This window comes from Ascaphus truei, chromosome 11 (genome assembly GCF_040206685.1).
Source record: "Ascaphus truei isolate aAscTru1 chromosome 11, aAscTru1.hap1, whole genome shotgun sequence".
Lineage (NCBI taxonomy): Eukaryota > Metazoa > Chordata > Amphibia > Anura > Ascaphidae > Ascaphus > Ascaphus truei.
The window spans coordinates 11,879,875-11,950,359 of record NC_134493.1 but is presented as its reverse complement, the minus strand read 5'-3'; the positions used below and the strand labels follow the sequence as shown (position 1 = coordinate 11,950,359).

The 70,485-nt window shown below is 41.7% G+C and overlaps 1 protein-coding gene across 1 annotated transcript; it reads right to left on the bottom strand.

Moving 5' to 3' along the window:
* Positions 1 to 30,076: 30,076 nt before the first annotated feature.
* Positions 30,077 to 33,972, bottom strand: LOC142463048 (hemoglobin subunit alpha-3-like). The gene is made up of 3 exons (XM_075565270.1): positions 33,801 to 33,972; positions 31,184 to 31,388; positions 30,077 to 30,500 (listed from the first exon to the last, which is right to left on the bottom strand). The coding sequence occupies exons 1-3, from the start codon at positions 33,893 to 33,895 to the stop codon at positions 30,372 to 30,374; spliced, it is 429 nt and encodes a 142-aa protein (XP_075421385.1). The 5' UTR covers positions 33,896 to 33,972; the 3' UTR covers positions 30,077 to 30,371.
* Between the last annotated feature and the right edge of the window lie 36,513 nt (positions 33,973 to 70,485).

The window sequence follows — 70,485 nt, the reverse complement described above, 5'->3', positions numbered from 1 at the left end:
AGTCCCTATACCTCCTCCCAATACTCTGTATATCAAGTCCCTATACCTCCTCCCAATACTCTGTATAACAAGTCCCTATACCTCCTCCCAATACTCTGTATAACAAGTCCCTATAGCTCCTCCCAATACTCTGTATAACAAGTCCCTATACCTCCTCCCAAAACTCTGTATAACAAGTCCCTATACCTCCTCCCAATACTCCGTATAACAAGTCCCTATACCTCCTCCCAATACTCCGTATAACAAGTCCCTATAACTCCTCCCAATACTCCGTATAACAAGTCCCTGTACCTCCTCCCAATACTCCGTATAACAAGTCCCTATACCTCCTCCCAATACTCCGTATAACAAGTCCCTATACCTCCTCCCAATACTCCGTATAACAAGTCCCTATACCTCCTCCCAATACTCCGTATAACAAGTCCATATAACTCCTCCCAATACTCTGTATAACATGTCCCTATACTCCTCCCAATACTCTGTTTAACAAGTCCCTATACCTCCTCCCAATACTCTGTATAACAAGTCCCTATACCTCCTCCCAATACTCTGTATAACAAGTCCCTATACCTCCTCCCAATACTCCGTATAACAAGTCCCTGTACCTCCTCCCAATACTCCGTATAACAAGTCCCTATACCGCCTCCAAATACTCTGCATAACTAGTCCCTATACCTCCTCCTAATACTCTGTATAACAAGTCCCTATACCTCCTCCCAATACTCTGTATAACAAGTCCCTATACCTCCTCCAATACTCTGTATAACAAGTCCCTATACCTCCTCCCAATACTCTGTATAACAAGTCCCTATAGCTCCTCCCAATACTCTGTATAACAAGTCCCTACACCTCCTCCCAATACTCTGTATAACAAGTCCCTATACCTCCTCCCAATACTCCGTATAACAAGTCCCTATACCTCCTCCCAATACTCCGTATAACAAGAATCTTAAATCATATCTGAAAGATACCACAGATGTGTTACATTTATTAGAAAGTATCATTTGGAATGATAAGTTCATTATGGCTACTATAGATGTCGCATCTCTGTACACGTCTATAGAGAAAAACCTAGGATGTGAAGCAGTAAACTTCTTTCTCAAACAAGATCAAGATATGAATGATCAGCAAGTCCAATTCATTCTTGATAGTATATGCTTTATACTTGATAAAAATTATTTTTGGTTTGACAACAATTTCTACATTCAGAGATGTGGTACCGCCATGGGTACGAGGTTTGCTCCCAGTTACGCCAATCTCTTCATGGGATTCTGGGAGGAACATCACATATGGCCCGGTGGCGTCCTGGGAGCGGACCTTGTCCTATGGCGGCGCTACATCGATGATGTCATTTTAATTTGGGGAGGCACCCAGGAGAGTTTGGACTCCTTTTTATCAAGTATAAACATAAACAATTATAACCTACAATTCACCTCTGTTACAAGCAAAACCTCCCTTAATTATTTAGATCTTACTATCTACATAGAGAATGGTACGTTAAAAACTAGGTCCTACTTTAAGGAAGTGGACAGTAATAATTACATCTTACGCACAAGCTGTCACCAGAATTTATGGATGGACAATGTCCCATACAATCAGTTCAGGAGGATGCGTCGTAATTGCACTGATACAGTAGTATTCAATCATCAGTGCAATATACTAAAAGAACGCTTTGCTGAGAAACACTATAAGACAGACCTCCTGGACGCAGCATTTGATAAGGCTAACTGTCTAAATAGACAGGACTTAATAGTACCAAAAAATAAAGACAAAACTCCCAATACAAATTTCGACACAGCATTTTTAACTTCTTTTAATAAAGAGTCAAACAATATCAAGAAAATAATTAATAAACATTGGCATGTTTTATTAAATGACCCTATCTTGAAAGATAATATGCCACAGCACCCCAAGGTTATCTTCAAAAAAGCAAAAAACCTGAAGGGGATGATAGCTCCAAGTGCTTTAAAAAAACTGGAAACAAATAAAGATGGATGGCTCCAAAAATTGGAGGGTTTCTATGGTTGCAGTTCATGCAAAGCCTGCGGACACAAAAACCAAGACAAAAAGAAATTTATGAGTAACAATAGAAATGAGGAATATAAAATAAAACAATATATGAATTGTACTTCAAATTACATAATCTACCTCCTTGAATGCCCATGTGGGCTACAATACGTGGGTAAAACCACAAGAGCAATTAAGACACGTATCTTAGAACACCTGAGCAATATCAGAAGAAGTATCCAGTCCCACAATGTCTCTAAGCACTTTTCTATATTTCACAACTCCAATACAGCAGGATTGAAATTTACTGCAATCGAGCATGTAGTACAACATTGGAGAGGAAGGGATAGAAATCTAGACTTAAGTAGAAGAGAGATGTACTGGGTACATAAACTTAATACACTGACACCTAATGGTCTTAATGTGGATTTTGAGATTGCACCATTCCTCTAATTATTGCACTTGCACTTTAATTATCTTGATATATGTAAATAATTTAATTTAATTGAAATTTAATTAATTTTATATAGAAATATGCTGCTATCAGATTTTATATATACTATTCTGCATTCACTTTACTGATCTATGTTCTCTCTCTCTCTCCCTCTATGTATGGACCTTCTCTAATAATTACTAACTATCCGAGTTTTAATGATGATTTTTAGCTTTCTAATATGTTTTAATTTATATTTTATCTTTTAGAACCTCTCATATGAGAGTGAATAAAACTAATATATGTATTTAATGCGCCGTATTTTTTTGACCACAGTATTATGTACCCATGTGGGAGAATCTGTGTGTAATGTAATTAAGTGTTTTTCCAATTAGTGTCTTAATTGAAGATGCTATTTAAGTAACACCCATTATGGGACACAATCATTGCTCCTGAGGAAGCTGCGGATGCAGTGAAACGCGTTGAGCCGAGTCAAGGAAGGAAGCAGTCTGTCAACCTGCTCCTACCCCAGAGGCGCAGCTGCGGTCAGGCGAGCCCTCCAACCTTCCGATCTTCCCGCCCGTACCGGAAGTCGTCACCACCAGGCCAGGAAGTGACGACAGACGCCATCCATCGGCACCGGACGAGGGGGCACCCTCGAGGAGGGAAGTTTGAGTGGAGTGGAGGACGCATTCGTTTTTTTCCATCTGCCGAGCCGCTGTTGCCCTAAAGATACCTTTATGTGACTGTGTTCACATGATATATTGTGAGTACATATCTTTTATAATACTACGATAAAATTTGGTGTTACCTGGTAAAACACTATGTTTTCCTCTCTTCTCTGAATGAATGCGGCTGCTGTGCTGTGAAAGTGAAAGTCCCAGCAGGCATACCATTTAATCTACTAGTCTGCTGCAGTCTGCGATCTCAAGTAGAAGAGCCAATATACTCATCTTTACCTATTCAAACGCTGGTTTAAATCCTACTTCTTGTAAGTAGGTTATTCATAAGAGCCAAGTATTTCCAGAGTTCTGACTCATATTTATTTTCATACCACACCATGATCTGTATGTATATGTTTTTTTCTGGGTGTTCCTGACGATCCTGCTCCCTTCCCCCCCCCTGGATCCATACGTTTTGCGAGGGAATCAGTGTATATTCCCTGGAAGGTTGAGAGTTTTTTCAGTTTCACCACATGTATTTATATTTTTTAGATCACTTGCACTGTGTTAAAGCGCCACTCTAAATCACTGGGTTTCACGTTGTTTCTCTGCACTTGATTTGGGGGCTGCTGTACACTATATGCAAATATATTTTTCACAGTAACAAGATTTATATTATTTTATTAAGCACACTAATATTATTATTACTTTTATATTGTTTAGATATTATGGAAGTTGGTTCACCAAACATTTTTGCTAAAAGACAAAATAGACATTTATTATTTAGTGACACTAATGTAATAAACACACCGGTGAAAGATGATTTTTTAGATGAAGAATTCATCAAATTAGAAAGACTTCTGATTAAAGACACTAGGAGATGGCTTGACCTTAAATATCTAAATAGATACATGGACTGCAAGCGCATCCCTAGAGGCCTAAGATTCACAAAAAACCCATCATCAAATTTGGATGATGAGGATTTTGTGAAAAAATGGCATGAGACAATAGATAATTGTTCCTTTAATCTTATGACATCCTTGATAAACCAACATAAAAAGCATATTAAAAAAATTGATGAAGAGGTTGTCATAATAGAGGAAAAATTGGCACATATGGAAGATACCATTGAATTTAAAATTAAGGATCTTGAACTAAAAAAGAAAATTGATAGACTAGAACAAGACCTTTATACCAGCAAATCAAATAAATTTCAGAGAGATGAGGAAGATTATCTCAGAGGGGAACAAAGAGACTGGAAGAAAAAGAAGAGTTCTAAACCGCAGAGTAGACCTGAGGAAAGAATAGTTAGAGAACCCCAAAATACTTTAGGGAAATATGGAAATAAATCATACCCTGATAATAACAAACACATCTTTATACCTAGGCTACCATGGAGAGACAATTATGACTCCAAACTGTCACACCATAGTTCCAGGAAAGATTTTACACCTAAACAGCATTTTAATCAGGAAAGAGAATTAAAGGAGAGAGACCTTTATAGAGAAAGAGATTATCTCAATGAGAGAGTACCTCAAAGAGAGAGGGAACAGGCATTAGAAAGGGAAAGACGTAGGGAGAGAGAAATGATTAGGGAAAAAGAACAGAGAAGAAAGAGAGAATATAAGGAAAGAGAATTACAAAGAGAAAAAGAAAAAGAACAGAGAAGAGTAAGAGAATATAAAGAAAGAGAGTTATATAGAGAAAAAGAATTACAGAGAGAAAAAGAGATCTTAAAAGAGAGAGAACAAAAAAGGTACAGGGAACAAAAAGAGAAGGACAAAGAGAGAGATAAGAAAGAGCGTGAATATCAAAAAGAGAAAGAACTAAGAAGAGAAAGAGATCTAAGAAAGGATAGAGAAGATAGAAAAAGAGAAAGAGAGAGATATGATTCTGCTAAATATGCAAAAGCTAGTAGATCTCGTTCACCCATTGGAACAACAGGGACTAGTGATCTTCTAGATATAAGCATTTGGGAAACAAAAAACCCATTCACTCCCCTCTTAGAGAAAGAAGAGGGGAGCAATTACCCCAAAGGGGAAAGAGACAGAGAGGAAAACGGGGGGGGGGAGAAAGAAAATAGTGAGAAAACCCCACCCCGATAAAACTAAAAACATTTTTAATCTCAGTAATGTAGAATTAACATCCTCACAATTAAGTGTCATTTCCAAGGGTTTGTCCTTTGCTCCAACTTGTGGCCCAAATAATTTCGAACTTTTTGTGGACGCAAATAAATATATTAGAAAACTAACAGTTAAAAGATTTTTCCTAAGTAAAAATGTTGAGTCAAGGATGAGTAATCCTAAACAATTTATTGAGACAGAAAGTGATACATTTAAACACACGAGTTTTAGAAACAAATCTACTTTTAATCCCACCTATTGTAAGGGTAACCATATAGAGGTTTTCTATAATCTAATTGTCAAAGAATTTGAAGAGCTCTCAAAAAATAATAAATCAAAAATGAGGAATAATATGAATAAAGAAGAGAGAGCTGCCTTAGAAGAAATAACAAATAACACCAATATAGTCATCAAACAGGCTGATAAAGGAGGAGGGGTAGTGATCCAAAATAGAGATGACTACCTAAAGGAAGCTAACCGCCTCTTAGGAGACAAAAAGACCTATGAAATTCTAAAATACAATCCAACTACCACCTTTACAAACGATCTAAAAACACTTCTAGATCGGGGTAAGGAATTGGGTATACTCAATGAAAATGAGTATAAATTCTTGTTCAATGAGTATCCCCAACTACCGATATTCTATATATTGCCTAAAGTCCATAAATGTATGCAACAACCTCCCGGAAGACCGATTATCTGCGGTATTAATTCATTGACATCAAATTTGTCGGCTTATATTGATACCTTTCTCCAAAACCATGTTAAAAATCTTAAATCATATCTGAAAGATACCACAGATGTGTTACATTCATTAGAAAGTATCATTTGGAATGATAAGTTCATTATGGCTACTATAGATGTCGCATCTCTGTACACGTCTATAGAGAAAAACCTAGGATGTGAAGCAGTAAACTTCTTTCTCAAACAAGATCAAGATATGAATGATCAGCAAGTCCAATTCATTCTTGATAGTATATGCTTTATACTTGATAAAAATTATTTTTGGTTTGACAACAATTTCTACATTCAGAGATGTGGTACCGCCATGGGTACGAGGTTTGCTCCCAGTTACGCCAATCTCTTCATGGGATTCTGGGAGGAACATCACATATGGCCCGGTGGCGTCCTGGGAGCGGACCTTGTCCTATGGCGGCGCTACATCGATGATGTCATTTTAATTTGGGGAGGCACCCAGGAGAGTTTGGACTCCTTTTTATCAAGTATAAACATAAACAATTATAACCTACAATTCACCTCTGTTACAAGCAAAACCTCCCTTAATTATTTAGATCTTACTATCTACATAGAGAATGGTACGTTAAAAACTAGGTCCTACTTTAAGGAAGTGGACAGAAATAATTACATCTTACGCACAAGCTGTCACCAGAATTTATGGATGGACAATGTCCCATACAATCAGTTCAGGAGGATGCGTCGTAATTGCACTGATACAGTAGTATTCAATCATCAGTGAAAGAAATTTATGAGTAACAATAGAAATGAGGAATATAAAATAAAACAATATATGAATTGTACTTCAAATTACATAATCTACCTCCTTGAATGCCCATGTGGGCTACAATACGTGGGTAAAACCACAAGAGCAATTAAGACACGTATCTTAGAACACCTGAGCAATATCAGAAGAAGTATCCAGTCCCACAATGTCTCTAAGCACTTTTCTATATTTCACAACTCCAATACAGCAGGATTGAAATTTACTGCAATCGAGCATGTACACTGGCGACACACTTAATCGCAGTGCGGCCAGATCCGCAAGCCGTGAGATTTCCCGGCTTGCTAGTGGCCGCCCCTCGGCGTGCCGCGCGTCACCGACGCGCGGTCACGCATCTTCGGGAGCCTGCGCCCCCTGCACGCGCGTCCAGGGCTCCCCGAGGGAGCCCTGGTGTCCCGCGATGTGGGGGACGGCGGCAGGGGGTTCCGGGGGACCCGGCGGACCCGGAAGTGGTAGGGAGAGCGCCCCGATCAGAGGGCGCTCTTCCGCTGCTTCGGCGCGCGCCCGTCACCCTCCGGCGCGTGCCAGGCTACTGCTGCGGCCAAGAACGGGCAAATGCTCGAATAAACTTGGCCGCAGCAGTAGTACAACATTGGAGAGGAAGGGATAGAAATCTAGACTTAAGTAGAAGAGAGATGTACTGGGTACATAAACTTAATACACTGACACCTAATGGTCTTAATGTGGATTTTGAGATTGCACCATTCCTCTAATTATTGCACTTGCACTTTAATTATCTTGATATATGTAAATAATTTAATTTAATTGAAATTTTATTAATTTTATATAGAAATATGCTGCTATCAGATTTTATATATACTATTCTGCATTCACTTTACTGATCTATGTTCTCTCTCTCTCCCTCTATGTATGGACCTTCTCTAATAATTACTAACTATCCGAGTTTTAATGATGATTTTTAGCTTTCTAATATGTTTTAATTTATATTTTATCTTTTAGAACCTCTCATATGAGAGTGAATAAAACTAATATATGTATTTAATGCGCCGTATTTTTTTGACCACAGTATTATGTACCCATGTGGGAGAATCTGTGTGTAATGTAATTAAGTGTTTTTCCAATTAGTGTCTTAATTGAAGATGCTATTTAAGTAACACCCATTATGGGACACAATCATTGCTCCTGAGGAAGCTGCGGATGCAGTGAAACGCGTTGAGCCGAGTCAAGGAAGGAAGCAGTCTGTCAACCTGCTCCTACCCCAGAGGCGCAGCTGCGGTCAGGCGAGCCCTCCAACCTTCCGATCTTCCCGCCCGTACCGGAAGTCGTCACCACCAGGCCAGGAAGGGACGACAGACGCCATCCATCGGCACCGGACGAGGGGGCACCCTCGAGGAGGGAAGTTTGAATGGAGTGGAGGACGCATTCGTTTTTTTCCATCTGCCGAGCCGCTGTTGCCCTAAAGATACCTTTATGTGACTGTGTTCACATGATATATTGTGAGTACATATCTTTTATGCTACTACGATAAAATTTGGTGTTACCTGGTAAAACACTATGTTTTCCTCTCTTCTCTGAATGAATGCGGCTGCTGTACTGTGAAAGTGAAAGTCCCAGCAGGCATACCATTTAATCTACTAGTCTGCTGCAGTCTGCGATCTCAAGTAGAAGAGCCAATATACTCATCTTTACCTATACAAACGCTGGTTTAAATCCTACTTCTTGTAAGTAGGTTATTCATAAGAGCCAAGTATTTCCAGAGTTCTGACTCATATTTATTTTCATACCACACCATGATCTGTATGTATATGTTTTTTTCTGGGTGTTCCTGACGATCCTGCTCCCTTCCCCCCCCCTGGATCCACACCGCTTCTACCAGGACAACGATCCCAAGCACACCGCGTCAACGGCGCATATCCTTGAGCGCGGCATCAACTGGGTGAAGACGCCAGCGGAGTAAGTGCAGTAGACCGTGTACCATTTTTGTTCCCCACTGTTTTTAGCTCTTAAACCAATTGTCCTTTTTTTCCAATGACAGATCGCCAGACTTCAATCCGATCGAAATGGTCTGGCATCAGCTTAAGGACCATATCCGGAAAGTGGCGAAACCCACCAAAAAGGACAAGTTGTTGAAAGGCAAATGAGTTTTTGGAACGATGTACTCACCGTGGAACGATGCAATAAATATATAGACCATATTGCCACTGTGTTGCCCATTGTCATCGCGCGTAATGGGCAAGCATCAGGAAAGTAGTACTGTGCTGTAGTATTGTAAGTACAGTATGATACAGGTAAGTACTGTATGGCACAGATTTTTTCTTTCCAGATAGTCAGAGTATACAGTAGTTAGTTTTTTCTTTACAGAGAGAGCAGCACCAGCCATCAGGTTACAGTACATAGAATTTAACAGTAGTCAGAATATACAGTAGTTCCAGTATACAGTAGACTTGTTTGACAGAACTACAGTAACTGCCTACTAACTGCTCAATTTTTTTCCTTCCAGAGAAAGCAGCACCAGCCACCTACAGTAGTTCTACACATCACACAACGCCATAATACAGTACACACATACAGTACAGTACAGTAACTGCACTAATTTTTTGTTTTCTTGTCGTTTCAGGAAAAAAGGTTGGCCTGGGGGGAGGTGGGTTTTTGTGTCCAGTCAAATCTGTTTGTACAGTAAAATGTACAGTATATAAATAGCAGTAATGATGTACACAAAACCTCTCCTCTCTCAATGAACTACTGTACTGTAGACAGAATGAGGAAAAGATAAAGACGGAAAAAATAATATTACTATACAGTATATTCAGTATACAGTATATATATTATACAGTACATTACAGTATATATTATTAAATAATATTCTTATAAATGTGCATTATTCATGTTTCCCCATGTTTTACAAATGTTTTCTAAGTGGTTATCCAATTTCAATCTGCCAAAAGAACTTAATAAAGACTGCATTATGTATTATTCATGATTATTTTTATATTTGTATTTTTTGGGTCCTGACAAAATAAAATAAATATTTATTCACTTTCCTGCTAATAATAATCATTGACAACAACCACCCCCCCCCCCAACAGTATAAGAATGAATGAGAAAACAACATGAATCAGTTAATGTTTTTTTTACTCTCAATTCTCAAAATGCTTTGCACATCAGAATTACATTTCAAATTCGAGAGGGGATTTTCCAAAGCGTTACCGTAAACAAAGCCTGTAAGGGTTGGGGGGGGGGGGGGGTGGTGTGATAACACGCAGGCGCACTGAGGCTGTGTAGATCGGCTATGGACGGATTAAGAACACACTGGCAATATTCACAAGATTAACGACGCAGTGGAGAGAGGGGGTTGGTATGGTGACACATGCGCTGTAAGCAGCAAGCTCCCATCTCTAAAAGGATTAGAGTACACGCAGGCGCAGTCAGCCGATTGACGCTTGGCTAGGGACAGATTAAAAACACAATGACTAAAGTAACTGCAGAAAATGAGCAAAGCGTTGTTGTGTGTTTTTTTACACAGGACATGCACGACTCCAGTCCCTGAGGGCTGCAAACAGGCACGGTTTTCAAGGTTGCCCTGAAAACCTGCCCTGTTTTCTGCCCTCTAGGACTGTACTGGTGCAATTTCAACCCGCTCAGACCCACAGAACGGATTATTTTAAATTATATTTATATTTTAAAGATATTAAAGAATGTACTGTATTGTATTTAAAATATGTGACTGTAAACCATACTGACTGACAAATGTTTTCACACATGTAGCAGTAAACCATACACCTGTTGATGTTTTGAATTGCTGTGCACTTAAAATGTTTCTACATTGTACAGTATTTGTAAATAAATGTTTTTGTACTGACTCCACCAATAAAAGAACATGTTGATTTGTCTTACATTGTTTCCATTTGCTCCTTTGACAGTGTAACAAATCTCGAGGCTTACTGCACTGTTTTTTTACTGCTAGACCGCAAAGCCGCAAGATCGGCAACATTGTAAAAAAAGAGCAATGATCGCGCAATTGGCGTGGGAACTAGGGCAAAGCGTGGCTAAGTCAGAATGAGCAGAAACCTGGAACCCAAATTCTATGTTAGCGGCGAATTAAAAATAAGATGGAGGAAGGGTAGAAGGGTAGACCAAAAAGGAGTATGTATCCCAAATAAATTCTAGGCTACTGTAGCTCTATACCCTCTAACAGGGCAGGTAAGTACAGTACTGTATATGCAATGATACAGTGTATGGTTTCTAAATGTTTCTAAATGTTTGATACAGTGTGTAGCACTGACATGTGAAAGGAGATACAATATTGCCAAAAGGGCTACTCAAACAATGTCAGCAGCGAAGGTTCCCTTTACACTGCTACAGTACTGTACACGCCTATGCATTTCAACAATTTTCAAATGAGACATACAGTACAGTAAATGCATGTACTTTAAATATGGAATTTTATTATTACTGCGCGCGCACACACAGACTGTGTACTGACATAGGTTGAACCGCGAAGGTACTGTATTAGACTTCAAAGACAACAGCTCGCAAACGCCCCCATGAGTTTATACACGGTATTGCAGTATTGTAGACAGCGAGAATAAAATGCTTAAATCACGGGCGCGAAAATAACGCAATACACTCCGGGCGAAAACGAGACAAAACCGCACATAACTGGGATAATCTGAAATTCGCAGAGCTAGCCGAGTTAGAATAAAGGCTGTCGCCACTGTACTTGAAAATGAGATGTCACTCTAAATGCTATAGCAAAACGAATAGGCTTATAAACTATAGGAGGGCTGCGCAAACTTCTGGTGCTGAGACCCCCTGCCTCCACTCCCTTGGTGCTCGCGCACCCCCTTAACTTCCTGTTGGCATCAAATGACGCTGTGGGGGTCATGTGACGTGACGTTGCCATGGTGGCCGGCATCAAATGACGCCGCGGAGTCATTTGAAGCCACTTTGCAACTGAAGCCGGCTGAAACTCGATAAATTCAGTTGCAGAGGCCTCACGCGTCCCCCCGGCATTTAATTTAAATGCCTTGGGAAAAAGCGCGGGGCCTCTGCAGCTGGGCGCGTCTCCCAGTTTGCCCACTCTATAGCATATAGAGCATAACTATAGCATACTTCAGCTGTTATTCATGTGCATGTGAGAAAAGGTCTTCTAATGTTTCTGATTGTCTGTTATGTACAGTATATAGTTATGTTTGTTGAATGTTATATACAGTTGCGCCAGCATTTATTCTAAAGTGGCCGAAGCCGAGCCGCTCTGATAACCACGGCCAGACGCGCTCTGTTTTCCAACCGTTTAGAAATTGTCTTTTTCCCCCGTCGGTTTTCGATATGTGTAAGGATCTGCACTGCGGGTACACCCGCTTCCAGCGCTTCCTTACCTGGTCTCCGTGCTGTCCAGGCTCCCCGGTGGCGTGCCTCACTCCTCACGGCCCCCCTTACGGGCGCGCGCGGACCCAGGCTGCTATTTGCTGGCGCCATGCACCTGACTCCTCCTCTCCTGCGGCTGCGCGCGTAGTGTGCTCTCCTCTGCCCCTGCTCCCACAGTTCCACCCCCCAGGCACGTCTCCCCTATCGGATCCTTCCCCGGGCCGCTCCCCCGTTCCTCCCCTCACTCTAATTGGCCCCAACCTCCCAGGCACTCCTCCCCTATCAGGTCCTCCCTCGGGCCGCTCCTCCGTCCCTCCCCTTCCTCTGATAGGTCCCAGCCCCCTATTTAGTCTTCCCTCACCATTACCTCCTTGCTCTGCATAGCTTCTGTACCTTGGTGCTGTCTGCTGTTGCCTGGCCCCCTTTGTCTTTCAGTTCCTGTTCCTGTCCCTGGATTTCTGCTGACCTCCCTGGATTCTTACCCTTGGCTTTGGACTTCGTTTACGCTGCTTTCTGGTTCCCCTTGGATTGGCTTTGGACATTACTACCCTGCTGACTTCTATATCCCTTGGACACGGCTTATGGACATTCTACTACGCTGCCCTCTCCATCCCATGACCACTGGCTTACGGACTTAACCTTTCTATGCTGGAGTTGGCAAGTACGGTAAAACTAACTACCTTTGTTACCAGGACCATCTACACTACTTCCACACTCCGGCCGTGCCACCGTTTTCTGCTAGGTGTGTGGTATTACTCCTTTCCACCTCAGTCCGAGGGTCTCGTCTGGCTTGTGGGCAGGCCGAGCGTTACAATATGTTTGCGATCGTTTTTTTAGCATTCTCTGCAATACTGTCTAGAAACTCAAATAGGCGATCGCGAGCTGTTGTCTTCCAAGTCTAATAGCAATTCAACCTACAGCCGTACATTTCTGTATACTGTTCATAGTGCTCTTCTTTTCATACTGTTTTTATTTTATGCGCATACGTGTATGTCTCATTGTAACATTGTTGAAATGCATAGGCGTGTTACAGTATCACATTTCTGTGCATTAAACATTATGATGACCTGTTGAAAATATTTCTTTGAACTGATAATCCATTATACAGCGCTCTCCCCCTCGCCCCCGCACATACACAAGGCTAAAGTATTTCTATTTCTTATCTACACCTCTCCCACACCATTCTTTTGTAATGGGTTGCTTTCTGGCTTTAATCTTCCCGAGCCTGGCATCACATTATTGCACATGCGTGTATGTCTCATTGGAACCTTGCTGATTATTTCTGCGCATGCGTGTATGACTTCCCATGCAATTAGAATTTAAAGTCTGGGATTTTTTTTTTCCGTTTCTCGACATGTGCTTGCATAACATTTCTTCAAATTCTGAGAATCAATCACTACTGTAGCTTTTAATTCTACACTAGTCATGTACGTACTTTATGAGGTGGGTGGCACACTGTGATTTTTATTTGGGGGTGTGGGGTTCAAAACATTATGATAACCTGTTGAAAATATTTATTTGAACTGATAATCCAGCATACAGCACTCTTTCCCTCCCTGCTGCACACACACAAGGACAAAGTATTACTACTTCTTATCGACACCTCTCCCAAACCATTCATTTGTATTTATTTGTATTGGCGAGAATGACTCCTCTATCCACCCCCCAACCCCGAAGCCATTCATTAAAATCTTTGAGGCTTTGTTTACAGTAACGCATGCACACGTGTGATAATCCCTTCTCGAATGACTCATCCACGCACATACTGGTACCAAGAGCATTTCAAGTTTAAGGGCCTTACAACGTGAATAAAAATGTTTATCCACACATTCCTGAATTTAATATGTTAATCTGATAAGCCCTTCTTGCAACTAGTATAGCCCACCCCTAACCACTTCACACACAAAACCAACCCCTTCTTGAAGAATCCCCCCACACATTCAAAGTGAATTTAATTAAAGTTCAAAGAAAAAGAAAGAGACATAATCTGAATCATGTTTTTGATAAGTTACCAATTTTTGCCATTCTTTCTTTTTCTTTGAGGGGTGTGGGGGTGTTTCAATGATGATCGTGAATTTAAAGAAATTTTGTTTTTATTTTATCAGGATGAAAAATACAAATAATCATGAATAATACAAATTTTAGCTTTCTAATACAAATTCTATCTTTATCTTCTTTATAACGGTAGCACCAGTTACCATCACTTCAGCAGCACCTGACATTGACATCATGAAAATGGATAATCATGGAAGAATGAAAAATACAAATAATCATGAATAATACAAATGTATGATAATAAAAACAGTAATACAATTTTTCAGTCTTTATCTTCTTCGTCATGGCTGCTTTGCATTATGTACTGTAGTTCATTGAGAGAGGATGGGTTTTGTGTAAATTATGACTGTTGATACACTATACACACAGTTCACTCATTTTAAACATGTTACCCCCCTCCCCCGGCACGTCCTTGTTTAGTGCAGCTCTCTCTGAAAAGAAAAAATGAGTGCAAGTAAGTGCATATAATGGCATTGTGTACAGTATCACTACTCCATATTGGACTATGCAGTTACTGCTCTCAAACTACTGTATGCTGGAACTCTATACTACATTATAACTACTGTATAACTGCTGTACAGTACTTTGTAACAAGATTTGTAGTGCAGCTCTTTCTGAAAAGAAAAAATGAGTGCAGTTAATTGAATACAGTATACTGTAAAACAATATGTGCCATACTTACTGTACCTGTATCATACTTGGTGTACCTGTACTTACCATACTACAGTACCGTACTGTACCGTACTACCTTCCCGATGCATGCCCATTACACTCTATCACAATGGGCAACACAGTCGCAATATCATCTATATATTTAATACATCTTTCGACGGTGAGTACATTGTTCCAAAAACTCAGTACGCCATCCGCCAATTCATCCTTTTTTGAGGATTTCACCATTTTTCGGGTTTTGATCCTTCAGCTGATGCCATACCATTTCGATAGGATTGAAGTCTGGCGATCTGTCAATGGAGGGGGAAAAGAAGGAGAATTAGTTAAAGAGATACACAGTAAACAGTGTAAAAAAATGAGAAACGGTTACCGTAAGCTGGCGTCTTAACCCAGTTGATACCACTGGCAAGCATATGCGCAGTTGATGCGCTGTGTTTGGGATCATTGTCTTGGAAGAACCGGTGACCATCTGGGAATTCACGTGTGATGTATTCCACAATCTTGGGCACTATTTTCTCTTGAAAAAATACTTTATTCATGATTCCTGTAACAAGAAAAGAAAAGTGCTCAAAATACTGCACACTAGTACAGTACAGTGCATAAGGCTACAACATGTGACTTTGTGCATTATTTTACTGCCCAAAGATGACGATGCATCCTGGACCACGCCTAGAGATGGCACCCCACACATGCAGCTTCACGGGGTGTTTTGGATGCGACTTCAGAGATATGCGTCCTTTTTTGTGGAACGCATAGGTGACAAATCTCTCAAGCGATACAGTTGACTCGTCAGTAAAGATGCAATCCTGAAACATCTCGCCACTTTCGATCCATGCCCGTGCCAGATCCACTCTTTTGATCTTGTTGACGTCCCATCATAGGGTACGCTCTGTAATGACAAGGAATAATTTTATAGGTACTGTACAGTTACTTAAACCACACTTTTATCTACTGTACTGTCCAGTACTAACCTCACACATCCATATTTCCATCCAATTCTGCGTCTCATCTTCTTGATGCTGCTCTCAGATGCGGTTATATTGTGATTTTTCTCTATATCATCCTTGACCCTTGTGGCACACCTCTCATCCTTCTCTTCACTTATTTGGTCAACCAGAAGAGTTGTCGCCCTACAGTGTAAAGGAAAAACAACAATTAGTTACAGTAGGCCACAAGTACATACTGTACTGTACTGGATTACTGGCAGCTATATTCATCTTTGATGCTCCATCATTTATGCTCAGGCCTAGAGTATGGCGAAATATATATAATATAGTTATATAAATATACAGCTATTTAAATTATAATATATATATATATATATTATATTATATAAAATATAGTTATATAAATATATAGCTATATAAATTATAATAGAGATATATATAATATAGTTATATAAATATACAGCGATATAAATTATGTGTGTGTGATAATAAATGTTAAAAATGTGTGTGCGTGTCATACTGTTTACAGTAAAAAGTATACTGTGTACTGCATTGGGGGTTGTGAGTGAGTGAGTCATAATGAGTAATAATGAAGTGCATGATAATTAAGGAAAGAGGCGCAACTCACGTTGAAATAGAATGGGTATCTTTAAATTAATTGATTATAAGAATGTAAGAATGTAATTATGATACTTGAGGAAAGAGGTGCAACATACAAATTTATATACAGCAATATATAATTTATAATAGAGATATATACTGTATAATATAGTCATATAAATATACAGCGATATAAATTATAATAGATATATATACAGTATATACTGTAACATTATGATATAATATTACTGGTACATTATGTGTGTGTGTCATACTGTTTACAGTAAACAGTATACTGTGTACTGCATTGGGGGTTGTGAGTGAGTCATAGTGAGTAATAATTAAGTGAGTGATAATTAAGGAAAGAGTGCAACTGACTTTGAAATAGAATGGTTGTCTTTAACTTAATTGATTATAAGAATGTAAGAATGTAATTATGATACTGCAACATAGGTGCAACATACAATTTTTTGTATCTCAAATAATTGGTAGGAAAAAGGTTCTGTTAAAAACAATAAGCCATTTAACCAGTAAAAGTGCTATTACGGTACTGTACGGTAAAGACATTTTTGGCCTTACCGTGGGCATGATAGCTCACAGTGGCTGCTGGTACAACGAGGCCAGAAGTACTTAACCAGCGTCGAATCTCTGAAATTCGGTGTCCTCTCGTGTCCATATCCTGTATTCTCATGCGTTAAGAAGCCTGGGCCTTATTATGTCAAGAAGAAATTCGCTGATGTTGCAAAAAAGCAAAACAAATGGATGCCTCCCATCGACGCCGCCGCTCTCCACGGAACCCCCAGGACACCTTCTCGTGCACCCATCGACGACGCTGCTCTCCAGGGAACCCCCAGGACACCTTCTCCTGCACCCATCGACCACGCTGCTCTCCCGGGAACCCTCAGGTCACCTTCTCCTGCACTCTTCAATGACGCTGCTCTCCAGAGAACCCCCAGGACACCTTCTCCTTAAATAGTTACATAGTTACATAGTAGACGAGGTTGAAAAAAGACTTCCGTCCATCAAGTTCAAACTATGCTAAATTTAGACAACAGATACTTTATCCTATATCTATACTTATTGATCCAGAGAAAGGCAAACAAAAAAACCCCATTAAGGGGAAAAATTAATTCCTTTCTGACTCCAATAATTGGCAATCGGATTAATCCCTGGATCAACATCCTTCCCATGTATACTTATTTGGTATATCCCTGTATACCTTTCCCATCTAAAAAGATGTCCAACCTTTTTTTGAACAAATCTATTGTATCTGCCATCACAGTCTCCATGGGTAATGAATTCCACATTTTAACTGCCCTTACTGTAAAGAACCCTTTCCTTTGTTGCTGATGAAATTTCCTTTCCTCCAACCTTAAGGGATGCCCCCAAGTCCTTTGTACTGCCCTTTGGATGAATAGTTATTTTGAAAGCTCCCTGTACTGTCTCCGAATATATTTGTATATAGTTATCATATCCCCTCTTAGACGACTCTTTTCTAATGTAAATAAATCTAATTTAGCTAGCCTCTCCTCATAAGTTAGATTGTCCATCCCTTTTATTAATTTGGTGGCACTTCTCTACACTCTTTCTAGTTCCATAATGCCTTTTCTAAGGAGTGGTGCCCAAAATTGTACTCCATATTCAAGGTGTGGTCTTACTAATGTTTTGTGAAGGGGCATAATTATGTTCACTTCCCTTCCATCCATTGCCCATTTAATTCAAGATAAGATCTCGTTTGCCTTTGCAGCAACTGCATGACTTTAGGAACTAATGCTAAGCCTGCTGTCTACAAGCACTCCTAAATCCTTCTCCATGAAGGATTCCCCCAATTTATCCCCATTTAATTTGTAAGTCGCCTGTTTATTCCTGCTTCCCAAATGCATAACCTTACTTTTATCAGTATTAAACCTCATCTGCCATTTACCTGTCCAAGTTTCCAGTCTCTCCAAGTCCTTCTGGAGAAAAATTACATCCTGCTCTGATTCTATTACCTTACACAATTTAGTATCATCAGCAAAGATAGAGACTTTGCTCTCGATGCCAACCTCAAGGTAATTAATAAACAAGTTAAAAAGCAGGGGTCCCAGTACCGATCCCTGAGGTACTCCACTCAAGACTTTAGCCCAACCTGAAAAAGTACCATTTATGTCAACCCTCTGTTGTCTATCCTTCAACCAGTTTTCAATCCAGGTGCATATATTTTTACCAAATCCAATTTGCTTTTTTTTTGTACACCAACCTCTTGTGCAGTACCGTATAAAAGCCTTTGCAAAAACTAAATAGACAACATCAACTGCATTACCCTGGTCTAAATTCCTTTTTGCCTTCTCAAAGAAACAAATAAGGTTAGTTTGGCATGATCTAGCCTTCATAAATCAATGCTGAATATTACTAATAATGTTGTTTTCCATTAGGTATTCCTGAATATTATCCCGTACTAAACCTTCAAGTAGCTTCCCCGCTATTGAAGTCAGACTTACAGGTCTGTAATGCCGTGGTTGTGATCTAGCTCCCTTTTTAAATATAGGCACCACATCTGCTTTATGCCAATCTTATGGTACTGAGCCTGTGGAAATGGAGTCCTTGAATTTGAAATGTAATGGTTTGGCTATTACTGAACATAACTCCTTGAGAACTCTTGGATGTATGCCATCGGGGCCAGGTGCCTTGTTTACTTACATTTTTTCAAGCTGCCTATGAACTTCTTCCTCAGTTACCCAATTGTTCATTAATATGGAGGTTAACCCCTCATTAATATGGAGGTTAACCCCAATTATTGAAGAGGTTTACCCCACACGCAACCTTCCTTGTAGGCCTAACCACCCACCCTAGGGCAACTACCTCCTGCACCCACCCGCTCAACCCCCAATAAACTAGGTACTCTTGTTTAACCCATTCATTACCTTAGCGGCAAGCCGCTAAAGTAACGAAGCTGCTATTATATTATTTTAATGACACAGTATTGTAGTGACGCGGGACATTTAAACATGGTGGAAAAACCCGCATCACGTACTGAGAGGGAAAAAAAAAAGAAAGAAAAAATGATCGATATCAGCGCTGCTCCTTGGGATGACAGACTCACCATGTAGGTAATAAAATCAATTTATTAAATCTACATAAAACAGATACTAGAACATAACAAAAAAGACCTCCTCCCACATGTTTCGGGCGAGTTCGCCCTTTCTCAAGGAGTATGACAAGACATGAAGGGAGGGTGCTATTTATAACTCCCTTCTAATGGTTGAACTAATGTGTTGCACCTGATTTAAATGACATATGTAAATTTCAACACACAGGACTTCTATCACATAATCACAATAAGTATATAATAGAAAGGAAAAAAGTTAAATGCATATAACATGCAAAATTTCTCACAACGTATCTTAATGTATACCAACACGATATTATACAGAATAACATAAAACGTATCAAATGTCCACAACTAATTAAAAATCAACAAAAAACAATTTTAAAGAGTTTTTTGCTATATACAAAGAGACATAGCACTCGGATCACGTACTGGGGCCTGTAATTTGGGAAGCAGGGGGTCCCCGAGGTTGAAATGAATGTGGTTCAGCTCAGGAGACCCCTGTTATAATGCTGTGTTATTAAAATAAAATGAAAACCTTGCAATCGCCTGTTAGAGGTGCTCAGGGAGAGTGACTGATTCTGTCTATTCTCAATGCGTAGCTCTTACAGATTGATGTGGCCCGGAAGGATTCACACAGTGGGAGTCCTTTCAGAACCAGGGTCCCGCTGTACTAATCCTGATGGGCCATTGCCCCTTGCCAAGCACTGTGCTGTGAAATCTCAACTCTTGGTCTGCGGCTCACCAGCACGTCCTGCAGCTGCTGATACCTACAAGATGCTACTACTGTATGTATACACCGAATGGAGCAAAGACACTACCGTCCGAATAAGTCCCTGTATAATGCACTCAATGTCTGTAAGGAGAGAGTGACCTTACTCAATAGCAATTACTGTAGTCAGAAACAGTAATCTGGTCCTATATGCAACGTAAAGTGAATAACTTAAAATCCATTTATTAGATATATGTTAAAATAAGTCGGGACCAGACTATGTAAATGCTATAAAAATGCCTAGTGGTGACATGTTGTGCTGTATCCTTGTTTTGTATATGCTCCAGTATATATTGGGTGTGCATTGCTGTCTTTTGTCGAGCCAAAGGAGCTTACAGTCCTATTTTATGTTTACTCTGCATCCACATTTCTTGATCCCACGTGTTCCGTGGGGAGTCTATGTAGAAAAGTGTATTGGGTTATGCGAACATATCCTATTTACCTATTTACCTATTTACATCGTTATCTGTGTTCCTTTCCGTTGGAACACAGAGGTTTTTAGTGTTGGTCACTTATCATCAACACCGGATGTTTGAGTATATCCACTGAGCCTCTCATGACTTGTTTAGTACGTAAGAATAACCCACTGCATCCTATAGTAGATTCTACGTACATGGTTGCTGTTCGCCACGAACGTGACTTCATTAGAAGCATTTGTCAGCAAGTACTCACTAGACTTGTCTGCATTTACTTATCTGTGCTTCTACAGGATTTTTGCCCGTTGTGCTGACCACTCCAGTTATTGTCACAGGGTATATTCTTCCTTTACAAGGATACAGTACAACGTGTCACCACTGGGCATTTTTATAACGTTTACACTGTATAGTCTGGTTCTGACTTATTTTAACATATATCTAATAAATGGATTTTAAGTTATTCACTTTACATTGCATATAGGACCAGATTATTGTTTCTGACTGCATTAATTGCTATTGAGTAAGGTCACACTCTCCTTACAGACATTGAGTGCATTATGCAGGGACATATCCGGGCGGTAGTGTCTTTGCTCCATTCGGTGTATCTCTCTTCTGTTGTTCACTTAGTTGCCCTTATGCACCTGTCTGTATGTATGACCTTTGGTAATACTCGGTAGAACGGGTTCAATTTTTCTTTGCACCTTCTCATCTTGTTTCAAACAAAGAGAGAGATTTAAGAAAATCTAAACATACAGGACATATCAAAGATCATGAACAAACTCAGACTAGTTTTTTAGGGGCAGGGAGATTTTCAGATTTGTGGGAAACCAGGAATCGTTTTTCCCCATTGAAAGAAATAGAATCCCCTGTTTGACAGAAGAAAAGAAGGCTAGAGGAAAAAGAGGAGGAGGAAGAGGAAGACGAAACTTACTGAAACAGGGAAATATAAATACACAGAAAACAAGAAATATATTTAATTTGAGTAAAGTCATATTAACCGAATTTCAACAAAACGTAATATTAAAGGGCCTCACATTTGCACCAACTATCGGTCCTAATAAGTTTAAACTTTTTATTGATGCAAATTTATTTTTAAGGAAACTTACCATACAGAGACATTTTTTAAATTAAACGTCACAAAGGAGAGATGACATTGAAACTGATAACAAGTTAACATTAAACAGGATTAGTGAGAATTTTAAACACACAAAACTTAAGCCTACTGTAAATCAAAATTTTATCCTAGCCATGATAAAGGTAATTTTTTAGAAGTATTTTATCAAATGGTAACAAACGATTTTAACAAATTGACAGAACAGTCTACAAAATTCAAACATAATTTAACAAGGAAAGAAAGGGAAGCATTAGAGAGTCTAATAGAAAATGAAGACATTATAATTAAACAAGCTGATAAGGGGGGCGGGGTCATTATTATGGACCGCAGTTTTTATGTTGGTGAAGGGAACAGGATTCTTGGTGATATTGACACATATCAGGTATTAGATCATAATCCCACTATGAGATTTTTTATGGAGCTAAAAACGTTATTATTAAAAGGAAAAAAATTGGGGATACTGAAGGAAGAGGAGTTTAAATATCTGTGTAGAGAGAAAGCAAAGCTTCCACTGTTTTTCTTTCACCCCAAAATACATAAAAGTGTTGTAAACCCTCCGGGGAGACCAATAATTCACCGGTATGAATCACTAACAAGCAACTTGTCCCATTACATAGATTGTTTTCTACAGAAATATATAACCTCTTTGAGGTCCTATGTAAAGGACACCACAGATATTATTAGAATTTTAGAAAATATTGAATGGTGTGATGATTATATACTTGTAACGGCGGATGTGACAACCTTATACACATCAATTATCCATAAAGATGGGGTGAAAGCAGTTGAAAGAGCATTAAAAGGAGACAGTGAATTAAAAGAAGAACAGGTAAAGTTCCTGATTGAATCAATGGTTTTTATTTTAGAAAATAACTACTTTTGGTTTAACAATACATTTTATCTTCAAAAGTGTGGGACAGCAATGGGGACTAAGTTCGCACCGAGCTATGCGAACATCTTCATGGGTACGTGGGAGGAAGACCATATTTTGTCTAACCATGAGCTCGGTGCAAACTTAGTCTCCTGGCATAGATTCATAGATGACATTCTGTTCATCTGGCGGGGCAGTGTAGAAGAGTTAGAAACTTTCTTCACATATATGTGAAACAATTATCTTAATCTAAGATTTGCATATAATTAAAGTAAAAGAGAAGTAGAGTTCCTCGATTTTGTCATCTATCTGGAGAATATTACACTAAAAACTAGAACTTTTACTAAAAAAAAGTTGACAGTAACCATTTAATTATGGAAAGTAGCTGCCATAATCCAGACTGGATTTGTAATATCCCATATGGACAGCTCCGTCGACTAAAGAGAAACTGTACTGAAGAGCATATTTTCCACCAGCAGTCAGAAGTCCTAGTGAACAAATTTAAGGATAGAAACTATAGTCACATCCCTATAGAAAGAGCTTTAAATAAGATCAACAATGTTCAGAGAAAAGATCTAATCATAGATAACAATAACATTACTAATATTAATAAAAATGTAACAAAATATAACAGAGAAGCAGCAAAAAAAAAATATTATGCAGACATTGGCATATTTTAAAGAATGATGCAGTCTTGAAAGATCATATACCTGATGGACCTCAAGTAATTTTTAGAAAAGCCACCAATTTAAAAAGCAGACAAGCCCCCACCACTTTCTCAAAGAAAATAGAAAATAAACTAATATGACTGGATAAACCCAAAGGATTTTACGGATGCATTATGTGCAAAACTTGCAAACATAAAGATAAAGACAAATTACACTTCGTCTCAAAAAGTACTGGAGAATCACTTAATATAGAAGGGTACATTAACTGTAAAACTGAATTTGTAATATAATTCCTAAAATGTCCATGTGGACTACAATAGATAGGGTGCACCTCCAGATCCCAAGAGTGTGAATTCTTGAACACTTGGGAAATTTAAAAAAGGTGTTCTATTACACAATGTGTCCAAGCATTTTAACATTTATCATAACTCTCATCCTAAATTTTTAAGTTTTAAAGGCATAGAGCATGTTCCCAACCATTGGAGGGGTGGGAATAGACTCAATAGTTTAGCCAAACGAGAAACCTTTTGGATTCACATGATGCAGACCTTAATGCCAAAGGGGCTAAATGTTGATATTGACATTGGTGCATTTTTAATCTAATATATATCTATTTTTAATATATGCACCATTTTTCATATCATTCAATATTATTACATCTATCCTCCCTGTTCTACCCCCCTCCCCATCTTCCTTTTTATATTAAGTATATTTCTACGTTTATAGATTATGTAGATAAATATGGGTGCATCTTTACTTAATGGAAACAAAAAGAAAACAGCGCACAACGCCAAATAGTGAAGCAAGTAGTAAAAATGTATTACAATATTAAAGGGGTATAAAATCTGCGTACATCAAATAGAAAAGTCTGCCTGAAGAAGTACTTAGATGTACGAAACGCGTTGGATGTATTTAACCTATGCCATTAAATTGTTTTTTATTATCCCCTGGATCTGCATTTAATCCATTATCTTTTGGTGGTATTGTGCTGACTGAGCGGTTTATGCGCCGCTATAGAGACTCTAAGGGACTTTCTCCTGCTCCTTCACCATTGCCACGGGTACTGTGACGTCACTCCGCTACACCACGTGACGGAGCGGCATCGTGGCACGCTGTGCAGGCGCATGCAATTGCGGAAGTGTTTGCTGAGCCTTTCCATCGGCTCTGAACTGCCCTGCCATTGCAGCAGCTGATAAAACGGTGAAATCTCCACAGGAGAAACAAAGGACTGTAAGGAAAAAAACCCCTGGAAGAGGCATATTGCCGCCTTAGATTCGGTCCCACTGAGTGCCTGAACCTGCAGTGGAGCCAGACTGCTGTTAAGGAACTCCCTTGAAAGCAGCATCCTGCTGGATGAAAAGTGTATGAGGGATCCTGTGCCCCACAACCACCACAGAGGCTCCTGTAGAGAAAGCTGAGTACCAGATTTTCCTGTCTACAACCATGGAGTGGTAAACAAGTGTGATATACACTAAATGCTTATGATTTTTCTATTTGATGTACGCAGATTTTATACCCCTTTAATATTGTAATACATTTTTACTACTTGCTTCACTATTTGGCGTTGTGCGCTGTTTTCTTTTTGTTTCCATTTCTTAGAGTGTGTGGGGTGCTGAGCCACCCCCAATGTTTATAGCAGCAGACGCCCTTATCAACCACACGGTTATGATATAATTTATTATACAATCACTTATTCACTTGATATTGTGGTTTATTTAGTACATTTATGGTTTAGTCACTGCACTTTATTTATTTATAAGTAGGAGTTAGATAGTAGCGCACAGTTTATTCTTGTTTTTTTTTTACTATCTTTACTTAATGCATTTTAATCTTTACACTACCGACACACTTAATCCGAGCAGGGCTAGTTCCGCAAGCCGGGGGATGCCCCGGCTTGCTAGCCCCACTCCCTCGGCGTGCCGCGCGTCACCGATGCGCGGTCACGCGTCATCGGGTGCCAGCGCCCCCTGCACGCGCGTTCAGGGCTCCCCGAGGGAGCCCTGGTGTCCCACGATGTGGGGGACGGCGGCAGGGGGTTCCGGGGGACCCGGCGGATCCGGCAGCGGGAGGGAGAGCGCCCCGATCGGAGGGCGCTCTTCCGCTGCTTCGGCGCGCGCCCGGCACCCTCCGGCGCGCGCCAGGTTACTGCTGCGGCCGAGAACGGGCAAATGCTCGAATAAACTCGGCCGCAGCAGTATGTCATGTTTTACCATCTTTGATGGTTTCCTTTTTATTTTGAATTGTATGTTATTTTAGCTTGTTATCTATATATTGTTTTTGGAGAATGTATTTGTTATATATTTCCCTTCTATTTTTCTATTATAGTATCTCATCATGCGTCGTTTTTTATTCTAATATACTAATGTAGATGATGTATTAATGTAGTATAGGTAGGGTGTATTTTGTGTTGCATTAACTTACGAGGATCAGTTATCCCAGTCATTAATTATTATGCCCCCCTTCCTTCATTTTTTCACACTAGCCGCTTTGTGCTGAGCGGTTTAGTGGTTAATTGAAACATAAGTACTTAAGTATTTGAAGATTGGTTGATAGGCATAGTAAATGGCTATAAATAGTCAGCTGTGGAGATATGATACTCGATTCCTGACAACGCCTAGTGAAACGCGTAGAATCAGCTGCTCCTGGGAGGTCTCACGATCGTGGTATCTGCAAGTGTTGGCAGTCGAGTAGAGCTGAATAACCGAAGAAGCTGCTTCCGCCTCTAGTTGAGACGTCAGAGGAAGTACGCAGATGTGAAAGAAGCAGCAATCGGACCCGCTAGACTCCAGTGATCCACAGTCTACGGTTCTCTCCCATGAGATTTATTTGATACAAAATGTGAGTGAAACAGTCTTATCTGTGATTGTGCAATACACCATTTTTTACTATATAGCACTATTGCGAGCTCTCTTTCATTTTTTCGGGTGAAAAACTTATTGAAGTGAGTTTGCGGATACACACTCCAGAGGGTCTCTCCAAGGGTTCCCACCTGAGGGTCTATTCAAGGGCTCCCATCAGAGAGAGCTGGATCTCTGATACGCTATATTTCTATAGATGAAATCTGTGAGTGAGACCAGCACATTTATTTTTTAGATAGCTTTACATTTTATTACTTGCTACACCATTATTTGTATTTTTTATTTCTTTATATATTTCATCTTTGGTGGTAGCCTGATATCTCCAGGTATGGAAGTTCAATGAGTAACATCTGTTACTGTAAAATGTAACTCACACTGTAAATGATGTATTACTTTATGTGCTAAAACTTTAAAGTATTACCCGTTAAAAATAATGCATATTTTTTTACTTCATCAGAGCTTAGTACTTATAAGCCAATGTACGTGGTATTTGAAGGTGTCTTACAACGTCAGATATTATCCGGAATTCTTTTTATAGAAAAAATGCCTTAGCACTGTTGAGTTTATATATGGGATTTTTTATATAAGGTTTTAAACACAGCAGGTCCTTATCTGCAGTGCACCTATGTTATCCCAGACAATTACATACACACCCAGACGCTTAGTTAGGCACTTACATACAGGAACAGACAGACACCTGTCACAGCTCCCAGACCCCTTCCAGAGAGATTCAATCAGTCCCCTGTTAATAATGTAGTGACTTCTTATGTCCCCACTGATTAAAGGTGCCCTTATAACTTGTCCCCATTTGTATTGTACTAGTGACAGCCTGTGCCATTAGGCTGCGGCCACACTGCCGCGGAGCGCGCTCATGCTTGAGAGTCACCAACTCTCCAAGGATGAGCACTCGGCTGTCCTGCAATAATTTTAGAGCAGGAGAGGGGGCGTGGCTATTAAGGGTGGGGGTGTGTAATTGGCTGGATGTGTGTGTGTGTGGCTGTCTTTCCCTCCAATCCCCCCTCCCCTGCATCCCTCTCCGACAAATCTCCACGCTGACTGGTTATAGAATGGTTACATTCCCTTCACTTGGAAATGAAATTTCCAAGTCTCTCCAAGCGCCGAGCCTTGGACAGCGCATGGGCTCGTGCATGAGCGCCCCGCATAAGCGTGGCTGTATTGATTGTATGTAATTAAACTAAGCGCGCCGAATGCTCAGCGGTAGCATGGCCGCAGCCTTAGATTCAATACAAAGTAACATTTGACACCTAAGATATAGCAGACGTTATTGCACTCACTGGAATATTGCTGCTGGACATTGTCAAAACACCACCAGGAGCAGTGGCCATTGTCTGGAATCATCCGCTCATGAAAATGGGGTGGGAGCGCGCCAGTGGGTGGTTCCCAATTGCAATCCTGAAAACCTAGCTGCCCTGTCCATGGTTACATACATAGTTACATAGTTACATAGTTACATAGTTACATAGTAGATGAGGTTGAAAAAAGACGTACTTCCATAAAGTTCAACTTATGCTAAATTTAGACAACAGATATTTTATCCTAGTTCTATACTTACTTATTGATCCAGAGGAAGGCAAATAAAAAACCCCAGAGTCATATCATCCAATGATATCTCATAAGGGGACAATAAATTCCTTCCTGACGCCAAGAATTGGCAATCGGATTAATCCCTGGATCAACATCCTTCCCATGTATACTTATTTGGTATATCCCTGTATACCTTTCCCATCTAAAAACATGTCCAACATTTTTTTTGAACAAATCTATTGTATCTGCCATCACAGTCTCCATGGGTAATGAATTCCACATTTTACTGCCCTTACTGTAAAGAACCCTTTCCTTTGTTGCTGGTGAAATCTCCTTGCCCCTCCCCCTCTTACAGCTCTCTCCCCTCCTCCATGCCTACCTGTGGGACAGGGTGGTGATGGAGGCAGGTAGGGAGAGATGATGGTATCCGGCGGTGGGGGCGGACTAGGGATTTAGGTGATACCCTAAAAGATCCAAATCTTACAGCACCATAAAAAATGCTAATAGGTCCAGGTTAGTATATAAAAGTTAGACTCCGTTTACTGGAAAGGGAATAATGTCTCTGCAATGCAAGGGTACTTTGGTGGATGAGGAATTTGAGACTGACACAGGTAATGAATGGCTACAAGGGATAATACATGAGAGAAAGGCAGTTCAATGTTGCAAGTAAGAGACACTTAGCTGGCAATGGGCTTGAGGGGGCTGAGGATTCAGAATTAAGTACTGTATGATGCCAGTGGCTGGGAAGGGCCGCCTACAAGGCTGGTAAACATATCAGGAGAGTGCTGAAGGGGAAGGAGAAACTCTAGTTGGCGAGAACAGGTACTGAAGGGGGAATAAGGGAATAAGGGTAGGGAAAGGGCCCCAGTGAGTAAGTATTTTGTGCTTTCTTGCTATTGAATTGCACAAAAAGGGAGAAGACGCTCAGGAAGGGCATGTTAGGGTAAGGTGAAAGGAGAGTGTCTGTAAATTGAGGAAGGGGAAGATTGGGATAAAGTCAGGGGAATAGCTGTAGCCCGGGCAAAGCCCAGAGGCCATGCTCTTGTGGCCCACTCCCCCCCATGGCAACAGCCCTGCCGACCATCTCTCTCTCTTCTCTATGATGGTATGCGGCTGTGGAGCAGGGCCATCAGAGTGAAGCATATGTGCAGCCGGCAGAGGAGTTGCACGGAGGCAGAGCAGGACGGCCGGGGGGAGGAGCGCGCCCAGTGGTCCGACCCAGTTGTCTTTTTTACTTCTGGTGTCTATGCTGCTACAGCGCTTTCCTCCCTGGCCATCCTGCTCTGCCTCCATGCAACTCTTAAATCCTCTGCTGCCTGCTCCTCTGCTTAACTGTGGTGGTCCTCCACCACCGCCGCATACCATCATCTCTCCCTACCTGTCTCCATCACCACCCTGTCCCACAGGTAGGCATGGAGGAGGGGGAGAGAGCTGTAGGAGGAGGAAAAAGCTGAGGGGGAGAGAGCTGAGGGGGAGAGAGCTGAGGGGGAGAGAGCTGAGGGGGAGAGAGAGGAGGAGGAGAGAACTGAGGAGAGATGAGGAGGGATGATGAGGAGCGATGATGAGGAGCGATGATGAGGAGAGATGATGAGGAGAGATGAGGAGAAATGATGATGATGAGGAGAGATGATGATGATGAGGAGAGATGATGATGATGAGGAGAGATGATGATGATGAGGAGAGATGATGATGATGATGAGAGATGATGAGGGGAGATATCCTCCAATTTAAATCAAGGCAATTTTTTCCCCTGAATCTACAGAATACATTAATTTTTAATGGGGCCCTGAAAAAGTTTTTGCCCTGGGGCCCGCATATGCCTCGCTACGCCACTGGATAAAGTCAAATGGGCCTGCTGCAATCTGGCAGAATATATACTAAACAGTAGGTCAGGCTGAGCTGTGAGTTTGCACTAGTGGTTGAAGGAGGAGACTTTAGCAGAGTGTCTTATAGTGTATATATCCTACTGTACATTTAAACACAATCTTTTCAGCTCACTAAAATAATACTTAACCATTTTATATGATGAATGAAGGCTTCACAGATTCTCTCTACTTTACAGTATGTTAACCATTGTAAAGATGATACCACAGGCTAAAATATTTATCTTTGCTATACATGACACATTTTTAGTTGCCTGGTAAATACCAGATCTGGGATATTAAAAGCCTTTTCTGGTATGGTTGAAATAAATGTAAATTGTGTGATTATTTACACATGTTGAATCGGTGCTGTAAGTGTCCCCACTGAGCTTGTTATGCTGTATAAATAGTATGCTGTGCATCGCTCTCTCTTTTAACTCAACATGGAGTCAATTTGGTGAAATTGAATATCAATTAAATAAACCTATTATGCAGCCAGAAAGAGAACCCATAAATAAAACAGTATGAGGCAGTACTGAAAAACAATACATTTTATTAAAGAAAAGGGTAACACCAGTTGTGACTTGTGATGGACTTGTCTACACAAGTGGACGGTCACTTAAAGGCTGTGGTGCAACACTAGGCAGCCCTGTTTTGAAACATTCCAACACCATCTTAAAGCCAAAAGCTACTTAATGTTACAAGGCCATAGTGATTTTGAAAGGACCCTCGTTATGCTGACAAACTTGTGCACATGGTTTCCAGTAAGCTTCCTACAGGTTGATATGCTGCATTCACTGATGTCATCTTCTCTTTAACATGCAAATGCATTTATCTGTACTTGGAGGTCAGAACAGTGGAAACTGCAGCAAGGAATTTGTCCCAAGCAGCCTGCGTTGCGGGGGTGAAGTCAGCGGGGTAGTGGACAGCCATGACCACCTGGATGGAGTGGCTCAGCAGCTGTAAAGATACATATACAAATATTTCGTTACATGTGAAGTACTGAATGAGGACCAATTACACTTTCTTTATTGATTGCTAATTAAAAAAAATTGAAGCCAACTATACGATTTACACACACGCAAACATAAATATAAATAAATATATATATAGCTATCACCGTCCTTGCCCACAAAGTATAAAAGGATGCGATAAAGGCATCAGAATGTCAGCAGCGGGCTTAAGACACGTATGGCCGTGTCCATGCTTAGCACGACCGCCCGTGCAACCACATGCGCGGGGCGACTAAACACATTAAAGTCTATGAGAGCGTCCATAGAGTGCGCACGTACACGGCACGGATGTTTTTTGCAAGACAACATTTTTGTCTTTGTCTCGTGACGGCCGGGTCCCGTGAGTAGTTCGCCCAATGAGGGTGAACCAGCTCAGTGATGTCATCGCCCACGTCTCCGACACGCCTACCCGTCGCGAGGATCTGTAGTCCACAGAACGCTCGGCTGACAGGCGTGCGCGAGGTCATGCACGTCGTCGTGCGCACGCCTGCACCATGGACTCGGCCTAAGAATAATGTGTAGTAATCACTCCATGTTAACGATGGAACCAGTATTTGAGATTAGTGCATCTCCCCCATAGATCCAGTTATCTCATAGCCTGCTGTACTGTATTGTATTATGTATACTCACCTGGAAGTTTCCTGGGTCCACTCTCAGATTGTATGCATGCAGGTCACTGAGGTTAGACAGGCATCCTGAGAGGTTGTCCATCTGTTTGCTAGCTTCTCCAATAGCTCCAAGGATCTTTCCTCCCTGGGTACGGAGATCAGCAGATCCAGAAGTCAGGTCCATGTGGCTGAAGTACGTCTTGGTCTGGGGGAAGCTTAAGAAAAGCCTAGGAGAGATAAAAAGAACATTTACTTTCAAAATGGGAAGATACTTCATTGGTTTTGGAAACTGATGCAGAGAGAACATGGGATAAAAGCAGAAGAATGTGAGAAAATATTTTCATTAACAGAGAAAGTGTGGAAAATTCCCAGACAACACAAAACTTTGGGGTTACTTATCAAAGCCTCCGTGTTGCAAAATTGGAGCGAAACACTCTACCAGATGTAGCAATTAGTAGCAGTATTGGAGTAGTATTTTTGCCCCAGTTTTGCAGCTAGGGGACTCCGATAAACTCCTCCCCCCTACAACGTAGCAATATTAACTCTTACACTCATATTGAGGTAGAATTGTAAGATATTACTATTTTATAAACAGAAAATATTTCAACAGTTACTGATTTGTTACAAGTTCAAGCATTAATCCACATTTACAATTAATTGTTTTACTTACTCTGAAACACCGAGAAAACATTACAACATCAGAACCTGAGCACTAAGACTCAATAATATTTTAAAACTTACAAATGGAAGTTAGGGGCTGCATTTGGTTTGGTCACACAAGCTCATGTTTATAAAAAAGGTCTAGTTTAGAAAACATATTAACAGTTTGCTCTTATTTTGTCTAGCTAATCTTAATTTACTTTTGCACCTCAAATTGAACAAAATAAGCCTTTTTCAATATAATTTTCAGAAATGTGTGCATGTACTCCAATATACAGTAAGACTAAAATAAGGTTTTGATACATTCATATATTTGATATATTTATACTAAGCCAGGGGTTGCTAACTCCAATCATCAAGAGCTACCAACAGGTCAGGTTTTCAGATGGCTCAATCAGTGGCTCAATCAAAGACTGAGCCACCTGTGCTGTAGCAGGGATATCCTGAAAACCTGACCTATTGGTAGCTCTTGAGGACTGGAGTTGGCAACACCTGTACTAAGCAGTGCTAAACCACAAGGCACTTTAAGACGCATTCATGTGGATGGGTCATTGATTGTCCTATGGCTTAGCAGTGCTTAGTAAATATGGTGTATCTTGCATTATAATGTTTTAATGCTGCAATTTGCATCTGAACTGAATAATCTAGTACAGAAAACCTTATGTTGTAGTCTGACTTTCAATATCATAATATATGTAATACTATATGTATGACATCATATTAACATCCATATTTAGTTTAGACTTATGAATGTTAAAGTTTGCCTTCTGTTTCTGTGATCCAGACATATTAAGGTAAGAGGACTGGGGTTCTAATTAGTAAGGTCTCCTGGCTGCAACACTGAGACATCACTAATGGGAAAGTAGCACATTAACAGCAATACTTTGGGTGGGGGGAGAGGGAGAGGGGAGAGGAGAGGGGAGAGGGGAGGGGAGAGGAGAGGGGAGAGGAGAGGGGAGAGGAGAGGGGAGAGGAGAGGGGAGGGGAGAGGGGAGGGGAGAGGGGAGGGGAGAGGGAGGGGAGAGGGAGGGGGGGGGGTATTTAATAAAGCCTCCCAATGGCAAAACGTGGACAAAACTGCAACTATAAGTTTAAAGAGCAGGAGTTTAACTTAAATAACACAAATCACAGATATCTAATACAGCTATAAATTTGTGTTGCTAATGTGAGTGTATATATATATATATATATATATATATATATATATATCATGTAAAGAGATAGGATATATATATATATATATATATATATATATATATATACATACTAAATATATACAATTTAAAGAGATAGGTACTATATATATATATATATATATATATACTAAATATATACCATGTAAAGAGATAGGATATATATATATATATACTAAATATATACCATGTAAAGAAACAGGTGATATAACTTATAAGCAGCACACACAGAAATTGCCATACAGATGCAGCCAGTGGTATTGCTCCCGCTGACGCGTTATGGGGAATATTCGGTGATATTCTGCGTTATCACTGCCATTGAATCTGTAGCAAATCTGTGATATTCTGCATTACAGTGCAATAGTCTGCGTTATGAGCAGTGCAATAACCTTGGCAACACCTGTACTTAGCATCATATATATATCCGGCTATTTCAAAATTATCTTACATTTTTAGAATCATTTTTTTTTTACATCGTACGCTATCACAGACAATGCATCAATTGTATTTCATGGTAACATAAGGAATACATTTCTAATTAATGGCTTAACTAACCGACTTAATTAATTTCCTTCCAGCTGTGGATGCAGAATACTTAAGTGCAAAGCTGCTTTACCAAAAAGTAATTGATTTAATTACGGAACAGTTTGATAGTTAAGTATTTTCAAATATTTCAGAATGACGAGAACATAGAAATATGCAATGCACAAACTATTAAATACTATGTATATTATTAGCTTAGAGTCTAATAATATGCAACAGTAAAAGTATATTACAGTACTGTACCTCTCCAAGGCCTCAGCTCCAAGCGCTTCAGCGCTGGAGGACACCTTGCTCCACATGGCAACAATGGCAGCTTTGTCACTGGCGGTTAGAGTCATCTTGCTGGTTTGGAGATGATGGGCTTTAGTTTGACTTCAAGTGGAAAATGAGCACAAGTCCATGTTGTATGTTTGTTTCTGCCAGTCTTTTAAAGAGAAAAAGTACAGAGCAAACCAGTTGACATCTAATCCTATTGGCTATTATGGGTTCCACCCTGTGGAGTTATCTTATCTACTCCACAACAATGCGTGCAATATGGGCTGAGTGGTACAAACCTTATCTCACTATAGATATACATACGGTGCAAGCTTTGCAAAGCACATCACTTTTTGTTAATGATAACTCCCTTCCCACCAGTGGGGCCCACACATACAATAGGTCAAATTATTATTATTTTTCATCACATTTGAATCTTTGTGTAATGTTCAGTACAGTTTTGATATTACTTTAACTAGTTATCATAAATAAAAAATATTTAAGTTATCGCAAACAATGTTTTTTCTTTGCTTTAGGGATTAGATGGCTAGCCTACTTATCAAAGTCTCCCTATTGGAAAACTGGTGCAAAAACAGCATAAGAAAAACTATAGGAAGTTATGGCAACTTTTTTTCTCTTTCACATTTTTTTATTTTGATAAGTAACTCCCAAACTTCCAATGTACTCCCAACAAATTATGAATGATGCATAATATTTTTCTGGTATTAAAATGCTGTAATAGTTAAGCCAATGGCCTTAGCAGATTTGTTGATGGAAAAGTCCCTTTGTTTTCTTCATTATGTGCCAGATAATTTCAATACATTACCTCATTAATGTATGATGGAAATCAATTACAGATGTAGTACAAGTTTCTGCAAATGCCAAATTAAGTGACATTTCTGGCATTTGTCTAGTTATCATACAATGAATCTGTAGAGTGTGTAGAGAACTTTGAACTTAAATTGATGCTAAGAGAGGCATTTTTATCCTGCATCAATTAGCACCAGCATATCAAGTTATATTTTTTTATTTGGAAGGGTCAAAAGTCAGAGTACGATGATCATCTTACTGTACAATAAGATTAATAGACTTGTATGTCTCTGTCTACATGTTTCCCTTTCCTTGACATCAGTATACTTTGCAAGATCTGAGGTGACAAACAATTGTTAGTGATTAGTCAGAACTGCAGAAATCAAATACAAGAAATGTATTAATCTAGAATCAATTTGATGCAGATCTTAATGCAAACAGGTGTATGTCAGACTCAGTATTTTTTTTAAATGCACAAATCAAAAAGTAATATATTATCCTACAACTTCCTACCATTAGAATGTGCATGTTAATGATTGACCAACTCTTCCTATAAACAGCCCTGGATGAACAATTCATGAAAGTCTCCCATGTGCAAACCTATTCCCATATTTATCGAGGTAAAAATGGTGCATTTCTGAGGAATAACAAACTGCCCCAGATTTATTCACGTGTTATTGATTTCTTACTGATACTTTTACTATATATTTTATTCCCCAGAGTGGAACCGCTTAGCCAGGTAAATAAGTGTCAGCGATTGGCATGAAAAGGTAAAAATTTAGGCGGTTATGGATCAACACAAAGAGTGTAAAGAGAAGGTTGTTTTAATGCATTGCTCCACTTCCTGCTTGTCTTTGCATCTAATGTACGAGATTTTCCCTAATGCAAGCACATTGTTAGCCAGAAAAGTTAACAACACTTCAAACAAGGAAGGAGATGTATCAAAGTCTCTCTGCTGACACAAGAGTTATCAAATAATAAGGCCCTTTAGGATAAAATGGGATTTTTTTAGTTTTGTTAAATTATTTCTTCCCTCCAGTTTTGTCTGGTTTTGCAGCCAAGTAACTTTCACACATAACCCCCAATCTGGGTCATCTTAAATCTAAAAGGCATAGTATATTATCAAAGCCTCCTGGCTGCAAAACTAAGGGCGGTTATATAGTGTATGTGGCCGTGCCTGTGCAAAGGCGCGTGCACGTACCGCACACGTTTGGTGAGTATACTGTGTGCGCGACTGTATGTGTGTGTATGTTTATGTATATGTGTGTGTTTTCAAATAAATAAATAAAACCTATAATAATTTTTTTTAATAATGTTATACATACACACATATACACACATACACACACATACACATATACACATACAGTATATACACATACATAAACATACACACATATACACACACATACACATAAACACATATGCACATATATACACATACATAAACATACACACATATACACACACATACACATAAACACATATAATTACATTTTCAGCGGCGGTAGCGGCGCGATTTCTTTCTTTGTTTCTTCTTTCCCCCCGTCGGCCGGTTCCACTCTTCTTGCCGTGCGCGCGCGGCACCATTATAAAAAGGCTGACTAATGTCAGCCAACTATAAATGCCGCGCGTGCTCACGGCGTAGCGCGCGCCCGCACTATAGAACGGGCCTAAGGCAAAGAAACTGCACCAGAAACATGAAACCAATGGGATTTGTTATCGGGTGAATCTGGAGTAGAGTTTCTGCACTGGTTTTCCAGACTAACAAATGATCCCCAAAATGCAGCTCAGGGCTCAATTTATGAAGGCTATACCTCTCACTTGGATATACTTCCATTTTGTATTGTATAGCGGATATCTCTTTTGTGTACAATCTTGCCACCTGTTCTATTGTATTATGGGTAGGTAATATATTCTGTAATTACGCTTGTATTGGAAATCATTCTGTTTTCCCTTCTTCCCCTTTAGCAATGTTCTTGTTTTGCCTCTGCAGACGGACGTTCACAGAGGTACACAATTGGGAGACGTTTATAAGGTGAAATTATAATAAGGCTTTATTGTGCCTTTTCCTATTTTATCAGGAAAACATCCAAACAAGGGGGGGGGGCAAAGCTTCCATTCACTTGGGAGTATTTCTAGTGAAAACACTATTCAATTAATTCACATCTCCCTTAGTCAAGCATTTCTCCAAGTCCCCAAACACATAGCATGAATTAAGCAGATATAGAAAGTCTTGTAAATAAAAGTCTTATCTGTTCCTTGTGGTTTGGAGGGAAAATTTTCTCACTTCCTGGTTCAGCTTCAGGTGTAGTAGTTTTCCCTGTGTCTTGAAATCAGCTCTGCTGTGCAGAGCTCAAGACTGGTCAGCTCCAGAGATCGGGGTTTCTTTTGGTCAGTCTCTCCTGGGACTCAAGAACCTCTGCTCTGTCTCTCCAAAGGTCAGCTCTCAGTCAGCGCTAAGGAGGAGTCACTTCCTGTCTCAAAGGCAGGCTTTTTGTAAACAATCTAATCAGGCAGGTGGTGTTTAGTAATTAACTATCACACTGCTAGATTAAAGGCACATTACTGAACAGGGATAAGTCCCCTGTTACAGCCTCACACGTCTAATTCCTATAGATCATTAGTTGAAACACATTCTTAATTAAACAGCAACAAAATAAAATAATAATGCAACTAAAAATATAATTTTGCCGTTTTTGGTAAGAAGATTGTAGCCTACCCGATGGATTCTGTGAGCCTCTGTGAACACTAGTTACTCACTGACATTAAAGCAAGTACAATGTCCTAACCCAGAGAAGCATAGTCCAGAAATACTTTAGTCAATCAAACTTCTGTACAGTTATAACTATGAAGTACAGTACAATCTAGAGCATAATGTACAGAAAAAGAACTTGATTATATGTACCCGACAGTTTTTAATTAGTGTATGTAGCTTTTTTGTAAAGTTTTCTTCTAAATAAACATCTGAATATCTTTTTTTTTAACAAATATCTAATTTCTCTGTGAATATGTAGAGAAAAAGAAAAAGAAAAAACAGCAGCACACTGCCAGGGAGCCAGGTTATTAAAAAGAAATAAATGTATTAATCAAAAAAACATCACCCACAGGGGTAGTGCCACCCTCCTACGCATTTCGGACCTGTGGTCCTTTAACAAGGGGTATCCGGACACTTTGGAGCACCCACTTTTCTATACCTCTATGAATATGAACCATTTATTACTTTCGAGTGATGATTTTCCAGTTCTGGTGCTATTGTGTTAATAATACAGGAATGGATGGAGTGTTATGAAGAGAAGCACAAAGAAATAAAACCACAGCCTGGCTGCACACTGGGCTGAAAATCTGCTCCAGAAGTATTAAAGAAAGGTACCTCACTAAAAGCAAGTAATTACTTTTTTGCTGTATTTGTTAAAAATGTTTGTGCAAGTTTTGCTTCACTGAAGCAGCGGCAAGATATTCGTAAATAGACCCAAAAAGGCGCTATGCATCAAATGGGGGCGATGTGCAGATCAAGGTAAATTTGGAACAATATGTATGCAAATTGCATCACCTGCGTCTTGCGTTTCTTTGCATCAATATATCAAGTCTTAGCTCCAAGTTTTGCTCCATGTGCACAGAATATGAGATGTATGAAATTGTGCAAAAATTGGGGCAATGCCTTAAAACAGACTTCTATTTGCACTTTCTTTACATTACATTGTTACATAGTTTCATAGTAGATGAGGTTGAAAAACTACATACGTCCATCAAGACATTAATACGTGTCCCACAAAGGCAGAGATGTATTATAGCAAATTTGAAGCAAAATTTACCCAAATTGCATCATTTTCATTTTGCGTCCCTTTACTGCAGTGTAGCAAGGTCTTTGATCCTGGTTTTGCGCCAGTTACTCACAGTGCGATTTGGGGAGTTACAATAGGAGGAGTTAGGGAGGAGATCCATGAAGCATATATTATAATAAGATGTATCAAACTCTGCTTCTCCGTACATCACTTTGTATGTTGTTCGTACGGCACAAAAATCCGCCAGGTCTGAGGTGAATATAAACTAAACTAATATAAATAATTTGTGTCAAATATAAGAAACAGCTTCATACATTTGACACAAATGCGAGCATAAAATGGGGCAATGCGTGAAAACAATCTTCTTGTTTCCCTTTATTACGTTGATACATCGGCTCCAAAGTCTCCAAAACTGGGCCGGTGCTGATACCAAGAATTGCATCAGATTTATTAAAGGAAGAAATCCATTTGCTTTCAATGGGATTCCCCCCGCTCTTCTGACGAATAAGGGCCTGTGTCTGCACTGATTGTGCCCCAGAGCTGTGGCCAAAAACAGACCCGCATGGGACTTAACCCACTCAACTTAACTGACCAAACTGACCAAATGGACCAATGTAACATATACATTAAACATACAAGATACAGTATATGAATTTGGTGTGAAATCTTCTGTAATGTGAGGTCACTTTATACATTAAATACATAAAATGGGTCCTATGTATGAAGGCAAAAGTGGTGCAATTCTAGGTCACAAACACTATCTGCACCGTATGTATTAAAGACAAACATCCCATTGGAATGATTGATAATACACGTGTGCTACAAAGTTACATAAGAACGTATCTATATTAAGAGACGCCAAAATGCAGCCTGTGCCTATTGATTGTGAGCTCACTGATTACTACAAAAAAAACCTCTATGTTTTAGTCTTGTGATAAAATAAGTGAAAAAATAATATATGTTACTAGAAATATAATACTGTGAGTGCTTGTATGGTAAAAAAAAAAAAAGGTAATCATTTTTTTTCACAACGGTGTTTTACATCCAGTTTTATGCACTAATGACTGGTTACCTCTCTGCATGTTTGCTTTTTTCCGGAATTCGTTCGTATCAATGTATTGGTTTGTCTCTCTTTTTTAAATACTACTTTTTTTTTAGATCTATTATAATATTATATTTGCTTCGATGTATCTAAACTATTGAAACTTTGCAGATTTGAAAACGTGTTTTGTTTTCTGGTGTGTCCTTTTTGTATCTATATATCCATTTGCCTACTCATCAGATTGATAACTTAAAGCAGTTGCTTTTAGTGAAATCAGGTTTTTTAGATAGAGGTAAATTCCCTTTGTACACATTTATTTGTCTTCTTTTCCGATATATAGTGCTTGGAATTTCGAGTCCCCTGTAAGATATTGTCGTTCATCAGCATGTAAGAGTTTTCTGCCTACTCCTTGAATAATTGTTTTTTTTTTTAACTACAGATGCAGTGTATGTCATGTGACGTTGGACATTTAAACTTGTACGAGGTGCTGGCACCCGATGCGGAGGTCTGTACATCGGGAAGTAGGGTTACCCAAGACCTGAAAGTAATGCGGTACAGCCCCTGCTGCAATCATACTGTATGTACTACAAATCAAAATGGTATTTTACCTTTTAAAGAGCTGGTAAAGGAGACACAGACAGAGGGGCCGTGTTTCTCTGCTCTCTCTGCGCAGTTCTTCCACACTGGTGCAGCCCGGGAGGATTAACAGAGTGGGAGTACAATTCAGAAGCAGGGACTCCCGCTGCGTTAATCCTTATGGGAAATTCCTCCTGTGCTAATGCGTGTGCGTATGTCGCATTGTACTGTCAAGGAGACAGACCCACTAGGCAGAGGTGGAGAGTATAAACCGACCCATACCTGGTATTTAAATCCTGAATGAGTAGGATAGTGGGGTCTGGTTCCAGGGGACAGGGCAGGAGAGAGACAGAAAGGACAAGGTCACAGTTCCTGGGACAGGGCAGGAGAGAGGCAGAAAGGGCAAGGTCACAGTTCCTGGGACAGGGCAGGAGAGAGGCAGAAAGGACAAGGTCACAGTTCCTGGGACAGGGCAGGAGAGAGACAGAAAGGACAAGGTCATAGTTCCTGAGACAGGGCAGGAGAGAGGCAGAAAGGACAAGGTCACAGTTCCTGGGACAGGGCAGGAGAGAGGCAAAAAGGACAAAGTCATAGTTCCTGGGACAGGCAGGAGAGAGGCAGAAAGGACAAGGTCATAGTTCCGGGGGCAGCCTGGAGAAAGAGACAGAGTAGTCGGGCGGCAGGCAGGGGTCAGAGGCAACCAAAACAGCAACAAGGTTTCCAAAAGGAGACAAGGTAGGGAGTACCTTGCACAGGTAAGGAGAGAGGGGAATGGAAGCTTTATAAAGGGAGAAGGCAGGTGTGAGCAATCCAGATCAAGCAGAGGGTGACTTCCGGCCTCGACAGCCATGTTGGTACAGGCCGCGAAGTCTGGGAGCATCCATGTTGAAGATCCTTATAGCACCCTTCCTTTAAGGGGCAGACTTCAAATGGCTAGGGGCAGACCTGGCAAGAAAATCCTGATGGAAGATGTTGACCAATGTAGGAGCATGGACGTCAGATGCCTTGACCAAACTCCTATCTTCAGGGCTGTACCCCTTCCAGTCAGCCACGCCCAGTAGCACTCCTTTTGACACACACACATATAATTATATATATATATATATATATATATTGTAGTCATTTGGGGGGGTTTCTGAGAGCTTGCTGGGTATCTGTGTGTCTGTACCCCTTCCAGTCGAACAGGTACTGGAGGGACCCTTCAGATATATAGGAGTCCATGATCTTCTGGGAGACATATTCCAGTTTACCATCCATGAAAATTGGAGCGGGAGGGGGTAGAGTCCTGGAAAAATGGTGGATCCAGGGAGTAATCTGATTGCGAATTCTTGGAGTAAGGAAGGAATTTATTTTCCCCTTATGAGATATCATTGGATGATATTACACTGAGGTTTTTTGTTTGCCTTCCTCTGGATCAATATGCTGTAAGTACGAATATAGGATAAAGTATCTGTTGTCTAAATTTAGCATAGGTTGAACTTGATGGACGCATGTCTTTTTTTAACCTCATCCACTATGTAACTATGGTTCCGGATGGCCAGTTTCAGAAAGGAGACAGGGAAGGTGGAGGGAATTTTGAGCGATGAGGGAAGTTCAAGCTGGAAGGCCACTTCATTCACCTTCCAGGAAATCCAGTAAGAAATGATAAAGCTCGGTACAAAATTCGCGGAGGGCTGACATAGACAGATATTACGCATCGAGAGCCAGACCTCATCGCCGACTTGGTAGTCAGATGAAGGCCTTCTGCATTTATCCACGCTTCTCTTCTATGTCACTGCCGCCATGGGAAGAGTTGCCTGTATGCCCTTCCAGAGATCCTGCAGGTTGTCGGCTCTGGTATCAGCTTCAGGGGTACTGTAACAGGGGACTTATCCCTGTTCAGTAATGTGCCTTTAATCTAGCAGTGTGGTAGTTAATTTCTAAACACCACCTGCCTGATTAGATTGTTTACAAAAACCTGTCTGTTCAGACAGGAAGTGTCTCTCTTTAGCTCTGACTGAGAGCCGACCTTTGGAGAGACAGAAAAGAGGTTCTTGAGTCCCAGGAGAGACTTACCAAAAGAAACCCAGATCTCTGAAGCTGACCAGTCTTGAGCTCTGACAGCCACACAGCAGAGCTGATTGCAAGACACCAAATGAGACTTCTAAACCTGGATGCTGATATTTTTCTGTGCACGCACGGGTGCGGTTCCAGGAGAGCAGAGAAGCTTACTCTACAGCAACTAAACAGATAAGACTTTCCTTATTAAGAGACTGCTTATATCTGCTTATTTTCATGTTATGTGTTTGGGCTGGGAGAAGCTTAACTAATGGAGATGTATTGTATTGTATTGTATGTCTTTATTTATATAGCGCCATAAATGTACATAGCGCTTCACAGTACAGGCAGTCCTCATTTTACAACGCTTCGCTTTACAACGAATGGCTTATCCAACGCTATGCAATGCATACCTATGTTCATTTTTACAACGCCAAAATGGCTTATCCAACGCTCTTACGACGCTTTGCAACGTTGTGTATGTGTGTATGTATATACACATTCACATAAACAACGTTGCAAAGCGTGTATATATATATTGTGACAAACGGCTTACTCCGGGGCTCCGTCGTTTGTCCGGGACTGTTTAGAACACAGTCTTTTAGGGTAGGTTAAATGATGAGGCGTCACGTACTGTTCCTTTAAACAGGCTATGCCTGGTTTATTCAGTCCCAGGCACTGAGACTGCCACAGTGCATACCACAGAAACACATCAAAACAAAAGCTGCTCACCTGAGCGATAACTTAACTTAGATATCCCTGACTCAGGGTTGGAAGTGGCTTTTCCACTTCCAACATCAAAACACGGTACTTTTGCAGTCTTACACAAATGAACAGAAAGATTGAACCTGTTTGGGGAAGAGGCTTCTCCCCTCTGTAGTTCAGCAGCCTTCCAGCCTCCTGGCTCTTGTGGGGAGACCAGAGCAAACAGGAAATCAGTCTTTCATACCTGATTCTTAATTAGCATGACAGGTGACAGAAATCAGGCAGCAGACAAACTCTGGTCTGGATCTCTCATCCCTCAGTTCCAGCGCTTGCCAAACTGTGGGATGGAGTGTATGTATTATAAGGCTGCACTCCCAGGCCAAACAGGATAGAAACTGTCTAGTATCCTGGGAGCCCTATATACGGAATTTATTACCATCCCCTGGTTTCTGTCACATATCCTCCCCCCCAGCTCAGACCTCGAGGGATGAGCGACCATGGATATTAGGGAGTGCATCCTTGACAACCCGTCGGCATTGCCATGTTTGTGCCCTGACCTGTGTTCCACAGAAAATTTAAAGGGTTGTAGGCTTAGGAACCACCTGGTCACTCTAGCATTCTTTTCCCTGTTTTGACACATCCAGGTAAGGGGTGCATGATCTGTGACCAACCGGAATTTTCTCCCCAACAGGTAGTATTTGAGCGTCTCTACAGCCCACTTTATTGCGAGACACTCTTTCTCTACTATGGAGTAATTTTTCTCCTGGGGATTTAGTTTCCTACTTAAATAAAGGATAGGGTGCTCCTCACCTTGAGACTCCTGGGAGAGTACCGCCCCCAGCCCTACCTCAGATGCGTCGGTTTGGACTACGAACTCTTTGGAGAAGTCAGGTGTGACCAACACTGGTTGGGCACAGAGAGCTTCTTTCAGGCTTCTAAAGGCCTGTTCGGTTTCGGGGGACCACTTTACCATTAGCGGTCCTCTTGCTTTTGTGAGGTCAGTTAGTGGGGTTGCCTTAGTTGCAAAATTGGGAATAAACCTTCTATAGTACCCAATTAACCCCAAGAAGGTCCTTACTTGTTTTTTTGTAACTGGCCTTGGCCAATTTTGTATCGCCTCCACTTTGAGTGTTTGGGGTTTGAGTAAACCTCTGCCAATAGAATATCCCAGATACTTGGCCTCCTCCAGACCAATAGTGCATTTAGCGGGGTTAGCAGTTAGTCCAGCAGACCGGACTGCGTCAAGCACAGCTTGGACCTTTGGAAGGTGGGATTGCCAATCTTCACTATGGATTACCACATCATCCAGGTAGGCGGCAGCATACCGAGCATGTGGTTTTAAAATTTTATCCATCATTCTTTGGAATGTGGCGGGAGCTCCATGTAAGCCAAAAGGCAACACCTTATACTGAAAGAGGCCGTCTGGGGTTGAGAAGGCTGTCTTTTCTTTTGCCCTTTCTGTGAGGGGAACCTGCCAGTACCCTTTTGTTAGGTCTAGGGTTGTGAGATATCGGGCTTTGCCCAGTCTCTCTACTAGTTCATCTACCCTGGGCATAGGATAAGTATCAAATTTTGACACCGCGTTTAGTTTCCGGTAGTCATTACAAAACCTTGTTGTACCATCTGGCTTTGGGACTAAGACTATAGGGCTGTTCCACCCACTTTGGGATTCCTCAATTACACCTAGTTTTAGCATTTTTTTAACCTCTAAACTTATAGCCTTTCTTTTGGCCTCTGGGATTCGGTACGGTTTAAGGTTAACTCGGACCCCCGGTTCAGAGACTAGGTCATGTTCAATTACGCTAGTTCTACCTGGCCGTATAGAGAAGATTTCTTTGTTTCTTCTCACTAAATTCTGAACCTCTCGTTTCTGATGAACAGACAGGGTTTCAGCTATGCTAACCTCTGGGTCAGTTTCTTGACTCTCTGACGGACCTGGGGGTACTAGGGTTAACAAGACTTCTCTATCTTTCCAGGGCTTGAGTAGGTTTATATGGTAAATTTGCTCAGGTTTCCTCCTACCTGGCTGTCTTACCTTATAATTTACTTCTCCCACTCTTTCCAAGACCTCATATGGCCCATGCCATTTAGCAAGGAATTTACTCTCCACGGTGGGAACCAGAACTAGTACCCTATCACCTGGAAAAAAAATTCTGACCCTAGCACCCTTATTATACGTATTCCTCTGTGCTTCTTGAGCTTTCTCCATGTGTTCCCTCACTATGGGTAGGACTGCAGCAATGCGGTCCTGCATCTGGGCAACATGCTCTATTACACTTCTGTAAGGGGTAACCTCGTGTTCCCAAGTCTCTTTGGCTATATCCAGTAAGCCCCTTGGGTGTCGGCCATACAATAGTTCAAACGGGGAGAAGCCTGTGGATGATTGGGGAACTTCCCTAATGGCAAATAACAGGTACGGTAACAAACAATCCCAGTTTTTCCCATCTTTATCAACCGCCCGCCGTAACATGCTCTTTAAGGTTTTATTGAACCTTTCCACTAAACCATCTGTTTGTGGATGATAGACTGAGGTTCTGAGATGCTTGATTTTTAGGAGTTTACATAGCTCTTTTGTTACTTGGGACATAAATGGTGTTCCCTGGTCAGATAGAATCTCTTTAGGAATCCCGACCCGGGAAAACAGAACTACTAACTCTTTTGCTATGTTTTTAGCTGAGGTGCTACGTAGGGGAACTGCCTCCGGATATCGGGTGGCATAATCTAATATTACCAATATATGCTGATGTCCCCTAGCAGACTTTATTAGGGGTCCTACTAGATCCATAGCAATCCGGTCAAATGGTACCTCTATTATGGGAAGGGGTACCAATGGGCTGCGGTACGCCTTGAACGGGGCGGTGATCTGACATTCTGGGCATGAGGAACAATAATTCGTAATTTCTGCCAGAACCCCAGGCCAATAGAAGCTTCGGAGAACCTTTTCTTTTGTCTTTTCCACCCCTAGGTGTCCCCCCAATGGATGACTATGTGCGAGGTGTAATACTACGTTCCGGAATGTCCGTGGTACCAACAATTGTTTAGTTGTAACTGATTTCCTTTTATCAACCCGATATACTAGGTCGTTCTCTACCTCGAAGTAGGGGTAAGCAAGTGACCTATCTGGTTGGCCAGGAGTACTATTCTGGTCCCGTATATTTCCCCTTGCTACCGCTAATGTGGGGTCCTCCCACTGGGCTTTCTTAAAACTCCCAGGACTGACCTCTAGGTCAGCGAGGGTCTTATCCGGTTCTGGGGTGGTAAGTGTCTGCTCAACATCTTGATTTGGGGTATTCCCTACCAAAGTAGTGATGGGGAAGGGAATTTTACAGCACTCCTCCTTTTCCCCCTTCTTATTTGGGCCCTCGTCAACCTCCATTTCTGAAAAAGGGAAAGGATTTGTTTCTTCAAATACTTCGTTATGGTCCGCTATTGAACTCTGGGCGCTATTCTGAGCGGGGGACCACATTTTTAGAAAATGGGGAAAGTCGGTCCCTATTAACACATCATGTGCCAGTTTGGGTACAATACCCACCTTGAACTCTAAAGAACCAAACTCTGTTTCAAAAAAAAACATCAACAGTGGAATATTCATGATTATCCCCATGTATACAACAAATTGCCACTCTTTGTGAACTGTTTCCCTGTTTCTTCTTAATGGGCAAGAGGTATTCGGACACTAGTGTGACCATGCTCCCAGAGTCAAGAAGTGCCCGAACCCTCTTACCATTAACCTTTACAAATGCCCACAGATGGTTATTCAAGGGGTCCTCTGGGCTAGGGCCCATACATTGGGACAACAGCGAATAAGGTTCCACGCTGTTGCATTGCATGGGCTCATCATTTAGTGGGCAGATTTTTGCTGTGTGGCCCCTCTCATGACAATTTACACATTTAGGTACATAGTCTGTGTCCCACTTAGAGCCTTTTCCCGGCTCCCCATGTTGGCTATTGCCCTTAGTGTGCGAACCACTGTTGCTGGTGCTGCGTGAAGGTGGTCGCCGCTCTTCAGCGCCCCTTAACCCCGGTACCCTTTTACCGTCTCTGGAAGAGTCCTGGAACCTCGGGTAGTGGGGTTGCTCCACGACTGTGGGTTGGGGGGGCTCTTCTGCTGCATTGTACCTTTCTACGAGGGCCACAAGCTCATCCGCATTGTGGGGGTCACTCCGACTGACCCAACGGCGTAAGGCAGAGGGAAGTTTCCTCAAGAACTGGTCCATGACCAACCGTTCCACGATGTGGCTGGCTGAGTTGATCTCGGGTTGTAGCCACTTCCGGGCGAGGTGGATGAGGTCATACATCTGGCTTCGGGTGGCTTTATCCATCGTGAAGGACCATGCGTGAAACCTTTGGGCGCGAACAGCCGTGGTTACGCCGAGGCGGGCGAGGATCTCGAACTTCAATTTTGCATAGACGTTAGCTTCGGCTGGCTCTAGATCAAAGTAAGCCTTCTGGGGTTCGCCGCTTAGGAAGGGTGCGATTAGACCAGCCCACTCAGCTTCTGGCCATCCCTCTCTCTGTGCCGTGCGTTCAAACGTGAGAAGATAGGCTTCCACATCATCCGAGGGTCCCATCTTCTGAAGGTAGTGGCTTGCCCTGGTCATTTTCGGAACTGGGGCTGCCGCTGCCAGTGGAAGGTTACGGATAGTCCCCCTCAGGATCTCGAGTTCCTGCTGTAAGCCCTGAGCGAACCGCTGTTGCTCCTCTCTCAGCAAGCGGTTTGTCTCTTGCTGGTTTGCATTCGCGTTTTGCAGGGCTTCATTCGTCTGTTGCTGGTTTGCATTCGCCTGTTGCTGGTTTGCATTCGCCTGTTGCTGGTTTGCATTAATCTCTTGCTGGGCTATTAGCAGCTGTTGCTGGGCTGCATTCGTCTGCTGCTGGTTTGCATTAGTTTCTTGCTGGGCTATTAACAGCTGTTGCTGGGTTTCATTCGCGTCTTTCTGGGCAGCGACATTGCGTACCAGCGCACCCACCACGTCTTCCATCTTGTTTGCAGAGGATGAAAAAAAAAGTTTTTTTTTTTTTTTCTTTCAAAGTTCTTTAACCCGCAGACCCCCTAGTGCTCTGCCCGCATTCTCCACCATATGTGACAAACGGCTTACTCCGGGGCTCCGTCGTTTGTCCGGGACTGTTTAGAACACAGTCTTTTAGGGTAGGTTAAATGATGAGGCGTCACGTACTGTTCCTTTAAACAGGCTATGCCTGGTTTATTCAGTCCCAGGCACTGAGACTGCCACAGTGCATACCACAGAAACACATCAAAACAAAAGCTGCTCACCTGAGCGATAACTTAACTTAGATATCCCTGACTCAGGGTTGGAAGTGGCTTTTCCACTTCCAACATCAAAACACGGTACTTTTGCAGTCTTACACAAATGAACAGAAAGATTGAACCTGTTTGGGGAAGAGGCTTCTCCCCTCTGTAGTTCAGCAGCCTTCCAGCCTCCTGGCTCTTGTGGGGAGACCAGAGCAAACAGGAAATCAGTCTTTCATACCTGATTCTTAATTAGCATGACAGGTGACAGAAATCAGGCAGCAGACAAACTCTGGTCTGGATCTCTCATCCCTCAGTTCCAGCGCTTGCCAAACTGTGGGATGGAGTGTATGTATTATAAGGCTGCACTCCCAGGCCAAACAGGATAGAAACTGTCTAGTATCCTGGGAGCCCTATATACGGAATTTATTACCATCCCCTGGTTTCTGTCACAATATATTATATTATACTATATAATATTATACTATATAATATATTATTTATTATGTTATATTATATATAATACAGTATATACACTATATAATTTATGTGTGTGCTGCATATCTTATTGCCTGCATAAAATATTTGGTGTATTTTAGTGTTAAAAATGCCTTCAGGAACGGAACCTTTCATTTAAACAGTGTTCCTATGGGAAAACGTTTTTCGCTTTACAACGTTTCGCTTTACAACGCCATTTTGAGTAACGCATTGTGTCGGATAACAGAGTACTGCCTGTAGTAATACATGTCATATAAATAACAAATAATATAAATAACAGATCATGGGAATAAGTGCTTCACACATACTGTAAAAGTAACATTAAGGAAGGAATCCCTGCTCCGAGGAGCTTACAATCTAATTGGTAGGTAGGGAGAACGTACAGAGACAGTAGGAGGGAATACTAGTAAGTGCGTCTGCAGGGGGCCAAGCTTTGTGTCATGTGTCCATGATTATCCAGTACTACTCATATGCTTCTTTAAGCAGATGTGTCTTAAGGTGGGTCTTAAAGGTGGATAGCGAGGGGGCTAGTCGGGTATTGAGGGGAAGGGCATTCCAGAGGTGTGGGGCAGAAAGTGAGAAAGGTTTAAGGCGGGAGAGAGCTTTAGATACAAAGGGGGTAGAAAGAAAACATCCTTGAGAAGAACGCAAGAGTCGTGATGGTGCATAGCGAGAAATTAGGGCTGAGATGTAAGGAGGGGCAGAAGAATGTAAAGCTTTAAAAGTGAGCAGGAGAATTGAGTGTGAGATACGTGATTTAATCGGAAGCCAGGAGAAGGATTTCAGGAGGGGAGATGCGGAGACAGATTTAGGAAAGAGTAGAGTAATTCTGGCAGCAGCATTTAGGATAGATTGTAGGGGAGACAGGTGAGAGGTAGGAAGGCCGGACAGCAGGAGGTTGCAGTAATCGAGACGTGAGAGAATGAGGGCCTGAGTCAGAGTTTTAGCAGTTGAGTAACAGAGGAAAGGGCGTATCTTTGTGATATTGCGGAGGAAAAAGCGACAAGTTTTAGAAACGTTTTGAATATGAGAGGAGAATGAGAGAGAGGAATCAAGTGTGACCCCTAGGCAGCGTGCTTGGGCTACTGGGTGAATGATCGTATTTCCAATAGCAATGTGGAAGGAGGTAGTAGGGCCAGGTTTGGGTGGAAGTATAAGGAGCTCTGTTTTTGCCATGTTAAGTTTCAGTCGGCGGATGGCCATCCAGGATGATATTCCAGAGAGGCATTCAGAAACTTTGGTCTGTATAGATGTGAACTAATTGCAAGGATTTCACTAGAAATACTCCCAAGTGAATGGAAGCTTTGTTCCCCCCCCTGTGTTTGGATAATTTCCTGATGAAAAGGAAAAGGCACAATAAAGCCTATTATAATTTCACATTATAAACGTCTCCAAATTGTGTACCTCTGTGAACGTCCGTCTACAGGTACCTACTGCCGAGGAGTCGGGGGGAAAGATAGTCCAGTTATACCCTAGTACTGCGAGAACGGAGAGCACTACGCTCTTAGGAAAGGGAGTTCATGGTGAAATCTGCCAGAGGCTGGAGGTCTGCCCAATTTTCATGCTGCAAGGAGACATAGCAAAAGAGAAACTGCTCCAACGTTTGATTGGTCCTTTCCATCTGGCCATTGGTGGTGGGCAGAGGAAAAATGAAAGTCAATAGCCAAATGACGACAAAACGCTTTCCAGAATCTCGCAATTAATTAAGTGCCCCTGTTGAAGACAATATGTGTAGGTAAGCCATGTAGGCAGACTACCTTCCCTGATGCAAATGTCTGTCAGCTTTACATCCAGGATTCCTGTCATGCTCCGGCAGGGGGAACTCCACAATGAAATTCATGGACAGGTGTGTCCATGTTCAGGATGGAACAGGAAGAGGATGAAGTAGGCTGCATGGTAGAGACCATGGCACCTTGGTTTGTGCACATACTGTACCATGCAGACCTAGACAAAGTCATTGATGTCATTCCTATTTTTTGGCCACCAGAATGTCTGCTCAAGAAACTCAGTGGGTGGCCCAAAAAGCTGGTGATGACCCCATTGGAGGACTTTTAGAGCAAGAGGGGAGGGGACGAATAACCGACAAGGAGGTACAGAGAGAGTAGCGGGTAGCTCAGACTGCGCTTTGTAAATGTGGTCCATGACAGTGGGAGTTATAGTGGCCACAATCCTGGAAAGAGGGATAATGGGACTCTTGTCAGTCTTGGGCAATGTGTTACATTTGCGTATTTTGCTTTGTACTGTCAATGAGACAGACCCGCTGGCAGTGGTGGAGAGTATAGACTGACCCATACCTAGGATCCAAATCCTGAATTCGTAGAATAGTGGGGTACAGATCCGGGGTCAGGGCTGGAGACAGGCAGCCTTATAAAGGGAGAATGCAGGTGTGAGTAATACAGCTCAAGCAGAGGGTCACTTCCTGCTTCCGGTGGTCATGTTGGTAGAGGCAGCGAAGTCAGGGAGCATCCATTTGGAGATCATTATAGCGCTGGGCCATGATCATGCTTTTTGCGATCGCGGACACACTTAAGCCGCCGTCCAGATGATCCCAGTGACGCGCAGGGTGAAGTCAAATCGTATTACATCTGTATGTGCAATAATATTGTGTTTTGAGAGTTTGATTTTATTAATGTAATTAAACAGTATTGCGATACAGGCATTTTGTGCTTTCCTTCATCCCATTGAAATGTACAGTATAGAAATGTTTTCTTTGATAAAGATGGTACACGTATTTTGCCTCAGAATTGCGCTATTCTTGCTTTGGTACATAGTGGCTATGTATGAAAGGGGCCAAAGGGAAGATCTATCAATTTAAAGAAAGTTCTCATAGAAGTTTTTTTTAGGCATTTCCCTATTTGCTCCCTGCATTTTAGTCAAATGTAAGAAAAGGGTATGCCACCTCAAACATGGCGGATTGTTTTGATGCAGAGATGAAGAGTATGATGCATCTCATTCTAATCTGTGCATCAAGTAGCTCCTCCCTAACTCCTCCTATTAGACCTCCCTAAATCAGAATCTGGCGCACCAGGTGCAAACAGGGAGCAAAGACTTGGTACACTCATGAAAAGAGATGCCAGGTGACAAGTAATCAATTTTTGCCAATTTTGCTCCAAAATTGCCTTGACGTATGTATGTATGTGTTTATTTATATAGTGCCATTAATGTACATAGCACTTCACAGCAGTAACACACATGACAATCATATAAATAACAAATAATACAAGTAACAATTCATGGGAATTAGTGCTTCAGACATAGAAGTAACATTTAGGGAAAGGAGTCCCTGCTCCGAAGAGCTTACAGACTAATTGGTAGGTAGGAAGAACGTACAGAGACAGTAGGAGGGAATTCTGGTAAGTGCGTCTGCAGGGGGCCAAGCTTTATGTATGAGGTGTAAAGTATCAGCCATGGAGCTACTCATATGCTTCCTTAAGCAGTTGTGTTTTAAGGTGGGTCTTAAAGGTGGATAGAGAGGGTGCTAGTCGCATAGTGAGGGGAAGGGCATTCCAGAGGTGTAGGGCAGTCAGTGAGAAAGGTTTAAGGTGGGAGGGGACTTTAGATACAAAAGGGCTAGAGAGAAGACATCCTTGAGCAGAACACAAGAGTCGGGGTGGTGTATAGCGAGAAATTAGGGCTGAGATGTAAGGAGGAGCAGAAGAGTGTAAAGCTTTAAAAGTGAGGAGGAGAATTGTGTGTGAGATGTGGGATTTGATAGGATGCCAGGAGAGGGTTTTCATGAGGGGAGACACTGAGTCAGATTTAGGAAAGAGTAGAGTGATTCTAGCAGCAGCATTTAGGATAGATTGTAGGGGAGACAGGTGAGGGTCAGGAATGCTGCATGCAGGGGGTTACAGTAATCGAGAAGGGGGAGAATGAGGGCCTGAGTCAGACTTTTAGCAGTCAAGCAACAGAGGAAAGGGCATATGTGTGTAATTTTGAGGAGGAAAAAACGACAGGTTTTAGCTACCTTTTGAATGTGAGAGGAGTCGAGTGTGACACCTAGGCAGTGTGCTTGTGCTACTGGGTGAATGATAGTACTTCCAACAATAATGTGGAAGCAGGTAGTATGGTCAGGTTTGGGAGGAAATATGAGGAGCTGTTTTTGCCATGTTACGTTTAAGTCAGCGGAGTGCCATCCATGATGATACATCACCCCTTAGTATTAAAAGTCTCACGACTGCAAAACTAGGGAAACATTGAACAAACACAAAACTGCATCAATATATTCAATATAAGAGATATCATATTTTCCTATGGGATTGATTAATTGATTTAATTAAGCGCCTTTTTTTTTTGCCCCCAGGAGACTCTGATACATGACCTCTATAGTATTTATGTTCTGTAATGTAAGATCAGAAAGAAGCCTTTCTTTCCAGGAAGTTTTGCTTATATCATTAGTGAGTGGTAGCAAAAAGACAAATGGCTTGTTTTTTCTCCTGATAAAACTTCAATTGGGCTGAACATCAGCAGTGCTGCAGGAGTGGCCCGAGAGAATGATGATACTGCACAAACTTTCAAAGTCAAGAAGCTTCTACAAAATGCTATAACAAGCAAACTGCATAGATATCTGATAGCAGCAGCCAACCATTGCATCATACCACTTCTAAACACTATAAATAAAGATACATTAAAAATGTGATATGTTTTATATCTGCACATTTTAATATCTCAATGTAGCTGGATCTTTGCTCCAAGTTTTTTCTGGGAACTCTTTTTCTTGATAAGTTTGGTGCAGTTTTTCTGTCCCGGTTTTGCAGCCCTGAGACTTTAATCAACTACTTCTTTTGCATATTGCTTACTTTTAAATGGCCCTTTAAAGCCTGATATATATATATATATATTAGAAAAAGAAAAGAGAAAAAGCGCCCGATCCTTGTGTAAAATCAGATGAACATTTTAATAAATCATGGACAAGACAAATGCACACTTACAATTTGTCTGATAAAAACAGGCATTTTATGGGACAAGTCTTCATTTGGTGCATGGGCAGGTCCCATAAAATGCTTATTTTAATCAGACAAATTGTAAGTGTGCATTTGTCTTGTCCATGATTTATTAAAATGTTCATCTGATTTTACACAAGGATCGGGCGCTTTTTCTCTTTTCTTTTTCTAATAGGTACTATGGGAACTTGGTGAGCCCAAGAAGAAGCAGCCTGGACCTTTGTTTTATTCATTCATGGACTTCATTTGGACTTAAGTATTTCTTTTTATAGTTCATTTTTGGATTTTTACTTTATATTTTGTATGTACTGTTTAGTAGTTTATTGCAACATCTTTTTTACATTTTTTGCACATTTTTACTTTTTGTATAGTTTTTTAATGTTTTATTATAAACTATATATTTTTTTGTAATAATTTTTTCATATATAGGCTAGCACTGGTTGTTTCAGGTAACATTCAATAATCAATATTGGTATTTGGTGCAACATCTTGCTACACGTCACCAGCACGGCAGCAATTTGGGTATATTGGAAAAAGTGCGCTGTCTTTAAAACTGTTCATATATATATATATTATATATATCTCCACAGAACGGTATAGTCTATTCATTTATGATTATTGAAGCTCGGCTAACACGGTACAGATACACATATATATATATATATAACAGAAGAGAAAAGAAGCCCATGAAATAAGCACTATGGTATACCGTTGGCAATATCAAAATTATATAAGTTTATTAGATGTCACAAAAAGGATAAAAGATAGCAGAGAAATTTAAAAACAAGGCATAGATCCCCTGTGTGTAAATCAAAACAGTATGCTGACTGCAGCGCCCGTCAGGTCCCTTAGGAACACTGAAAGAAGCCAGGGAGTAAATTGCAAATATCCCTAGTTTAAATACAGCACACAGTGCTACTCTGTGGCAGATAGCAGGTTACTGAGAGGGAACCACTCATATATAAAAGGATGTGTAAAGTTGGAACCAGAATCACACATGAATATAAAGTCTCTTCAGAGATTTCATAGGTATGATAACCTAATGGGTTTGATACCAGAGATAAACACAGTAGCAATACAAAAACCAGTCCTGTTGAGGAGACAGTAAGCAAGTAGATAGATCCAAATTAAATGAACCACAGTCCTGAGGTGTGTATAGCCTCACAGCGCTATCTAGCACACATATGAAAAAATAACAGGGCAACCATGAGACAGCAGCATTGATGGAAATATTTAAGTATCCCAGGAGGGGGAGAGACTAGGGGATCCTGCCCATTTGACCCACCCCAACGCGTTTCGGCACCAAAGCCTTCAACTGGGAGTGGTGGGGTGGGCAGAATAATATGCACTATTTAAAGAGGGGGTTTTCGCGCCAAAATTACAAAAAACAGTTGATAATAAGACCTAACACATACCTCCTGTGTGATCGTATGAAAAGCGCGGCCATTGTTGCCAATGCACATGCGCCAAATGACGTCATAGACATCTTGCGTCTCACCTTGGGACGCACGGCCATTGTACCCCTAGTCTCTATGCTGTAACAGTATGCGCGGCCATTGTTGGAACGCACGATAAGGACACCCCATGCGCATGCGCACAGCATAAACGGAGAGTCCGAGTTTAAACAGGGGATAACTTAGAACCAAAAGAGGTCGTGTGTGAGAAATGAAGAGGGCAATAAGTGTAATTCTATGGAAATAGGGAGGAGCATACACTATAATAATATGTCAATAGTGTCCAAAAGCTCATACTCTTAGAACAATACTATCTGGTAATGCCCAGGATATATATCACTTCCAAAAGCATACTCAATAAACATAATTTTCATAAAAATGGAGGTGCAAAGAAGAAAGCACCATATGCTGTTAGCAATGAACAAAGATTCTCCAATATCCACTAGAATGGTGTAAATAATTACTTCAAAATCCATATTTCAACTAATGTTAATGATACCTCCAAAAGAGGAAGAATAATAATTATTTACAAATATTCAACACAAATGCATAGAAGAAATCCAATGCCGTTATTCACAATGTCCTATCAGGTAAGATAATGAAAGGTCCAGAATGTCAATCCATTTTCCGGTGACTCCAGAATATCAGTCTCTTTTCCGGTAACTCCAGAATTTATCCAGAAGATGGTCATGTCCAAAAAGTCAAGGTTATATTTCCTTTTCAAATGTTCCATCCTGGATAAAGCAGAAGAGATATATAGACGGGGATGACTCCAGAATCAGTCAAGAGGGTAGCCATGCCCAGGATTCTACAAGAAAGAGAGAAAGGAAAGGGGGAAAGGGTGTGTTGAATATTCTTAAAATAGCATTTTGATGTTTAAAAGGAATGTACAACAATAAAATACATCTCAAAATATATACAACAAACCTACAAAAGGTGGTCATGTAAGGCGATTACAAAAACATAGAGAAGCCCAGATAGTCATTAAGACCCCGTGGAATCATAGAGTCCATTTGGACTATCCACCTGGACTCCCTTCGTTGAAAGGTCTTCTCCATATCCCCACCCCGAATTCCCAAGGTAACTTTCTCTATTGCAAAGGCCTTCAGGAGAGTATATCTTGGTCCAGGGTGGGAAGGGAGCGGTGATTTCGGGAACACACCAAAAAATAAAAGATAAAACAGTAATGGTGCAGTATATGAACACATCATGGAATGTAATGAATTCTTGGCTCTGTAGAAATTCCTACTTACATCAAGTGGAATAAACAAGGGCAATGGTCTGACACTGTCAGGATATATGAAACTGGATCTTCAGCAGAGGGAGGTTCAGGATGAGAGGTAACTCCAAACGGAGATCATACAGGTAACGTGAACTCAGATCCAGACAGAGTGTGTTGTTCATGTAAGATAGAAACGGACTATAGTGTAGATCGCAATGACAAGGTTTATCACATAAAACAAGATAAGAAATGTACTTACAATAAGTACATAATAAATGTACACATAAGGGTATCGTGAGACAGTAGAGAGCTGGTCCCGTGTGGAAAAGCTTGCTGTATCCTCCTCCTTGAGCTCTCGCCTCGTCGCCGAATCTGCTCCTGAGGAAGCTGTCTATGTACAGCGAAACGCGTAGAGCTTTGTCGTCAGTCTGCTGCAGCTGCCCCCCAAGTGAAGACGTTTGAGTTGCTGCTGATCCGCTGCTATCTGTCTTCCCCGCTCCCAACCGGATGTCGTCACCCGTATACCGGAAGTGACGTCAGACGCCATCCATCGGCGACGAGGCGGGAGCTCAAGGAGGAGGGTACAGCAAGCTTTTCCACACGGGACCAGCTCTCTACTGTCTCACGATATCCTTATGTGTACATTTATTATATACTTATTGTAAGTACATTTCTTATCTTGTTTTATGTGATAAACCTTGTCATTGCGATCTACACTATAGTCCGTTTCTATCTTACATGAACAACACACTCTGTCTGGATCTGAGTTCACGTTACCTGTATGATCTCCGTTTGGAGTTACCTCTCATCCTGAACCTCCCTCTGCTGAAGATCCAGTTTCATATATCCTGACAGTGTCAGACCATTGCCCTTGTTTATTCCACTTGTTGTAAGTAGGAATTTCTACAGAGCCAAGAATTCATTACATTCCATGATATGTTAATATACTGCACCATTACTGTTTTATCTTTTATTTTTTGGTGTGTTCCCGAAATCACCACTCCCTTCCCACCCCGGACCGAGATTGCTTTGTAAGGAATCCTTACATATTCCTTGGAAGGTTGAGAAGCATTTTGGCTACACATCATTTTCACAGTGTTTATATATTTTTTCACTTTAATATTTTTTGTGGGTGTTTTTAGCGCCGATTTCAAATCACTTGGGTTCACTTCAGGAGAGTATAATCAGATCCATGCAACAGAAGGAAATGTCTGGCCACTGAGGTGATATTTTTGAACCCTTCTAAGTCCCTCATAGTGTTTTTAATATTTCTTATATGCTCGAGGACTCGAAATCTGAACTCTCGTGTGGTCATCCCAATATAGGGAAGACCACATGGACAGGTGATGCAATAAATGACTCCCTTGGTTTTGCATCCAAGGAAGTCTTTTATTCTAAATGTATGGGTTCCAGAGTAGTCAGTAAACACCTCTGTCTGATGCATGAACCTACATGAAGAGCAGCTCATGCATTTGTAAAATCCCTTCTTCTTGAAAGCAGATAGAAATGTTTCTGTAGTATTGGGAAAAAAATGGCTCCTAACCAACTTATCCCTAAGGTTGGGAGATTTGCGGCTAGTCATGTTGATTATGTTGCCCAAAACACGTTTAAGGTCAGGATCGGTCATTAAGACACCCCAGTGGCTCTTCAGTGTATTTTGTAACACAGACCACTGTTTATTATGGGTTCCAATAAACCTTATTTGTTTCTTAGTGGATGTCTTAATTTTGGGCTGTAGAAGACAGTCCCTAGTTGCTCTGAGACTCCCCTGAAAGCCTCTCTCAACACATCGATGGCTGTACCCCCATTGATAGAATCTATTTTTCATCTCTCCTGCTCTCTCAAGGAAAACTGACTCAGTAGACATATTCCGTTTCAACCGCAAAAATTCGCTGGTTGGAGCACCTTTTATCTGGTGTCCTGGATGGAAGCTGGTCGCATGGAGGATAGAATTGGTGGCAGTCCCCTCCCGTAAGGAGACGGCCACCAGGCCCAACACTAATGTACAGATCCAGGAATTCAACCCTTTTGGCGCGAAAATCCCCCTCTTTAAATAGTGCATATTATTCTGCCTACCCCACCACTCCCAGTTGAAGGCTTTGGTGCCGAAACGCGTTGGGGTGGGCCAAGTGGGCAGGATCCCCTAGTCTCTCCCCCTCCTGGGATATGTAAATATTTCCATCAATGCTGCTGTCTCATGGTTGCCCTGTTATTTTTTCATATGTGTGCTAGATAGCGCTGTGAGGCTATACACACCTCAGGACTGTGGTTCATTTAATTTGGATCTATCTACTTGCTTACTGTCTCCTCAACAGGACTGGTTTTTGTATTGCTACTGTGTTTATCTCTGGTATCAAACCCATTAGGTTATCATACCTATGAAATCTCTGAAGAGACTTTATATTCATGTGTGATTCTGGTTCCAACTTTTCCACATCCTTTATATATGGGTGGTTCCCTCTCAGTAACCTGCCATCTGCCACAGAGTAGCACTGTGTGCTGTATTTAAACTAGGGATATTTGCAATTTACGCCCTGGTTTCTTTCAGTGTTCCTAAGGGACCTGACGGGCGCTGCAGTCAGCATACTGTTTTGATTTACGCACAGGGGATCTATGCCTTGTTTTTAAATTTCTGTGCTATCTTTTATCCTTTTTTGTGACATCTTATAAACTTATGTACCGTATTTCCTCGATTGTAAGACGCCATCAATTGTAAGACTCACCATAGAATTGGCCCTTAAAATGGAAGAAAATTATTTTTTCACTTACCATGTTTCAGGAGAGGTCCCATGTCAGCGGAGGATGAAGCGGGCGGCGACAGCAGGACAGGTCCCACATCTGCAGATGGTTGAAGATGGAGAGCAGGCAACAGTGCGACGGTAGGACGGGTCCCAAATCTGCTGGTGAATTAAGATAAGAAGACAGCATGCAGTGGTGGCTGGGGCAGAAGATCATAATAGCAGGAGAGCTGAGCAGGAGCAGAGCGGCATAGGGGAACGGCTTGGGAGGTGCACACTGTAATCGGAAGTCAGACACCGGTCAACTTCCGGTGTTACAGTGTGCTCCTTTCCCGCCATTCCCCTATGCAGCTCTGCTCCTGCTCAGCTCTCCTGCTATTATGATCTCCTGCCAATGACAATAGTGAATATACCATTATCCTATATTCCCCTTCCCCAGATCTTTTCAAAAATGTTTTCTCCCCCCCCCCCATTTGTACCACACGTGAAATTCACTATTGTCATTTCTGATCTTCTTTGCAGATATCACTCATCTATGACACCAAACCAATACCTTCCATTTTTATTCTATTTTTTATATATAAATTGAAACTGTACGGTATAACTGTATGATTTAAGTATATGCACTATCACAATGTGAAAGGACATGACACAATATATGCTTAAAGCTACACGTAGTAGTCTTAAAAACCATTACAGGTATTTTTATATTATACTGGGTATTCTAGCTTATAGCACGACTGTTTATAACACGACTGCATTATATATAAGTACAATAGACTACTTTTTTAAATTATGCATTGGAAACGTTTTTAACATATTTGTTTAAAATTGTACATTATATCAAAAAATAAAATGAGGTCACCACATTTGTATGAAAAATCTATATGATATCACCCTCAAAAATATGAGTAACAAATCAGTTCATGACCATATTCCATGATACAATCTGTCTGTAAGATTTCATATAGCATCAAAAACTGCAACACTGAGTGCAGCACAACATCTTATGCTTCAAGGTTACTGTTTAGCACGAACTCAGTGAAATACTGAAGTGTATATATGAATAAATTTATATTTTCTTAGGTTATCTTTTTAAGAAATCTGTTTAAAATGCGCACACTCTATGGTACTAAGAGGCTACAATATTTATATGTATTATCTACATCTACTATATGTGAAAACACATTTTCATCATTCATTCATGAATGTTTATTAAATATAGAATATGAATTTGCAAATAAGCACATATTTATTCACTTAACCTCCCCTAACACCTTATAATCAAAATAATAAGGAAAACAGACACAAAAGCACACTGTTATATATCCATGTTTATTAATCACATTGTAAAATCATTTGTTTATTCAATCATTCACAAAAATCACCACATAAAAATCTCATGCACATTTATCACTCATGGAATTTTTTTCCCAAGTCACATAAACCTTAATCAACATTTAAGAAGCTTATAGACATTTTCACAAGATACACACATTTATTGGCCACATCACACACCATTCCTCACTTTATATAGATCACGTCACTAGGAATGTATTAAGTATATATCTTTTAAATCATGTGTTTATTTGTATGTATAGTATGAAGTTCCGATTTTTCACCAATATGTGTTTATTCATTTATTTAATTATTTACTCACTGCGTCACACCGAAGCAAAAAATGGAGTGCATCACACAGCACTCATTAGTTTTAATTGAATACAGAAGACATTGCTTAAAGTAGAATGGGGATTGGCTGTCATCTGCATATATACCAGCCACGAACCTTAACCCCAAACTACGGAGCCTGAGGAAGACCAGAAAGGGTCGAAACGCGTTGCTCTCATCATTAAGCAATTTTGATCCAGCACAGCCACCGTCAAGGAGTGGATCAGAGAGGGGGCAGCACTATATCCGGACGCGGAGCAAGTTAGCTGAGCTCCACGAGATCCACGAGCAATTTCCTACTGACGGGCTGCTTTCTCTTTTTATGCATTTCTTTTTATACATTTTTTCTATTGTTTTTATACATGTGTTGTTTTTAGAGCTTTTGGAAATAAAATTCATTGTAGCCCATTAGTATCGTGACATTGCTCCATTTTATATTCACACCAAGGAGGGATCATCTTTATACACTTATCCACTTGGAATTTTACCTTAACAGTACTGCAAAGGATTTAAAGACACCATGATGTGCATTTACTCACACAAGGCCGTGTGAGTATTATTTGTATTTTTAATTCTATAGATCCCTATATATTAGACCACCATTACACTTATAAGGCAGCAGGTGTAAACACACCTGCAGAGAGAAAGAGAAAAAAAGAGGGAGGAGGAAAAAAAAGATACCTTCCCCTAGGATTGCACTCACACTTGCCCGTGTGAGTGCTTGCAGCATTTGCTGCTTTTATATATCTGCTTTTGTATATCTGCTTTTATATATCTTCTTGGGTTCGCTAGTGGGTCACCACAGATTTATGTTGATATTTTCCTACTAACATTTGTTCTTAAATTTGTTCACACCGAGGGGGATTTCCTAAACTGGGAGTTGAACACCATAGAAGAAGACCAGGAAGAAGATCAGGAACCTGAATAAAAGAAAAAATTCAAGTTAAAGATACCTTGTTGTGTACCTACTCACACAAGGCCGTGTGAGTAACATTTGATTTACATCTATTATTACACACAGGACCCAAATCACACCTATAGATTACCACTTGTGAAGATCATTTCGGATATAAAGATACCTTCCCCTAGGATTGTACTCACACTTGCCCGTGTGAGTACTGGCAGTATTTACTGCCTTTATATATATTTATATTTGTTTGGAGTAAAAAGTTTTGGATTATTTAAATACTGGCTGTATCCCCCTCTAAACAACTGTCTTTCAATCTGTTCACTCCGAGGGAGACATCCTCACTGCAAGCCGAAGACTTGAAGAAATCTATGAGGAAAACCAAGCCCTGAAAAGAAGAAGGAAATCAACCAAGGGAACACAAAGAAAAGTAAACCTTGCTGTGAGAGCATTTACACAAGGCCGTGTAAGTGATTTTATATACCTTTTCAAGCACAACCACAAATATCTAATAAGATACCATATATATCCCAAAGTCTTCAACCTGTGCTCCCCCTCTTTTTCTCTATATCCCTGTACTAACAAGGATCCTGGATAAGGATCCTATTGGGGTCAGAGCCATAGGACACGAAGACGAACCAGAGGGAACCTTTGTTTATAAGGTTGTAACATCCATTGACACATTTCCCCTGTTCTAGAACTACATCAGGGAGCGCCCGGGTTTTTTCTTGTTCCATACCTTTATTGTGCAGTCTTGTGGATGCGGGTCTGTTCTTTCTCTCGACTCCCATATATATTTCATCAAATTATTTAATTACTTTATTGATGAAGAAATTACTTAAAAACACTGTTGCCATTATGATGTTGCAATGAAAAGATCTATTTATTTATTTATTTATAAAATGTTGTTCCAGGAAGTAATACATTGAGAGTTATCTCTCATTTTCAAGTATGTCCTGGACATAGTTAATGTGACAAATAATACATGGTTACAAATACAGTTACATACATGAACAGGGAATACATTATATTCAAGACATTGGGGCCTATGCAGAGAGCAGCGAATTTTAAAATTGGCGAATTTATTAAAAAGTAGCTTTTTTGGAGAGTTTTAATCTCCATATGCAGAAAAGTGCGAATTCTGCTATGTTTAACATGGATGCGTGTGGCGAGTTTAAATTGGCGAGATGCGCGCTTCAGAAATGTGTTAAAACAAATTCGCGCCTTTTTTTTTCCCTTTGCAATGGCCGCGAGCGGCAGTTTTTTTTGGCGAGGCAAAACGGAGACAATCGCGCCATTTTATTGGCGCGAACAGCCGCTAGATGCCGTTCGCGCCTCTCTGCATACGGATATTTTTAAAACTGGCGAGATTGCGGTTCTCGCCAGCCGCGAGGCGAGTTTTATAACTAGAAAAGAAAAATTGGCGCGTTTTTCGGAACTCGACATTTTCTGCTGCTTTCTGCGCGATTTTCTCCAAAAAATGGCGAATTTCGAAATAGCGCTGCTCTCTGCATAGGCCCCATTGCGTGCACAGTTAAAGATAATATATATTATAGGCGTATGAAACAGTTTCAGACCAGATTAAAATGTGAGACAGCCTTAGTTTTGAAAGAACTTAAACTGGTGGTGGATGTAAGAGTCTCCGGTAGGTTGTTCCAGTTTTGGTGTGCACGGTAAGAGAAGGAGGAGCGGCCGGATACTTTGTTGGGACCATGAACAGTCTTCTGTAGTCAGATCTCAGATGATAAGTGCTGCATGTGGTAGGGGTGAGGTGCTTGTTCAAATAGATGATAAAAAAGGAAACATTTGGGGGGTAGGGGGTGTACAAAATTGTCCCGGCTTCAAAACTGCAGAAAAAAAAGTGGCTCAAAAATGAAATCACACCAAAGAAAGAAATCCACAGAGAGTAATGGAGTCTGTTTTCTTTGATAATTATGGTGCTACATTTTTACCCGAACTTTGCAGCGGGGAGAATGTGTAAATATCTCCCTTGCTATGTGTGAATTTTGAATGTAGATAGCAAGTACTGCAGGGCTTCAAATACATTGGGGTCTATGGGGCGGATTCACAAAGCATTGATAAAATCAGTGCATTTGCGCCCGACTATGGGGCCTATGCACTAAGCGGCGAAAAATATATATCGCCGGGCTGTTAAAAACGTAACTTTTGGCAGCGTTGCTATCACGGTATGCAGAAAGCCCAGAATACCTGAGATAGCAACATGTGCAAAACTGGCGAGTAGCCGGCAACCCCCTCTGAAAAGGCTTCACCCGGTGATTTCTTTCTGCTACAGAGAGAGCCGCCTCTCCCTGCGCAAATCTTACCCGACATTAATGATTTTAATATAAATTTTATTACTAGTGTAGATGAGCAGGGGGTCTCCGGAGCAGAACCCCCTGCTTCCCGAGATATAGGCCCCGTTATGGGGTGCCGGTATCTCCTATGAGTTTTATTCCCACGGTCATGTGGCGCGGGGCATTTAAATGCATAGGCGATACCGGCACCCCATAACGGGGCCTGTATCTCGGGAAGCAGGGGGTCAGCAGACCTCAAATCAATAAGTTCTGCGCTGGAGACCCCCTGCTCACGTACACTAGTAATATAATTTATATTAAAACAGCTGCTACCCACTGCTGCTCCTCAGGTGGTCCCCGCGGCTGTCTGGGGGCTCTAGGGTGGTCCCCGGGGGTCCCCACTGGCCTGTGGTACCAATGCTGTGGCAATTTTTTTTGATAACATTTAAATAAATACACTCCCCTCCTTCCCCCCCACAATACATACAGTATAGTAATGGTCAAAATAACTATTATCCAGACATGGATAATAGCTCATTTGCCCATTATAAAATAAAACATTAGCCAGCCAGCTTAAATAAAGTAAATAAACCTTTCTACTTAGCCCTGCCATCATGAAGGGCGTCCTGATCAGCATACTCCAGGTCCATGTCCTCCGTCGCCTGAAAGAATACATGAAAAAATACAATCTAATGGACCCTTACCCCTTAATCACCTTAGCGGTTAATAACCGCTATAGTATTTAAGCAATTAACCCACCCTTCCCCGCTACCCACATTATCTGGTATACCTATTATTGTTTCCCAGACTCCCACTTCAGAGACAAGCGTACCTTTCTCTGATCCCTATGCAGTACCTTGTGTAACCACTGCTGATTCTCAGACAATAATCTCAGAGACAAGCATATCTTTCACTGACTGCTTTGCAGTGCCTCTTATAACCATTGAGGACTCTGGGACTCCCGTTCCAAAGACGAGTTTAAGTATCACTGATTTTTTAGCAGCGGTTGAGGTACTTATTACTGACTAAGATTCCTACATCAAAGGATATCATTCCCCTCATTGGTTTCTCCACAGTACCTTATGTTACCCTTCATGAGTCTAGGACTCCCACTCCAAAGGCAAGTTTATGTCACACTGATTCTTCTGCAATATTTGAGGTACCCCTTACTGACTCAAAGACTTCTTCTTCAAGGTCAGGTTTACCTCTCACTGATTTTCCTGCAGTACCTGATGTCCTTAATGATTTGAGGGCTCCCGCTTTTAACACAGATTTACTGCTTACTGATCCCTGTGCAGCGCCTGACATTTCCTTTCCTGATTTCATGGCGTTGCCTTAAAAAACAAATGCACCCCTCTTGGGCTTCCCTGCAGAGCTTGATGTACCCGTTCCTATTTCCTGTGCCCTCGCTGTGGGGACGTGTGTACTCCTTTCTGATTGCCCTTCAGTGACTTGTGCTTCCTCTGCGGATTCTGGGGGCCCCACGGCAGTGACAAGTTTCCTGCACATTGATCCTCTTCCAGAGCCTGTTGTATCAATGGCAGATCCCAGGGCTCCCATGTCAAAGTCAAGTTTACTACCCACGGATTAACTGGTCTGTGTATAGCTGCATTTCCAAGCCCACCTGTCCAGGGGTTCTGGCCAGTCCCACGGCAGAAAGCTACTTCATCACCTCAACTGTCACAGATAAGTTGCTATGTCTAACTGGACTGTACCTGTAACTGAGTGTTCACCACAAACAAGGCGTGACCGCGGGGCAGAGGTGGGGATTTGATATAACACCAACCTCCAGCCGCGAGGATGCGCCTGGAGTGTACATTGGTCGAGGTAGCCGGGTCGGGGTTGGAGAGGTCAGAATAGTCAAAGGTACTTGCCGAGGTCGGGATTGGAGATGTGCGGATCATTGTAGGTACTTTGCAATAGTCGGTATTGGAGAGGTGCGGATCGTCATGGTAAGCCAGGGTCAGGGTATAGAAGAGCGGAGTCCAGATGAAAGCCAAGGTCAGAAAAGAGAACTAGGAACCAAAGTACAAGACAGGACAAGGAGGCAGAAATCGCAGTAAGCACTTTGCACAAGGAAATGATTATGCTCAGCCGATTTGCCAGAAGACACGCTGAGCATATATAGGGAGAATTGTCCAATGAGGAACAGGCTGTGAGAGGGGCTCACCAGTATGCCTGGCTCTGGTTGGCCGGTGTGATGACAGCCACAGGTGTGGGGAGCAAGGCTGACGAATGCAGGAGCTTCTGCGCATGCACGCCACGCCCCTGCGCATAGCATGTGCGCGATGCGCGCAGGTGACATCCGCGCGCGAGCATAACCTGGCGGCGGGCCCAGTGGGGATGGCATTACCTGCAGCATGGGATATGCGCGCCCCTAGGCTGATGGTTGGTACCAGCAGGCACAGGAGATATGTTGCAGTGGGAGGAAGCGGGACAGCTGGTCGCAGGTTGGGGTAAGTGGAGGACGCGCAGACAAGAGGATTGTATCTGTGCCTAAGTTGTCTTATGATGCATTCTGCATATCAAGACTAGCAGTACCGCTGCTTTCTGTCCCAGAGAGTGTACTCAATAAACAGGGTTTCCTCAAGTCTTGTACCTGTCCGAGACATTTCCGAAAAAATTAAAAGTCCCCAAGATCACAGAGTGAACCAGGTTCTGAATGCCCAGAGGTCTCTCCTGAAGGGGGGGATACTGTAAGGGTTCCAGTCCAGGCTTTGGCTGGAACCTGCCCTTACCTGGCTGCTGTGGACAACTTGGTTGCTGGAAAGCCTCCTCCAGAACTTTAGAACATTGGAGAGGAACCTGCTAGGGGGCAGTGTGCATGTGTTACTTACCACACACAGGGGGTTACAACACAAGGAGCTTTCAAAAGAACTATTCATCCCAAGGACAGTACAAAGGACTCGGGGCCATCCCTTAAGGTTGGAAGAAAAGGTGATTTCATCAGCACCAAAGGAAAGGGTTCTTTACAGTAAGGGCCGTTAAAATGTGGAATTAGTTACCTATGAAAACTGCGATGGCAGATACAATAGATATTTTCAAAAAAATCTTTTAGAAATGAAAAGTTGACAGGGATATGCCAAATAAGTAAACATGGGAAGGTTGTTGATCCAGGGAATAATCTGATTGTCAATATTTGGAGTCAGGAAGGAATGTACATTTCCCCTTATGACATATCATTAGATGATGTCTCGCAGGATATATTTGTGTTTGCCTTCCTCTGGTTCAATATACTGTAAATACAAATATAGGATAAGTATCTGTGGTCTAAATTTAGCATACGTTGAACTTTGATGGACATGTGTCTTTTTTTAACCTCATCTTCTATGTAACTATGTACTGTAACTAATAACATGGTAACAATGTTACATGCTGTATGTGAACATTATGAATCAATAATATGAGATATAAAATCTAATGGTAAAGTGGGTTGAGCATTTGAGACTTTCAGCTGCTTGGTACAGCCGTACTGTAACTTCTTAATACAGTAATTATAAAATAAACCCAGAAATTCCATCAACGTACATGCACCCTACATGTAAGTAACTATACACATACTGTATGGTGAAAATGTGAAGTACAATCCCATATATGTTTTGTCAAAGGGACATATATATCAAGCATTTACAGTACACAATACACTGGCACAACAAGTTTGTCAGCATATATGCTATAGCAGAACTGCACACAGGAGGTCAGTGTGGGTTGCAAACAGAAACAGCTTATATATACATATGGTATATATATATACTAGCTGAGAGGCCCGGCGTTGCCTGGGATTAAAATTTCGCGCTCCCTCCTCTCTCCACTCCCCCTGTCTCTTTCTCCGCTCCCCCTCTCTCTCCGCTCCCCCCCGCGCAGCTCTGGTCTCCCGCCCCCCCCCCCCTGCAAAACTCTGGTCTCCCGCCCCCCCCCCCAGCTGAGAGACCCAGCGTTGCCCGGGATGTAAATCCCTAATAATTGTTTGGTGGGGTGGTGAATCTTGGGTGGGGGGGTGGTGAATCTAAATCTTGGGTGGGGGGGGTGAATCTTGGGAGGGGGGGGGGGTGAATCTTGGGAGGTGGGGTGTGAATCTTGGGTGGGTGTGTGGGGGGGTGAATCTTGGGTGGGTGTGTGAGGGGGGTGAATCTTTTGTGGGTGTGTAAGGGGGGGTGAATTTTGGGTGTGTGTGTGAGGGGGGGTGAATCTTGGGTGGGTGTGTGGGGGGGGGTGAATCTTGGGGAATGAATCTTTGAATCGTGGGTGGGTGGGGGGGGGGTGAATCGTGGGGGGGGGAGAATCCCCGCCACCAGCTCCAGCACCTCGGCCAGCTCTCCCACCTTCATGTGCTGGCTGCAGCCGGGCACCGTGAAGATCTCCCCGCTCTCCCGCAGCAGCACCCGCACCCGGTACCGGCCCTCGCAGCGGCCGGAGGAGCGGGCTTTCAGTAGGTGTGGGGACCAGCCGGGGAACACCGTGTGAATCGGGGAACAGCATGGCAACTCCGCAATGACTTCACGCCAGAACAGCCCGGGCTAGGCCGCACTGTGTACATCCTCCGGGGAGACGCGTCGCTAGGTAACGGGAGCATTGTGCGCACGCGCAATGAGCTGCGGATGAGTGGGGGTGATGGGGGGAGAGCCGGCGGGGAGGTGAGCTGTGGGTGAGGGGGGGGTGATGGGGGGAGCTGGCGGGGAGGTGAGCTGGGGGGTTGATGGGTGGGGGGGTGATGGGGGAGGGGAGCCGGCGGTCGGGGCCGCTGGGTGCGTGTGTGTTGCTGTTAGGTGAGGCCGAGGGGGAAGGTGAGCTGCGAGTGAGGAGGAGAAGAGAGTGGCAGTTGGGTGACGTCATAGAGCCACCCAGGCCAATGAGAGGCGTGCGGGGCGGGGCAGGGATACGGACCAATCTGATTGGCCAGAGGCTGAGTGACAGACCCACGGAACAATCAGATTCACCACATCTACTATCAACCCCACAAATTTCAATTTTATATTTTAATTTAATTTAATAATTAATTTAATTTATTTCTTTTCTTTTTAGAAGGTGTATGTTTATAAAATATATTCATTCAGTATTAAGAATAACTATTATTGTTTTTCATTTTGATATATAATGATGTAATTGTTTAATTATTGGTCTTCAATTAGTCATGTGAGTATATATATGTGTGTATACTACAATACCCATCATGCCCCTGACGAAGTGACTTCCGTCACGAAATGCGTAGGGTGGTTATATTTATCCTTGAGGACGTGGGCATTGCAAGCTCATTCCTGTTACGCTCTGCTCACCACAAACTAGATGAGACCCCTGTGCTGAGATGGGATTAGGCAAACACCAGCCATAGACACGGGGACCCCGTTCGGAATGTAGGATGGTCTTGCTGGCCGAGTCTAGGGCAGGTGAGATCAGAATAAACGTATACTTGCCGGGTCCGATGCAGGAGAGGTCCAGAGCGTGGGAGGTACTATCACCAAGGTGAGGACTGGAGATGGAGCTAATAAGCTATTCTTGACCCGTCATGTGCGTGTGAGTTGCGCGTTGGTGACACGCTGTGCGTCCAGTGTTCAATCCCACGATGCGGAGTCTGTGCCTGCGCAGCGCGCCAGCGGGGGACGCTGCTCCCACGGGGGACACTGTGCGCATGCAGGAAGAGGCGTGCGAGGAAGACCGGGAACACGGAGGGCCGACAGCGGGCGCCGGAGCGGGCTGCAGGTAAGTGCGGGTGCGCGGGACCTGCGCGGGGACGCGTTTGGGCCCGCGAGTCTTTACAATTCCCCCTTAAGCTTAGGAAATGGTTAAACAGACCCCGCTGATCCGCGCTCAGCCGCCCTGACAAGATTCACTTACCCCCTGCATGTGTTATAAGTGCGGCTTTAGGAGCTGCTTCCGTATGCGTGCGGAGGCGGAGATAATTACAGGAGACAGGCAAATTTTATTTTCAGGGCTGAGGGGAGCGGAGGAGCGGTCACATGACCAGCACTCCGCCAATCACAAGGAGGCATAAAGTTTCTGCAGTCAGTGAAAACGTCAGTTTATTGAAGCAGCAGCAGACAAAATGGATCCTTCCCAGATGTAATATTTTTTTGCTAAGGTACAATTGAGGGATTCCTTATGGAATCAACGTTCCAAAACCTATCATGACAGAAATCTTCATGATAAGCTATGGAAGGAGATAGGGCTGATTATGAGCATTACACGTTAGTATTTTATATTTAAATAATTGTAAGCTTAAAAAGTTGTATTGTAAAAAATTGTGTCAGATATAGATACGTCTATAGCATATTTATGTCACTGCCATTATATATTTATTTTAGCCCCTCTTGAGTCCGCATGTCCACGCGCAAGCTTATTTTTAATACCCCCTATAGTGTCCGCATGTCCACGTGCAAGCGTATTTTTAATACCCCCTATAGTGTCCGCATCTCCACGTGCAAGCGTATTTTTAATACCAACCTATAGTGTCCTCATGTCCACGTGCAAGCGTATTTTTAATACCCCCTATAGTGTCCGCATGTGCATGCATTGATGTTGCTAATATGTATAGAAATGCATTAAATATATATTTATTGTAATTGTCAATGTCTTGCTTTCTGTTTTCTGTGTTTTTAGCAGACGCAGCGAAGAATAAATGGAAGAACCTGCGTGATGCTTTTCGGAGGGAAATTAAAAAAGTGAAGGTTCCACGTTCGGGGGACCCCGGACCAAGCTCAATGTGGCCCTACTTCTACAACATGCTGTTCTTGAAGGAACAGATGCTA

Excerpts from the sequence above, each read along its gene's own strand:
- LOC142463048 (XM_075565270.1), bottom strand. The coding sequence starts at position 33,895 with ATGACTCTAACCGCCAGTGACAAAGCTGCCATTGTTGCCATGTGGAGC. Across the intron at positions 31,389-33,800 it reads GGAGCTGAGGCCTTGGAGAG|GCTTTTCTTAAGCTTCCCCC; the intron begins GTACAGTACTGT and ends TATCTCTCCTAG. Across the intron at positions 30,501-31,183 it reads TGGACCCAGGAAACTTCCAG|CTGCTGAGCCACTCCATCCA; the intron begins GTGAGTATACAT and ends GTATCTTTACAG.